General features: G+C 37.9%; 4 protein-coding genes and 1 long non-coding RNA gene across 7 annotated transcripts in view; 3 read left to right on the top strand and 2 right to left on the bottom strand.

Moving 5' to 3' along the window:
- Positions 1–8,741: 8,741 nt before the first annotated feature.
- spint2 (serine peptidase inhibitor, Kunitz type, 2) lies at positions 8,742–14,420 on the bottom strand. The gene is made up of 9 exons (XM_079481127.1): positions 13,891–14,420; positions 13,099–13,269; positions 11,624–11,677; positions 11,157–11,204; positions 10,877–11,032; positions 10,615–10,689; positions 10,287–10,457; positions 10,158–10,193; positions 8,742–9,988 (listed from the first exon to the last, which is right to left on the bottom strand). The coding sequence occupies exons 1-9, from the start codon at positions 14,279–14,281 to the stop codon at positions 9,816–9,818; spliced, it is 1,275 nt and encodes a 424-aa protein (XP_079337253.1). The 5' UTR covers positions 14,282–14,420; the 3' UTR covers positions 8,742–9,815.
- A 1,304-nt stretch (positions 14,421–15,724) lies between these two features.
- Positions 15,725–25,606, top strand: ppp1r14ab (protein phosphatase 1, regulatory (inhibitor) subunit 14Ab). 2 transcript variants are annotated; one of them, XM_079481126.1, is made up of 4 exons: positions 15,725–15,897; positions 23,673–23,753; positions 23,845–23,877; positions 24,500–25,597. In XM_079481126.1, exons 1-4 carry the CDS (start codon positions 15,781–15,783, stop codon positions 24,632–24,634), a joined length of 366 nt encoding a protein of 121 aa, XP_079337252.1. In that variant the 5' UTR covers positions 15,725–15,780; the 3' UTR covers positions 24,635–25,597. The 2 variants fall into 2 exon arrangements, with proteins under 2 accessions (XP_079337252.1, XP_079337251.1); XM_079481125.1 differs by lacking the exon at positions 15,725–15,897 and adding an exon at positions 18,895–19,202 and having other exon boundaries at positions 24,500–25,606.
- Positions 25,607–29,837: 4,231 nt separating this feature from the next.
- LOC306908464 lies at positions 29,838–32,272 on the bottom strand. The gene is made up of 4 exons (XR_013788008.1): positions 32,140–32,272; positions 31,373–31,407; positions 31,131–31,272; positions 29,838–30,526 (listed from the first exon to the last, which is right to left on the bottom strand). It is a non-coding gene; the product is annotated as an uncharacterized lncRNA (long non-coding RNA).
- exoc3l2b (exocyst complex component 3-like 2b) lies at positions 32,152–55,525 on the top strand. The gene is made up of 13 exons (XM_079481352.1): positions 32,152–32,351; positions 36,705–37,187; positions 37,533–37,753; positions 46,016–46,670; positions 46,938–47,052; positions 48,784–48,894; positions 49,604–49,704; positions 50,517–50,630; positions 50,789–50,924; positions 51,404–51,526; positions 51,615–51,770; positions 53,093–53,214; positions 54,187–55,525. Exons 2-13 carry the CDS (start codon positions 36,727–36,729, stop codon positions 54,464–54,466), a joined length of 2,595 nt encoding a protein of 864 aa, XP_079337478.1. The 5' UTR covers positions 32,152–32,351; positions 36,705–36,726; the 3' UTR covers positions 54,467–55,525.
- A 6,089-nt stretch (positions 55,526–61,614) lies between these two features.
- The window catches only part of med13b (mediator complex subunit 13b), a 20,501-nt gene continuing 16,754 nt past the window's right edge, over positions 61,615–65,361 (top strand). For both annotated transcript variants that reach the window (XM_079482286.1, XM_079482285.1), the window contains exons 1-3: positions 61,615–62,335; positions 63,607–63,841; positions 64,991–65,159. In XM_079482286.1, the coding sequence (XP_079338412.1) occupies positions 62,267–62,335; positions 63,607–63,841; positions 64,991–65,159 (473 nt within the window). In that variant the 5' untranslated portion in view covers positions 61,615–62,266. The remainder of the gene's footprint in view (positions 62,336–63,606; positions 63,842–64,990; positions 65,160–65,361) is intronic.

The following is a 65,361-nucleotide window of genomic DNA, read 5'->3' as shown; positions in this document are numbered from 1 at the left end:
AGATCCAGGCGAAACAGGGTGAAAAAGCGCACCACAGCTGAAAGCGTTTTACAAGAAAAAGCCCATAGATTAGGCTTCGTTCCAATCCAAAGCCACACGCAAATGACCTAAATATAAAAAGCAGAGGTTGGGCCCAGATCCCTTACCCATTTCGCCACTGACAAAGAGAAAACCTGGAGGAAAACGCATGTTCGGCATAATGGTCAACAACTCTGACCCAGAGCTGTTGATCAGGCGGAGATGCCATTAAAATACATGACTGGCAACAGTCAGTCAACGCCTCCTTCCAGGAGGTAACCAGTTACCACCGCATCTCAGTGTGCGAATTTAATGATCAAGTTTTTGACTAATCACTGTCTTGCACGTGTTCACTGAAGTCACCAGGTAATTGGTGACAGCAATGTTGGCAGAAATCGCAGCCACCTCTGAGCATGAGTCAATTTCAAACCGGTGGGGTCACCGCTAAGAAACCACAGGCTTGAACAAATTATCCATGATTCATATCCGCAGTGGGAGGGTGGATGGGAGTACATATGCTTTCGGAGCTTTTGGAGGCCTGTAGGTGAAGGCCAATTACCAATTGTGAAGGCCAATTGTGAAACAAAATGATTAAAGCATTAGACAATGGATGTAATTGCCTCTCATATGTTTGTCATTTGTTGAATGGCGGAGCTATGCTACAGCTGTAACAAAATATGTTACTGTAAATGCTATACTATACAATACTATATTAAAGAATTGTGTTTTCGTCTTTGTTGCTACAGTTTTGGAAGTGCCATTTTTGTTCCGAAATGACTTTACCCCTCTATAAAAGTCATTGTGATGAGTGTTTAGCTCAAAGATGTTCTCCTGGGTTCAGGTCTGGGACCAGCCAAGTTCTTCCAACTAGACTGATTCAATTATTTCTTCTTTAGTCTTGCTTTGTGTACAGGATCATTGTCATCTTGAAATAGAAAAGGGTCCTGATCAAACTGTTGATATAAAATTAGCCACATACAATTCTCTAGAAAATCATTATAATCTGTAGCATTTAGCTGTGTGCTCACGGAAATGACTTATGGTACCTGTTCAGGGGGCATCCCAATACTTTTGTCCATAAGGTATCTCCGGATATTATGTTCCATTTACTTATAGGTTTGTCTCATATCATTATACAGTAGGTTTATTGAAAGTGAAAACATCAGCAAGTGTCTATAAGAACGTGAAATATACCTAAACTTTTTACAAATTTCAGTTTGTCACTTGATTGTTCAGACAGACAGGAAATCTAAATCTCTCCACAAGAAGCCATTGTGAAGAATAAATAGCACTCCTCGTTCATTCAAAACAAGATATAATTTGCTTCAGGGTTAGAAGTGTCTGCCAAGTGAAGATCCATAATTGTATTGCTTAAGAGGGAACAGGTCAAGTGGAATAACGTGACTCCAAACCATTGAACCCTTGACTATTGCTTTCAGTAAAAAAATGACCCACAGGAAATGGCTGGAGCCTTTTGTGAAAGTAAACAGAGGGCTTACATCCTGTCTCTGTCCATCTTTGAACTACACGCAATCCCTGAGTGTGAGATCAATGTTCTGTCTGTGGCTCCAGTTTTGATCCCCATACACCACAAGTCTTTGTGAAATGCAGGCCAGAGCTCCACACCTGTTGCTGAGGCAACAGGGAATAGGGAGGTGCTGCGTAACTTACGATCTCTTACCACAGCTGGTGGTAGTAATGCTGTTCAAGTCCCTTCATTTTCCTTCCTTGTAAAAGAATGCTTGAAATGCTTGAACATTGAAAATTAACAAAACACAACTATAGTACGCTTGCTCATATTTAAACTTGCTTGAAGAACATGAAGTACAAAGTTTAATAGGATGAAACACACATCTTTGGTCGGCTTCAGTGTACCGTCTTATTTGTCCACCCATAATCCCAAAAGCTTTCTTTTGTAAGGGCAGCGGTGGGGATGTCCACAAATAGTGACCACCCAGAGAAAAGCGAACTGAAGTTCCAGGCCTGTGCCAATTGTCTTCTGTGTGATCCGTTTTCCACTCTTATTTCCCATTTCCTCAAAAAGTCCATCCACATGTTGATATTTCAGTCCTGCCAGGGAAAGAAACAATTTTTGGTGCCTAATACAGTAACAAGCAAAAACCCATGATCCTTTAACAGAGTAAATTAGATGACTCTACATCTGAACTATAGTTAGATAAAGATTCTCTATAGTTCTCAGAACAAAGTTCTCAGATTCTCAGTAAATGATGTCACATCCCCAGACATGTAATGAAAAAGGGCATAAAACTTTGTGGGAGAATATCAGGATATATTTTGTTGTTTACCAGGCATTTGCTTTGTTTATTAGTACATTTTTACCATGTTTTCTCAAATGCAAAACTACTTCAAACATAACAGGTACCACACCACATTTTTTATAACATACATTCAGTATGGACATGTCTTCTGGTATGAAACAGCTTACTTTATGTTTATAGACATTGTAAGTTCTGCATACTACACAGTCCTGTAATTGCAGCAAAGCTGAAATCCAATTTCCTGGGCGGTACAAGAGGCATGCAGTGTTATTGCTGACTATAATTGTGTTTTTCAAAAGCTAGTAAATATTTGATTTTCACCAAATGCATATAATCTCTAAACATTAAGGTTATATGTCTTGTGTTTATTTATTATTTTGAAAAAGCAACATAATCAGCTTAGAGGTTGACTGGAAAATGCATGCCAGAATCACATACAGTCATTATAGCAGTCGAATATAGTTAAGCAGTCATTATACAAAAATGTCATAATGCCACAGTTAACCAATTAGAATCACGTTGAGAAGGTAATAAAAGGGTGCACTGCTGACATGCCAGGCAAACACATGCACACCGCATAACAACTTATCCAAATCCTAAAGAATATGCAATATGAACGTGTACAAGAAGTATTTAATTGTTATTTGCAGCACAAATATTACGCGCATATATTGCCTTTTTAAATCTGCAATCTTTTCATGCAGTCAGATCTTTTTAGTCTGCTCAGTCATCCGAGATCACAAACCGACAGTTTCGAACTTCAGGGCATGTCTGATGTGCCAACAGCAGCTGTGTGGTAATAAGATCTGGTAAAGAAAACAGGTGAACTGTGAACTATGATTTTTATAAAATGATAGCTGTGACCTGATGGAGATCTTAAAAAGTCATAACCCCCTATATAAAACTAGTTCTCAATACTAGTAAACTTTTTCTGTGCCTTTAGAACACAGATGTGGTACCTAGTCCTGAATTTGTGAACAGTAACAATTATTTTTTTGTCAGCATATTTCTAGTTTTGACATCACAAGTACATGTTACATTATGAAAAACTGCATGTGTGAGTAATGCGGTCATCACTGAATACTGGATTAAGTGAATGAAAAAACGTGAAATTCTTCTGAAGAGTGGTTTGGAGCGCACAAATAGTTTTAATCAAATACAACACTTGATGTAAGTTATGCGAGCATTACAAATCAATGACATACAAAGCATTTTACAATCGTGTTGTGTCCTAAGTGGGAAAATGTACAAGTTATGCAATTTAGAAGATAGCTTCTAAATTAACACTACATACAATTTTCTCACCATAAGCAGATGTGGCAAGCAAATTAGGTTTATTTTTGCCCCTGAAATCCAGTGTTTAAAAGGCTAAGCCAAAAATAAACCAAGCACATTGATTTTGGCTAAGGGCTGGTCTTTTCTAAAAGATCCACAATCACCAAACATGGAATTTCCAGACAGGATGAAACTTTAACCAAAGACATTCCATTTTGGGTTATCAGCAGTTGTAAAAGGTTTGGATGATTAATGCGTCCAACAGACTTTGACCTTTCGTGTGTCGCCCATTCACGCCATAACACTTAATCATGTAATTTTTGTAATGTAAGGGACCAGACAACATCTCTGAGGGGTATGAATCCAATTATCTGTTTAGACAGCTTTACTTATAAAAGAGAAATAACCCACCCAGCACAAAGGTGAACATGCACATGTCCACAATCAAATAAATTGCCACAGAACTAAATAACAGAGAATTCAAGTACTCCGTTCAATACATGAAGCTGTCACAATATTTCACATAGAACAAGGTTTATACAGCTTATCAGACCAAAGCATATTCATACTCAACAAATCAACGTTCTACACACGCAAAGCATGTCTCTACTATTTTTCTCCCAGTCAACATGTAACACTTCTTAGAAAATTTAAATGCTATTTACACTTTTGAATCAGCCCCAAACATTCTTTCCTTCTGATTTTCATCTTGCAAAAATACAATGGCGCTTATGTACAGGGAAAGTAGGAAAAGTGAAAGAGCGACTGAGAGAGTGGTAGAGTGAGAGAGGTTTGATGACCTTAAACAACTTCATGTTCAACATCAAACTGAGGCGTCTCCCATCTGCAAAAATAACTCATTTCAAAGTGACACAAACCTACAATTCATACCCATCCATAAATACGATTCATAGCTTGTAAAGTCTGCCACACACATACTTGGCTGTGACACACATTTTACCACGCTGGTACTCTGGACTGTGATCCTAACAAAAGATACAACGGAGTGAAAAAAACATTACAGCTCTGCAGTCTGGAAACATTTTAGCAACAGTTAGTATAATATAGGCAATGTGTCGTCCAAGATAATGCAATGGAGCTCATCGGTTCTGTATGTGGATTTGTTTATTTGGGCAAGGCATATAATCAAGTATACAGCCAAAAGATGACAAAAATTTTAGCTAGATTTCAGATTTTTACCTACATAATTATTTTCTACAAGAGGACATTCAAATGTTTTCCAAATCAATCCAGAACACTAGCCTTTGTTTCCACGGGTCATGTTTCTTCAGTAAAGTCTGTCACGATCGATCCAGAAATATCTGGGCTTCAGCACTTTGCTGAAACAACTAATTTCATAGTCAAAATGAGTGGACAGATTGGGAAAATGCAAAAACATTAGACCTTCTACCTCATATTTCTCTTAAAGGGATAATTCACCCAAAAATAAATCATTTATTGATCCTCAGATTGTTTCAGACCTGTTTACATTTCTTGTTCTGCTAAGCACAAAGCAAGATAGTTGTAAGAATGTCAGTAACTGAACAGATCTTATCCCCCATTGACTCCCATAGAATGTATTTTCCCTACTTTGGCAGTAAATGGGGGATGAGATCTGGTATTTTACTGACATTCTTACAACTATCTTCCTTCGCCTTTAGCAGAACAAAGACATGTATACAGGTTTGGAAAAATTCGATTAAATGACGGAATTTTTTACTTTCTTTGAACTATCGCTTTAAAATACCTTGGTTACTCTGTATCTCAGCTTGAAAACGCATCGTAGATCGCAGATGTTGATATAAAACAAGCATTTGTCTTATAGAAAGAGATAAGGGGTGAAGCTGTGAGCCTGGCTCTTCTTATTTTGACCATTTTTCGTTCTTCGGAACTGCCACCAGACTTCCCATTTATAGGCAGGGAGGCTGGCGACTTTAGGAAAGGAACGAAAGAAAGAATGGACATCAGGACGGAGTTGGGAGGGAGGTCGGACTGTGTCGTGGGAACACCGAGCAGAGTCTGGATAGCTAAAGTTTATCCTCGAGAGGGTTCACAACTGCTTTCAATTTGAGATGGGGGTCACTCAAATTACAGTCCCCTGTTCTGCCAAGATCCGATCCATGACCCTCCCCCCGCTCTGCACAAGCCCGGCCCTTTCCAAAGCCATGACATCACCAGGAGCGCTGCCTTTCACCCCGGCGCACTCTTTTCTGCTTCTCTCCTTATCACCTATGTCATTTATCATAACCCTGACTTTCCAGATTTTCAACATCTATTTTCACCCCTGCGGTTCTGTCTTGGCTCTGTCCTCTGGTTTGAATCAGCTGGGGTTTGTGTGTTGGTCTTCTGGTGTTCTTCAGTGTAGTCTGTTGTCAGGCACTAAAGATGTGGTGACAGGGCCAAGAGGTGCAGAGGGCTACAGCGGTGGAGGCACTAATGCAGGGTCAAAGGGGTCATGGGTTTTATTAGAGTAAACAACACTTCAGAGCAACAAACTCACTGCAGGAGAGCAAACCATATGAGCCTTCCCACACCTCAACTTTCATGGGTTTGTTCTTTGAAGCAAAAAATATCTGAGAAACCAGAAAAGACAATTCAAGTTGCCCTTAAAATTGTAAGAATGTCATTGGATTAAACTATTTATAAATATTTAAACTTATATTAAAGGGATCTTTCTGTGATCGTTTACTCAACCTCATGTCATTCAAAACCTGTATGTGACTCTTTCTTCCCTAGAAGTTATTTTGAGAAATATCTCAGTGGTTTTGTGTCCATACAATGGAAGTCAATTGGGACCAATTGTTATCAGCGTTCTTCAAAACATCTGCTTTTGTGTTTTGTCGAACGGGTTTGGAATAACATAAGGGTGTGTGAAATTAAACTTATTTTCTAGAAATTTGCATCATCAAACATTTACAGCAGAACCTTCACTATGAGACATTTACTACAAACAAATGATATACTACTTAAAATAATGAAAAAAGAGAATTTGGACATGCACTCCTAAAAATAAAGTTACTCAGAAGAACCATTTTTGGTTCCACAAAGAACCCTTCAGCCGAACTCTTTCTTACTTTTTTATAATCTAAAAAACCTTTTTCACCACAAAGCACCTTTTTGTGAAACAGAAAGGTTTATTCAGATGTTAAAGGTTCTTTATGAAACCAATTGGTTCTTCTATAGAATCAAAGAACCTTTGGAAGCACCTTTTTTAAGAGTGTGATCTTGTTGTTAAATGTGGTGGAAAATATTTAATGTGTCTAATCTGCGAGGACACCTGGCTTTTAGTTTAAAGATATAAGCTACTGATTCATCATAGGTTTTATATTTGTTATCTAATGCAGCATATACATTTACAAGTGTGAGCTATCAAAATATATGTGTGAGGCAACTGTAAAAAAAACTTTAGGTTCTTCAAACTCAAAAGTACACCTATTGCAGACTGTTGTACACTAAACCTTAAGGCAAGATAAAGCTTCACAAAGAAATAACGTGTGCTTGGGTGCATTAGGGGGCTTGGCACATTCATATTCACGGAATGTAGAGCATCTCTGCAGTTAGTCGGGCAGCTGGTGTTAAGAGTGAGGAGGGTGTCACACTAAATAAGCACAATTACACTCGTGTGAGATGGAAACCAGATGACCACGGGCACTGACAACATGCAGGGGTTACTTAGGCCAAGGCTCAGATACACACTCAAACATAAAGAGCATTTACAACGTGCTTGAGCACTGCTCTAGATGAATGAGAAGGCTGCTGGGGCTATGTGTAAACACTGCACGTTTCCCACACTGGAACTTTGGGATGAGTGACCCCAGTAATCCCTTCTACTGCACCTCCGGGTATCGCTGCATCTTCTACAAACCTGTCACATTTATCTGACTAAAGATTAGTAGGGATTAGCGAGACTTGCACACTCTTTATCTTATACTTGTTTCCAGAGTGAATTCTACTGATCTTTTCTATAACTGCAGTTTTTAAAAGTGGCTCATTGGGTTGTTCCTGGTTTAAAGACGTCCTAGTACTCCACGCACAGGATGAATAAACTTTTCTTGTGTTCTCCTGCCTTGCTGGTTTGTGTGAGCGGAGGGGGGGGGTTTACATGACTGGGAAATGAGCTAATCGCTCGGTCTTTATGACCTAATTTCAGAGCACTTGGTTTTTGGAGACAAAGAAATGCTACTCCAAAAGCTACTCAGAGCGTGAGGGACTTTCTCTTACATTCAATCTAACATTTAAAAGGGACGAAATAAAAGGTTACAAATTAGGATCACTTTGGCTGTAGCTGTAAACCAACTACAGCTTTATGCTGTAGTTTTTTTGTTGACGGTGAGGATATATTAATACAAACCTAAATTTATATCTGAGCATATACATTTTTACTTACTGGATGCTAAGGGGTTTAGAACAGGATGTAAATTATGAATGATCTCACTTTTCCAGTCTACGTGCCCATGGAGACTTCCTACTTGAATATATTTTTTTTACCTACCTAAGGATTAACTTGTGTATCAGTTATTTATTTTTGATTCAAATGCTGTGCGACACGTTATTGTTTGAAAAAAGCAGACACTTTAATACTTAATTTCTTTGCATTCCTTTAGACCAGGGTTCCCAAATGGGTTTCGCGAACCCCTAGTGGTTTACGCGGGAATTGCAGGGGGTTCGTAAGGTGTGACACTGTCACCCAGTAGTTTCTATTACTTTGAAAATATTTTACATGACGAAGGAATGATTAGAAATGACAACTTATGTAAAAACTAATACAAAAATTATGTTGTTCAAGTTATACATGCAAATGTGCTATAAAATGACTGAAATATTTACTTCCTCACAGGTACCTCTCGGGTAGCCTACTTCAAGTTAATGTGTTAGGTCATAGGGGTTTGGCTGACAAAAAAGTTTGAAAACCCAACCCATGCCTTGGAGCTAAATTAAAACCCACCATTACCCTCTAGTGGGCATTCAGATGAAACAACCAGTTGCTTGATTTTTGGTGTTTTGAAGAAACTGCATTTGTTTGAAAGACTCAAGCTTGTTGTCACGTTTTTGGCTTGCCATTTTGCTTCTGCGCATACTTTATGTTAACCTGCAAAAAAAACACAAAATGTGTAAATGTCTTTAAGACTATGATTTGAGAATTCCATGCTTCAAACTTAAAGCTTTTTTCCACAACATAGGCCTATCTTTATTTGATGTACCATAGGATATTTAATACCATTTACAGCAGCATTTCAAATAACTATATAAAAGAAGCATTTCATAAAAGTATCACTGTTTGGATCAGAAATTAAATAATTGTATAAAATGACATACTGTACAACACACGTGACAACCTCCCCTAGTGTGATATTTATGGGGAAAAGATCATTGCCCTAAGAACACTGTGGTTAAATGTTTTATTAAAATCTGCCTTATCATAGAGGTTTTACATCCTTATTTGCTAGGTTACACATCCTTATTTTGCTAGGTTTTATATAGGCCTAGTGGTTTCCTATAATGCTTTTTCACATGCTAACAAAGCTAATGCAATTTCTCTTGGTAGAGTTTTCAAAATAACAATGCTTTTTTGAAAGGGTTCCTTTTACATTTAATCACAGTTTATTTAATTGCAGTCATTAACAGATTTTCCAGTGTAAAACATAAGTACAGCATACAGACGCTACATCAGTTGCATTTCTAAGAGTTCTCAATTTGTTTTCATTGCTTTTTTGTCATTTTAATGATACTTTGACTATGAAACAATCTTTTTTCATGTCAGATTATTACCTACATTTTATTAGTAGAAAATGAATAATGACCTTTTTAGGGAAATAGTGAGAAAAGACCAAATGTTAATAATAAAGGTTTTGATGAATTTGTTTCGTGTCAAATATAATTCAAGTCATTATCTGTCATAGGCTTTCAAAGACCACATAAATAAAATGTGCCTTAAGAATTTAAAACAGTAATTTTTATATAAGTTTAAAGCTCCTCTGAAATCACTTCATCATATTTTGCATTATTATAATTGTTTGTGACAATAAATACATCCATGACTTTTATACTTTGTATGATCCTACACATAAAAAGTATTGAAGGTGAAAAAGAAAGTAACAGAAGTATTTCTTTTTAGACCAATTCACCAAAGGTTAGTGCAACATCCCATATTAAATTCCTATTAGTTTGAATTAAGTCTGACATGGAGTGTCACGAGATGGACATTTGTACCAGACAACAAAAGAAGTGAGACGGCCTCCAGCTTTACTCTAAGACTGTTTTAGGTGAGTGCGCAAAAGACCACTCATCAGCAGGCAGTAACTCCTCCTTATCATCAAATATGAGGAACCTTCTGGCGCTCCTGCGCACTACGATCAGGATCAAACCCACCAGCAGAACGGCCGACATGATGGCCAGGGTGGCCACTATGAAGAAGGCTGGAAATGAGACATTAATGGTTGTTATTTATGCTTGTGAAATATAAAATGCATCTTTTAATGTGTGTCTGGTCAGGAGTTGCTTTTATTACAGGAGAAGAACAAAAGCAAGCACCACTTAATTGTGAAATACAGATATCATAAATTTCACAATGTATCAGTTTCTTACCTGGAGTCCAACGTCTACGTTGTCCTTGAAGACTCCCTATAGAAAAATAAATGTACCACAAAATAAACCAAAACAGTCTAGAGTTGTGCTATTTGAAATACAAAAGGCAGGATTTTGGCTTTATCTTACATTGATTTCCTGAACAAGCTGACATGCACTCCTCCTCACTGCCGTAGCGGTTTTGGTTGCCCCCGCAGCCTCCATAGATGAAGGGCTTACAGGACTGGGTACTGGACTCAAAGTAAAACACTGGGAAGGCTGCACGGCAAGAGCCAGACTCAGCAGGTGCGGAACAGGCTTCTGTGTGTTGGAAGTTGGGATACAAATGTTTTGTCAACAAAAAAGTTTGTTAACATTTCGAAATTACTGCTGAATATATTTGTATAGGGCACATGAAGATATTTTAGGGAAGACTGAAATAGTATCTAATTATATGTGTGACATCGTGTTATTTTACCTTGGTTAGGTGAACTGGGGGTTACAGGTGCTACCAGCTCTAGATGTGCCTCCTCATTTCTGGAAACGACAGTGACTGGAATGCAAACATATTAACAAATAAGAACTGTCCATAACTGAGAATAATTAGATAATGGTCAAGCTCCCTATAAATTGTCATTAGTAATTACCAATACCGGTATATTGTGACACTTCTATCAAGAAGTATGTTTTTCTCTATGTTTTGGGGATAATAGATGATCAGGAAATGACATCGCCAGTACCTGTGCAGGTTGTCATGCATTCCTCCTCAGTTTCATAATTGTTCTTGTTGCCTCTGCAGCCTCCATAGATAAACTGTTCACAGGTGCCTTTGTTGTAGAAGTAGCGTCTGATGGAGGCTCTGCAGCGTCCGGTTACCGAAGGGGCCAGACACTTCTCTGACACGACAAAACAGATAAGCGCTCTAGTGTGGCTATACACGTTTTAAAGGTGTGGTCAGACTAGGATTAGAAGAAAACTAACACCATTAATCCAAACACAACAAGAACACAGTTGAAATACCTTCAAATTCCTCAGATGTCATTTTAGGAAAAGCCTTGGGTTCATCAGCTGAGGAGAAAGATACAGAGTACTGAAAAAAATGCGGTTTTGTCACATACATTAGGTACAATGGATACGAAAAGCAAAATATAGAAATATAAAGAAGTTCTTAGGAAACACAAAAGATAAATTACCAAAATATTTAGCATTACTAATCCTTGTCGGATTGCTGTATTATTTTGTGAAACACAACAGTAGAAATGACAAATTCATAATAGCCAGGTGCTGTCACTTAGTATAATTTCAATGCATATTGAATCAAAGCTTTGTGTGAGGAACCAAACCATCAATCTTGGAGCATATGGCTTCAGAAGAAATAGAAAATAACATTTAGAAAATTGAAAACACTATAATCATGCTGGAGTGGAATGATATGAGGGTGGAGGAATATTTCATGTTAAGCTTAACAGTAAGATGGTTTTGCTTACCACTTATGTCTTCAGGGTTGGACATCCTACTGCGTTGAGACACAGCATGAGAATCTATTTAGGAATAGAAATCACAGACTATTGGCATTTGCATACTCACTTTGTCAGAATGCTTAACACTTAAAATAGCCAAAGGGTGTTGTAACTTGAAAATTCCTCAAAATTCGCTAATAGCAACAGTAAAATGTACCATTTTCAACTGTTTTTATAGAAAACAGAAACTATCTTGGGTGATCATGGGTTTAAGGCTTACGTGTGTCAGACTTAAAAACAATTGCCAACATTAACAACAAAAAAACATGGTGTGCTTGTCACATTTTTGTTGAGAACAGGTAATCCACCCGCACAGAGGTCACCCAACCGGTTATCCAAAAACGGAGAAACAAGAACCACGTTCTTCATGAAAAGAGAATATTTAGTCACATCTCACTGTTATTATTCTTTCCTTTATTATCCACCTGTAGCAAAATACCTATGTTTACCGATTATTTAGTTGGGACTAGTTAAATGTTTACTTTGAGGACTTCCTGATAATTATGCAGTGTGCACATCAACCTGACTTAACTTTTACTACAACAAAGCTGAAGCCAACGTGAAAATCACATCAAGGCCATTCAAATATGGAAAGACACAAAACAGCAGACTGGCCATTTTAAGCACCTAGCCAACCACGGACCACACTGAGGGTTCTGGATTAGTGCCTGATCTTGTTAAGAAAAGGTTGTTTCATTTCATACACTAAATTGTTCAACAATTGCCACTTTAGAGTCGCCTTTCATCAGCATTTCTAGATGTATTGTGTCATTCGACAGCAATGTGAAAGATTGACAGCATGACAAATCACATGAAAACTGTGATAACATCAAGGTTATCAAATAAAATTATAATTTTACCTAAACACATACCTATTAACAGTAAATTCAGAAAAACTTAAAATAATTTTGAAATTGTCTATTCATTTTTATGTAGCTGTATATATTCTGGATGCTCAAAGCCAAGGCAGGCATTATCTATATGCAAATAGCACCTGCCCTTATATTCAGGATTTGTTTATTTATTTGCATCCAATCACATGTATTTCACATAAACTCCTGGCCGCTGACATACAGCGGATAAATATTATAGGTATGAACATATTCCAATTCAGTCAATTTGTTATGACTTACTATAGGTAAAGATTAAAAACCACTAAGATATTTTAGATAATATTATAATAGGCATGTTTAATAAAAATATTACACTGCTGTCGTCACAGCTTCTGTTTTTTGTACCATGTTTATCTCGGCATTCCAAAGGCATTACCCTAAAAATGACAAATTCGAAGAACAGAGCAAACATCTTCATAAAATGTTATAATGTCAAATTTAAACAATGTATCCATCCCATGGGATTTTTCTTTATAGTGTCAATATTTATTTTCAGTAAGTGTGTGAACTCAGCATGAAACATTGTCTGTTTCTAAGTGTGATATTTACCTTTCACCCCACTGCACAATGTCTCACACGCCTCTTGGGTCTCAAAGTTATTGTTGTTTCCCCCACAGCCCCCATAGACGAACTGCTGACAAGTCTGACTGGTGACATTGTAATAGAATCGTGGAAAGGCGGCACGACAATTTCCAACCACACTTGGCAGACGGCAGTCATCTAAAAACACATAAGAGGTACATTTGTTGAATATATAAAAAGGCACTGTCCAGGCTATAGGTAATTACAAAAAGAGCAGCAAAGCACATTTTGAAAAGAAAATTTCAGACATTGTTTCAGAATCTATCAACAAGATCTTTTCACTTCTAACATTTCTTCAGGTGTCAAAAACACCTACTAAAATGTAATTTAGTAATGGAAATAAGCAACTAAGCCCTTCATCCTGCATTTGTTTACTGTAGGTTGTTAAACCTGGAGTACTGGTTGGTCAGGTCTTTGACATAATGCTGCAGGACAGCTTTGAAAAGGGGAAGGGTTTCTATCTACTTATGTAGAGTCAACAGCCATAGTTTAACTATAGTAAACATGGTTTATTCGTTTTATTTGTATTAAAATCACAGTAACCACAACCTTACTACATTTTATATTTCTGTTTATTCAAAACTTTAGCCTACACATGAATGTTTACAGACATAATAAACTTTTTCATCCCCAACTTTGTTTTAACAACGGCATTTTGATGTTGCTTAAACTAATCCAATTTACGATCCATAGTTTACCTACTTCGTGTAACTACAATAATACAAAATCGTGATTAAAAAAATGACTACAAATAATTACCTGTCGTGAAAGCAGCGCGAACCTCAGACTCGTTGTGGGGAAACAAATCACCTGCGACGTCGATTTTGCGGTACACCTTGAACTGCGTGCTGGGCTTCAGGACGCAGACGTCGACGCCGTCTTTAACGCAGCTCACCAGGCGGCACTCTGACTTCCCGTCCGCCGGAGTCCCGATGAGAGCGAGCTGGCAGACGTCTCTATCACAGCAGGCCCGTTGACACTCTTCAGCGTTTGATATATCGGGCAGGTAAGCCAGGATAGCTGCGCCATTATCGTACGATGTAAAATCCAGACTCTGTTCCACGTCCGTGTTTGGGTCCCATGTACACGCGTTCAGAAGAGGGAGACAACAAAGAAACGCAACGACGCAGGTAAACCACACCTGAGCCATTCTTACAAGTACTGTGCTCGAATATACCTGTGAATTCTCGGCTATACTCGGTTACTAACGAGCTTAAACTAAAACACAAATAAATTAAACTTTACTCGATCTCTTACTTGACTGTGCGAACGCAGCAGGTGTGTGTGTGTGTGTCTTCTGTCCTGGGAAATAAAACAAACAACTTCCTCCTTCGTGACGTCATTGTTTGCCTTTTTATAAATCCTCCTACTGTCCCACGCAAGTGCGCATGCTATCTGGAAGTCACGCTATCATTGAGCTTTTGTCAGTGAAATAAGCAGGAACTTGTTCATAACATGTAAAGACACAACATGCATAAAACCCAAGGTCTTAGGGATTGCTTGAAACTGTTCAACTGTGAACATTATGATAAGTTCAAAATGGCACTGATCTGTTTCTTTTCTAATGTATGAGAGTGAGAGATTTTTTAGGCCGTAAATATCCCTTCATGTATTTATTTTATTTCCATGAAGTGTTTTTTAAATATATTTTGTTTAACTTATTTGTTGAAAACATGCTGATGTCATATATTGATTATTCAATATATATTACTTTTAAAGTTGTCCTGTACTCGATTTTTAAAGGCTCTATTCTAAATTAATCGAAGCAAGCTACTAAATAGATTCTGTTGTGTCAAAACACTGATGGACCTAGTTTGTATTATTTTTACAGTAGTTTTCATCCATTGCATTTTCTTTTTATGAAGAGTTTTGTGCATGTTGTGCAGTGGTGAACTATACGAACGCATCTACTACGTTGATAACTAGTGGGATTGTACATCGTACCAAAATAACGTAACATTGTGAAAATAACTGAATTAGACACAGCTACACAGCCTAATAAAAAACCGTAAATTTGCTTAAATTTGTACTTTTTACGTTTTTTTGGACAGTATTTAAAAAATGGAGTGTCTAACACTGAATACAAAAAGCCCGCCTTGTTGGCAGAGACTATTAGCACTAGCTCCGCCCACCAATATATAATGTTTAATCAACAAAATTCGATAGGAGCCGGAGCATAATCAGCAATCACCGCACATACGCAATCAGCCCAAGCGAGCTCGCTTATAAATAGGGAAACCATCTTACCGGCTATCGCTTAAGATAACGCATCCCTCCCACCCCAGTGCCTCTCCCAAACCCATTTTTCATAAAGTTTGGGGGGTAGGTGTAGGGCTTTAAGGCAGTGGCGCAAAAAGTGGGTATGCGCTATATGCGGCGCATAGGGGCGCTGCACCACGGGGGGCGCCAACACGATGGTTTAAAATTTTTTAAATAATAAAAGTTATATACAAAGTTATTGTATATATAAAAAATTATATACATTTAAGAGGAGTAACAGGCTAGGCGGCACTGGTGCCCTCATAAGATTCCATCATATAATTTATTTAGACATAGAAGGGTAACCTCGCGAGTGGGCGGGGCGCCGTGAGTTACGTTAAGTACGCAGTAACGTTGGTGAGTTGTCGTTGAAATTTGAATTAGAAAAAGATGGATAAACCAAAAAAGCCTTCGGGGGCTAAAAATAGAAAAAGAAAGATGGAAAAAGGAGATGGCCTGTCAAGGGATGCGACAGCAGCTAAATACGTGGATGGTGAAAGGCAACAGGTAGGATTTAAAATGTGACGTCTATTCTTGCAAATACAATATTCATGTTAACAGACTAACGTTAGCTAGCGAGCTTGCTGTGCAATCGACCGTCGGAATAAATAGATTTGCTAGCAAACTTGGAGGCTTGCAAATATAAATGTTGACTGGCAAGTGTTTGCTAACTTAATGCAAAATAATGTTGCTGCTGATATCTACATTTAGATTTTGGTTAAACCCTATTGTACCAATGCCATGCATGACATTTCTCAATTTTATTAAAGTAAAATAAGAACTGGTAAATATAAGGTAGCATGCACAATAAATGACTAGAAGCTGGAAAACATTACTAATGCAATAAGGCTGGTTTATCATGGATTTTTTTTACCATTAGCTTCATGTTAGCTCAGCTGTGCTGTCAGACATACAGGCTACTTTAAATCTGCTGGGTGACATGGAAGCTGTAATTAGGGCCACATTTCTCTCTCTTTAAAGATCTGTGCTATATGTGTATGTATGTATGTATGTACGTATGTATATATATCAGCACAGACCTTTAAAGAGAGAGATGTGACCCTGTATTGACTTTTCTATATGTGTGTGTGTGTGTGTGTCATATTTGTACTTTTTAAAATCCCAAATGTTAATGTAATTTCAACAGCAGCACAACCTTACTGCATAATAGTTGTCTTATCTGATGCCATCCCTAGGCTGATTTAAACATTTTATTTAGGCTGCTATATTTAACACCGAGTTCATTTTATTCAGGTGTGAGGATGGTGGATCAGGGGAAAGCAACAGGTAGGTCTAACATTAGGTGGAAGTGTAGAGGGAGCTTGAAACCAACTTGATACCAACGGATTCATTTCTTAATATTATTAATATTGAAAAGGTGGGGGTGTAACGGTTACAACGATACACTTGTGTCACGTTTCGGTACGGATCTGTACGTTTTAGATACGGCAAAAAGAAAGAAATGGCAGAGAAATTTCCATGAATACATTTTTATATATTTGTGTTCATATACCATATAATTATGGTAGGCTTACAGTAGCTGTCCGATATACTTTTAAAATAAACCTTTATTATTTCAAGCCCATACATGATGATGTCCGGCACACTTTTTTATTTAGCAGGGGGGCGCCAAAATTGTTTCTGCATACCCCCCTAACATTGGGTAGTTGCGCCCCTGCTTTAAGGAATCACCGAATGATCGGCAACCTAACGATATCCGGCCGAATAAATGTTTCCCATGACGTATGACATGATCGAGCAACCAGCGCAGAGACGCATTATAAATAATGCAGCAAATATGTTGGCAGCGTGTGGAGCATTTCAAAGTGTCAGACACAGCACGGATCTTGCTGCATTTCTGAATGAAAGCGTCTTTACCGGTCGGTAACTTGTGTACTTTGATTGGATTTAATTTATTGTCATTACACACATACAAGTAGGCCTACAACAAAATGTATTTCAGACTGGAGCGGGCGGTCTATAGCCCCGCCGCTCCCGACATCCTTTGACATCACACAGTGGTCATGTGCGCAAAGTTCCCTGTAATAAACAACTTGTCTATACCCCGATTTTTTCTTCTGCGACAGACATGCGCAGTAACCTCTACCCCGTAGGCCACATGTTTTTTTTTTATTTATACATCTGCGTCGTTGTCCGCGTCGATAGGCAATGACCACTAGGCGTCAGTGCGCACACGCTCCTGTTGTAACCAAGCATTAGCAGTGATACCTGGCAAGTAAATAGTCACATTTGTTGCAGCTTGGGATGTTGAATAGAGAAGAACAAATCATTTACTTAGATCATTCATTTGGAAATGCGTTTGAGTAAGGGGAGGGAGGGGTTCTGAGGGAGTGGTTCAAACAGACCAATCACAGCGCTTGAGTTGAGGCGTGTTTACATTTTTGGAGACGTGCGCGTCAGGCTACGGCGTAGGGTTCGCGGCTCTGCGTAGGCTACGGCTCAGGACCGCACGAGCATAAACTGAAGATAAGTTAGTTCCTATCATCCCGGCCACGAGTCCCCCTTCTAAGTGAACAGTTAGCTGTTCCTAGATAACAACCTCTCAAAACTAAAAACACAATAACCCAGTGCAGCAAATCCTTTTGAGAGTTTTTTTTGACAAATGAAATATAAATATGCTTTTAAACAAATTATTCAACCAAATTGCCTGTTTGTGACATTTGAAAGTCGTTTCTTACCTTAAAACCGAAAGTAAATGCCTTTTCCTCACGCAAGGTCTGCAATCGGTAATATTTCAAATTCACATTTCATGTCCAGTTTCCCTTATGTGCCAAGTAGCCGTGTAATGCGGGATAATGTACAAGCAGCCGGCTGTTATTGCGAAATACGCCTGGAAAAATGTCCCTTACATAATATTTTAAAAAGAAAAAAAACCTTTCCCTCTCTCTTTCTCTCAACAGGTAGTGGTCTAGCTTTTGTAGAAACTAGTAACTATGTATTAGCACCTTTTGTATTATTGCTCCTGTATGAGGTATCGCTTATTGCTCCATGAACTCTTTGTAAGTCGCTTTGGATAAAAGCGTCTGCTAAATGACTACCTGTAAATGTGAATGTAAGTTCAATATTATCCCTTACATTATATTTAATTTAACAATACTGAGGTGCAAATCACGTTATCGGCCCCTATTTATAAGTACCAATAGCATCTACTATATACTACTTATTCCAAAATATATTGCTATTTACACTTAGTGCAAGTAGCCGCTGCCTTAACAAATACATAAAAATCAGTAAAAAAACTCAAAGATTCTTATTATACGTGGAGAAAATGGAAAAAAACAACAGCTGTGCTGCACAAGCGCCGATTAAACAAAATAGATGAATTCATATCTTTAAAAAACGTAGCATGCTCCTCTTAACCTAGCCTATATTGTTAAATTCTTGAAAATGCCTCACACAAAAAATGAAACTCTCATAATAAACTAAATCCTAAAGTGCGAGTAAGCCACTAATCCCGCAGAGCTAGGACCCTGAGGCGCAGCGCGCTGTGGAAGTACCACCAGCGCTACCTCGTGCCAGAAGAGCGCACCTACTCCGCCAGACTCTTGATCAATTATCTTTATGCAAGTGTCCGCCCGGAGGTCAGTCTGGAGATGGCTGCGAATCGGGTGGGGAGGCGTTATAACAATAAGATCCACTCGCCGAACCGAGGAGCCAGCAGGGAAGCTGGACTGAGTGTGCAAAAGAGACAAGCCCGGGTCACTGTCAAATATAATAGAAAAGAACTCCAGAGACGTTTGGATGTGGAAAAGTGGATTGATTCTGGACTTGACGAGCTTTATCTGGGAAGGGTGAGTCCTCTTGAACACAGTGATAATATTACAAATAAACAAATAAATAACGGAACAAATATTTTTTAATATGTAATGACAAGGCTACCTGGCACAGACGGCTGCGATGCTCATTAATGCTGCTCCTTTATTGGAATATCAATGATGATGATAATAATAGTTAGTAAATAATAAAGTCCAGTTGTCGTTTTTTTGTCGTAGTAGGGCGCAGTTTTAAAACCCCCACTATACACGTGAAGTCGCACTCCTGTTAAAGCTGCGTGCCTAAAATGTTAAGCAGGTGTCTGAGCCACAATGGAATGGCTAAGACTGTGAAATGTAAAAAAAGACTGAAATATTTTAAAATATAATGTGAAATGTGATGAGTTATTTGTTTTGAGGCATTTCATTACAATAGGAAGTTTCAGAATATTTTTGACCGAGTTCCACATGAAGTGAGAATCAATGTATATCCCACGTTTATTCTTAAGGGCGTGAACCTTTCTTACTGTGGACTCGTGTAGAGAGAGGCTGGTCTGTCTACACAGGACACAACAGGCGCAACGCATCCAGTGAAGACAAAATTATAGGCTAATGGGTTCCAATGCGTTTCTAATGTATTATGTCGGGTCGCGTCCGGTGTAAGGGTGGGGTGCGTTCAATTTGTACATGTAACAGTTCTACTTTTACCCATTTATTCATGTTGGTGTCGCACTTTATTGGTAGTTATGCACTTTATTTTGTGTAGGGTAGTATAATCTTAATATAAGCACATCATAACATTTATAAATTGAACCCGGTATGAATTATCCTCTTGGTCTTACACAATGCTGCACATTTAACTCTAAGACTATTTTATGATTTCACATTTTTCACATGTATGATTCAGCTGTTGATAGAACACATCCGGCTTCTAATGCAACTGCATGCTCACGCTGCTGTTGTTCTCCTGGGAGGCTTAAATAGCAAGACAAAATAGTCAGGACAAATAAACATGTCTGATATGCAGAAATGCTTACAAATGTTGTGCACATTCCTGTGTCTCGGGTATTTTAGGATGGCGGGGACTTTTTTCTGAGGCTCCAGTTCCCATAAGCAACTCTGGAGAAATCTTGAACGCTTCAAGCTGTGGATAAGACTTGTTGGCGGGCTTGCTGCCCTACATGGAGAGCTGTCTATGCCTCTGTGATGCCAACAGGCGCCCGAAAACATTAAATACTGTAATGGTTTTCTTTGTGCATTGATCTGAGTGTGTAGAGAAATACTTGGTCTCCAACAGTGGTACACAGGTCCACATTGAAACTTAAATGAAAGTAAATCTCCGTGCCCTCTGAATAGCACTGTACCATCAACTATGAATCTGTCCACTAAATTTAGTTATTTTAATGCAAAGTGCTTTCCCCCCATTGCTTTTGCATAGGATATTTTGAATATGATTATTTATTGAACCATTTGATGGTCTGGTCCATTTAGGTGCAGGTGGACCCATGTGCATAGTTGAAACACTATACAATAACCAGATTGATTCTATCTAGAACAGTATTGGAAACTTCACATTAACATGATGAAGTAAACATTACTATTACTATAGACATTACTATTCTCCTTGTTTGTGATGTTGGTCTTCCTCGTCACTATAGCACTGAAACTCGAATCTTTGCACTAATCTTTTTTTAATCTTTTTGATCTGGTGCTAAAATGGAACAGCCCCCACTCTGTAATCAGATCCCCCTTCATTTCCTGTCAGTAGTCAGCCCGACAACGGCCTGCTCTTAACACTCCTGGTCCAGGGATTGATTGATGGTATATTTGTCTCATGGGCAGTTTCTTATGAGTGAGGGGGATGGGGCTTGTGGAAATGAAGACCCCATATGTCACTGTATTACACAAAGAAAGACGTCCTGAAAACTGCCCTACACCCCCATCCCACAATGAGATTCCCACTATCTATTGGTCCACACACAGGCCATCACCCGCCCCATTAAACAGGACCATTAGTTCACAGCTCTATCAAAGCTTAATAAAAAGACGAGATTATGGTCCCTTTATCCTCGGCCGCATATCGGTTCCATCTCTGGTTCATCTTTACATTTGGGATGACATGAGGTCTGAGAATGTTTAAAGCATTTTGGTTTAGTTTTCATTTCATTCCAGATGCTCACCAGAGACCGTTGGTTATACTTTATATATAAATTATATATACTTTGTATATAAATTATATACTTTATATGCACAAATATTTCTTTCTTCTTGAAAACAAGTGTTGTCTGAAAGGGATAGTTCACCCAAAAATGAAAAATCTGTCACGAATTGCTCTCTAGTCGTTCCAATCCAAACCTGTATACATTTCTTTGTTTGGTTGAACACCGAGAAAGATATTTGGAGGATGCTTTTAACCAAACAGTTCCTCGACTACCATAGTGGGAAAAATTGCAATGGTAGTCCAAAGGGCTCCAGAACCGTTTGATGTCCAACATTCTTCAAAATATCTTCTTTTGTGTTCAACAGAACAAAAAATATAGAGCAAATTTTGAAGGAAATGAAGATGTTTTGCACTTGAGAAGTGCACTTAACAATATTCTCAAGAACTTCCTATAATTTATCTTTAAAAAGTTCTTATGTTTTCTCATAAGAACAGTTTTGTGAATCCGGCGTGATGTCTGAATTATGGAAGAATCTGATAGAACTGCATTTGTAGAGTGTGCTGCTTGCACATGCCAGTGACTTTACAGTATGCAGGGAAATGTTTTTATATTGTTGCTGCTGGTCCAGTATTTGCATTGTTGCCATCGTGTGTTGTAAATCCTGTATGATGGAGGATGTGCACATGTGTTGATATTGTCATTTAAGGTTGTGAATAGAAGTGTTTCCTACACAGAGGACCCTATAATTCAAAACATCCATGTGGGATGGTTTGGTCCACTAGACACTTGTGTTTCAGGGGCCTTTGAATTCTTAATCCGGGCCTGGTGGTATATATAAACAATGAGAACAGTCAGTTCTTATGTAATGGTTTGTGAAAAGTTTTGTTAGCCACTAATCTAAAGTCAATCATTTAAAAATACTGAAAGGTTGCTGTGTATATTTAGTATGTGAGGGGGCATGTTTGTTTCAAGTCTTTTGAGTGGCATTTGGAGTTAAAAGAAAGGTCACTGATGCCCCAGTAGGGCTTTCTGCTTGGATCTTACTCGGAGTGACCTTTCACTGACAGCTTCAGGGTTTTGAAAGTCCACTCACGCCAATCCTGTTCCCTCTCTGTAACCTCATCAGGAAACGCGACGGTCCTGCATGCCCAGCTCTTTACCTGTTCCACGTGTGGATGTTCACCATTCTGATGGTAATTCAAAGCTGTTGGCAACAGAATTGCCATTACAAAGTTGGTTGTTGAGACATTGTTCTGTAGTCTTGGCCTTTTTGCACTGAATCCGTTTGGATGTGTTGTAGTCTCCCCATTGAGCAATAGGATGTTATTAGGGATAAACTGATTTCTTGAACATTTGGAAATATGAGTTCACTTCTACTTTCATTTTTCAAAAAGGTGGGTGGAAGGTTGTAGGCCGGCCTCTGTAAATGATTTACTAGCGGGTTCTAAAAAATCACCCTTGACCTGTTTTCAAATGGAGTTAACACAAGCCACAATGAAATCAAAAGAAAGAACTAAATCATTCTCCAAACACAGAGATTCACCACACATATGTTCCACTTCTTGAGGTAATCTTTCCAGTGCAGTTATAAAGATGTTAGTCAGTCCCATTTTTTTGTCAAACTAGTCAGCACCTCATTAATAAAATATTGTTTACGAGTAGTATGGCACCGAGTATCAACTCGAATGTATAGTTTTTTTTAAATGTTTGGCAGTTATCTGTTTTTGTATTTTATAAGGGAGGGGAGATACTAGTTTATCTCTCCAAAATATAGGCCTAGGTTAACAGATGCTGAGTAGAGCAGGAAGTCTGTTTTTATTTTAGATAAGTGCCTGTTTGTATGTGTTTGTGTTGTTCCTTAAGTCACTAGACTGGGTTTTTTAAAAGTCTGTTAAGTGATACACTGTGTTTATACCAGACGCAATGTCGCAACAAATGAGAAATGCTGTATTTTCCATATTATTCATAGTTACTTTGTATCCACATCCCCCCCCGACACAACAAAGATGCACTTAATACATGTTTACTAAAATGCTGAATGGGTGACTGTGAGGAGATCATTATAGAATCAAGGAACCAAAGAATCTGCTAATAATGATTCATGAATTTAATCGAATCTAAATGTTTTGTAAAGTACAGAAAATGTTTAAACAAAAGAAGTAAACTTGAAATTGAATAGATATAGATATGGTCTACTGCAGAATAGAGTATAGACGGTTGTCTATGTGGTCTGCGTTTATTTCGATACGCCAAAACATCCAGATCGCATGTATATTTTATATTTAGAATACACTGGTGACTGCTTTGAGATCTGTACGTGTAATGGTGAATCTGTCTATGCTGACAGGAGGAGGAAATGCCAGAGGAGGTGAACATTGATGAACTACTGGATCTTCAGAGTGATGAGGAGAGAATGCAGAAACTTAAGGTTCAGTCAAATACATCTGTTAAAACAAAATCTATATTACAACCTTTTTAGTTTTTTCTTAGTTGATCACTTTTTTGTTTACTTTTTTCAGGACATTCTTCATACCTGCAGTAATAAAACAGAGGTAAGTCCGCCTTTCCCCCATCATGTTTAAATCAACCTATATAATGTCCTTTTCTACACACAGCCAGTCTTTGACAAAAAAAAAGAGTTTGGGTTCATTGTAGACATACCGACTTGGTGTCAGTGCAGGAAATCTGCCTTTTGTGTTTACGTCCCATTATGCAAATGTTACACATTGATATTCCTCTGCTGCCCCCTGTTGACGGACTTGGTGGCGTCAAGTCAAGCTTGCAAGAATAGTGATATTGTAATATTTAGCCTAATTTTGGTTTAATGAAATCAGTGAGGTCGTTCCTGTATCCTGTTTGGATTTAAAGAGGAAATTGGTAAAATTGTTCATAACCTAAATCATTTACTTTTATATTACTACTAACTGAAAACATTTTTTGTGTCTTAAGTAGAATCAAATTGGCATTCAATATTGGTTTCAATTGAATTGTTGCAGAATTGTTTTACTGTGTATTCATAATACATTATTTGTTGTATTATTATTTTAAAATAATATTTTAATTTAAAATAATAGCAAATAATATCTGAACACTGTTAAAATAAAAACTAGTATTTGGTTCACCTGTGTTTGTATTTCGTTTTAAAATATATTTTCTGGTATATTTTTTCATAAGGTCTTCATCACAGAATTGGTCAATAAACTTCATGGTCTGCAGAAACAGGAGGATCTCCACAACAATGGTATCGAACATCCCCAGCTTCACATCTTTCCTGACCGCCAGGGATCTTCTGACTCTGAGAGAATCTGAGCAGATTCTAAAACACACACACCCATCGACTGTTCGGTCCCTTATATCAAACAAGCTCAATATCTACACACAGTAGCATGTGTGTTTTTTGTTTGTAAAAAATCAAAACAAAGAAAAAACTTATTTATGTAAAAAGCAGAGTTACAAGCTCTGAGTAAAACAATGACAGTTTGTGAGGTTCTTCACGCAAATACCAGATTACTGTACCTATCCTTGTTTTTAACAGCCATACACTTCTTCCACACTGCACAACATGAACTATTATAGGTCCTTATTTCTACCTTAACTAGAATTTTTTTTTTTTTTAATTATACTGACTGAGTTTATGGATTTACCACAACTGGAGTGGAAGATTTTTGGTACGATGCTTTTTAGATTTTTAGACAAGATTCCTTGTTGTGGTATTTATTACTGTGGTTAAAAGTTTGTAATTATTTTTAAGAAAGAATATTAAATATCAAGGATGACTTTATCATATTCCGTTTAAGCAGATAGCTTATGCTGATATAGTTATGAAGGACTTTGTTGAAGACTTGTTTATAACAAAACCACGAGGTATTGTCAATAGCTTTTGCTGCTACTGTTAACTGCTTCAAGCTAAAATTACCTTAAATCTGTGTTTGAAGAATTTATTTAGGAATTGCCAAGCATTTCGCTTTCAGGTCTTTATTTGTTTTTTGTATTATTGTGTGTACATTTGCAGACTGCCGGTATTTCACTCACTGTATTTTTAGTTTCTTACAATTTGAAGACATTCCAAGTAGGATTAAGAAACCTTATTGACTAAAATGTATTACATTTAGTCAGTGCACAATTTTATAAATGCTGGATTACATTGTTATGTAGCTGAAGAAAACAGTGTATATGACATGGATTTTTAACAAAATTCTCAGTTAAGAGAAGGTTCCACCCCATACATGAATTCGAACAATTCTTTTCCAAATAAAAGAGTATCTGTACTTGATTACTATGAAGTCATGTGTTCCTTTACCTTTTATTTAAGAATGAATTATGATATGTATACACAACACTGTCTTGTGATGTCATATCTGTAACAACTTTAACATTACCAATCAACATAATTGCAGCAATGGTTTGATTTTGGTCAAATCGTTGGTTTGTCTTGAGTGATTACGTGAAAGAGGCAGCAGAGGGCAGCAAAGCATCTGCAGGATCCATTTTGAGCTCTCATTTTGTTACACAAGTTTGTTGTTGTGTAAGATGCATGTGCTTTACTTGGCTGACAAACCATTTTATGAGAAAACATCAGATCAATATATTTGTATTGTTCATGCAAATATATTTCACTCAAAATATTTTGCGTTGTTCATACAACTGCAATTGAACATTTGCAAATATTCTCAGATTGTCTCTGTAATCCATCAACAGTCAATCAACAACTAGTCCAACAATCATAAATAAAACGCTTTGGGCTAGTTGCATAAAATGGCGCCGGTGAGCTTTGGCAATGCCAGGGTCGGCAAATTAATTTCCGGTCCAGTGTATGAAAATATGAATGGTGAGGTTGCGAATTGCAACCAACAATCCCTCCGCATCAGTTCTCAAGTGAGAAGTGATGTCATGGTGTATGGGACACTTGTTAGAGTGTCAGACTTTCTTGTCAAAGTTGGTCTGAGCGCAGCACCCTGCTTGGAGCAGATTTGGGTAGGAATGGCTGCACAGCTCAGTTCAGTGTTTATAACCTTTTTTGCTTCATTACTGCATTCATGCACTTTATTTATATACTTGAAGTCATTTCTTATCCTCCATAGAAAACTACCATTTGTGAGGGCATGTAAGGGAAAGAATATGCTTTTATGTAATGCACAGCCAAGATGGATGATTTTTTTGATGTAAAGATGGATGAGATATATTTTGATATATCCTAATTCACTGTAAAGAAAAATAGTTCAGTTTTGATAAAAATGCACAGGGAAATGGCAAAACTCCAACCGGGTCCTAAATTGCTCTCCTGAAAAGTACATTGTTATGAATCTTCACATAATGTATTGACTGTATTGAATGAATGAATGAGGTACACTACTTGGGCTTTAAAAGGGGGGAGCAGATCGAAAAAAACTAGATTTACCAGAAAACACTGACCAGGTTAAATTCACAGAGTAAGTTACTATGGTTACTGACATTGAGTAAGTAACCTCTGTTTTAGAAACGGGCTTTAGTTACGCCGCTATCTAGCAGTGACAACCCAGAGTCTCCCTCATTTCAAGGTTAAAGCCACAATATGTAAATTTGGACCGCAAAATGGCGCACTTTCAAAACAACAGCAAAAGGCAAGCAAAATGACTTTATGTAGGATAGTGGAATATGGAACATGTCGTTTTCACCATCCAGAGGCATATGGAGATAGCCCATCATGTTCACGGACGAAGTAATGAAAATATTTTATTTTATGTCAGCATAAGTAATTACTTTTTAAGAAATGTGGATTGTAATGCTACGTATGGTCTCTAACCGGAAACTTTGCGAACCACCAGATATTAAGTCACTGATATACGACAAATACAAGGGAGACAAGGGACGGGCCATTATTTTTTAATAGGAATTTCTGTAAAATTTCTAATTGTTGCTGATATGCCTTGCCTTGTCTCATCTTGATGTTTCTTGTTATTGAATGTAGTTATATGGTTGCCTACTAGTCATGTTTTCTGTCTCTCGTCTTCGTGTTATGGATTATTGATCACATTTGGATTTATTATGGATAATTTGGATGTTTTGGGGAAAATCGTTACAGAATTAGCAGCAGTTCTGTTTTGTCTATGCCAAGGCCATGCAAGAATTTAGGATGATTTAATAGGGGACTTCAGCAATCAGATCGGTTTTGATGAGGTGGCGTTGAAAGACATTTTTCGTTTTGGACTTAACAGAGAAATTTCTCAGTTAATGCAACCTCATGTCCCACACTGGTCTCTCGAGCAGTATTTAGACTTTGCTTCACAGTTGAGTGGCTCCCCATTCACACCGGGAGTCATGGAGGAGGAAAACGGCACTCCCCGCAGTGTTGGTTCACTTCACAAACGCTGTCATGACCGTCAAGCCAGAGTCTCCAGCCGTCATGGCCGCCAGTCCAGAGTCTTCAGCCATCAGGGCCGCAAGTTCAAAGTCTCCTGAAGTCATGGCCCCCAGTCCAGAGTCTCCAGCTGTCATGGTCACTAGTCCAGAGCCTGCTAGCAAGATGGACACCGGCTAGAACTTCTAGCCATCACGGTCGTTTGGCCAGTGGTCCACCGCCAGCTCTACCCTGCAATCCACCAGGCCTGCCTCTGCACCATGAACCATGCCAGGCCCCTAGTTCTGTTCCATTCATGGGTTTCATTATTTAAGGTCTTTATGCACCTCTGAAGACATAGTTATGTATATTTTATTGCATTTCTGTCAATAGATCCTCCAAAAAGAAATGACACACTGTGTTAAATTGACTTGAATTTACAAAATTGTAACTGTGCCAATTGAAAAATGTTGATACGCTGTTAAAACCTAAATAATAGGCTCTTCATGCATGGAATTGCACGATGGTAGAATGTAATTATTTTTTAAATATAAAACACAAGCTGTGTTAGAAACAAAAAGTCAATACAGACTCTCAACATCAACAACAAAAAGTAGCAAGACAAAACATTGAAAGTGAAACATTGTTTTTCAGATAGAGCTGTGTAAATGATGTGCTGTTTGAAGAAGTAAAGCCACGTTTGTAAACAATATAAATAGCACCCATTACCACAGTGGTGATCAAAGCGTTGTGTCCATAGATCCATGGGTCTACTGTGTCTCGCTGTTAAAAAACAAACAATCTACCCCATGCAAAGACAATGCAGGTGCACTCATTGACCCGGGCACAGAGAAACAGCAAGTCTGCACTGCTTATTTCAACCCTGTGTTTCTGTTACAGCAAGAAAACAACTTCAGATGTGCTAGGCTTGTGATGGAGATTAGCCTCAACAAACACTTGGCCAAAAGTGAGCTCTACTCCTCCACATTCTGCCCCTTTCCGATCAACTTCACTCGCATTACACAGTCACATTAGTCACATGGATGAAATGTGTGCCATCTCTAAACCAGTAAACAATGAAATTACAGCAGGCCTACAGTTCTGATCCACGCCTCTCTCAGTAATTATTACAGTGCCCATGATCCCAAGGGTCCGAGAGGTGGTGGGGGGAGCTCAGAGCTGGTGGAAAGGAAAGGGGATGGCCGGCTTCCTGAGGAAAAAGCATCGTCTTCTGCGCTCCAAAACAGCTCAGGAAGTGACCACAGCTAGCCCCAGGGTTCAGAAATGCATTCAGTTGACCGAAAGCATACGGAAAGGTAGTTACTGCTTGACTTGGACGCTTACAGTACGACATTACGTGACAAACTAACACACAGATAATAAAACACATACAAAACCTCTGGGACATTGGGATGTCCCTGCTGTGAGACTTTTAGGGATTTACCATTGGTTCTCCACCAAACAAGGTAAGAGGAAGCGTTTTTCTGGTTTGACAAGTCTTAGATCTTTTCATTTAGAACATTTCCGTGTAGTACTGTTGCAGTTTCAAATGTCACGCAACAGATTTCGTGATATTAGTGTGAACTCTCCATGTGTTGAAGCATGGTACTCTGATATCCTACTGAGCTGAGTGGATGTTGAGTTCATCTCAAAAACAATAATGATATAGATATAGTTGTGTTTACAGTTTTAGTTGTAGTTATTAACTTCTCTTAAGAAAATGTTTCTTGAGCTGCAAAGCTGTTTTGCTTGGATTTGATGGTCGGGACTGGAGGATGGAACTGTATATTTGGCCATGATCAAGGACATTTGTTGTCATGTAAACATTTGTAAATGTAATGTAAATGCCTCTAATGTAAAATTTATCCATATCAGTTACTTATTGCAGAATCTTTTCAGAGATCTGTGTTGTTTATTTGAATGTATTATAAATAAACATTAAGAAACCATGTCTTTGTTGTACAGTACATGGGTAGTTGACAAATATAGTATGGTCCTATGGTGTGACATGTCACATTTTTTTAATAAACTGTTAATGATAAATTGTTTATATTATTCATATTTATAATATAAAGTAAGCTATAAAAAATTAATCTTAAATGATTTTCCCCCCCAAGTTATTATTCCAAATTACAATATATTTGTCAACTACCCACATAATAACTGTCTCAGTAAAAATCAAATATGCTAAGAATTACAGTAAATTGTTTATTTCATTTTAGTTTTTATTACTCGCAGTTATTAGGAAAATTATTTGATGCACTTTCATATAATCATAATAAGCTGTATTATAATCATTATTTGACAAGGCATAAGTGAAGTATAAACAGGAAGTGTTGTAAAACAGCAAACACCTGTGCCAAAAAGCAGATGACAGAAAGCACATGTAGTGTGACAACACTGTAAACACAAAACCCCGGGAAAGATAAATCCTTCCTCACCCCACAAATTGAGCATCATGCCGAGTGACATATTCCGCCACACACCTCTTAATTAGCTAGATGCACAATGTAAAAAGTGAAGACACACACAATGTACATCCGTAGTTCATCCACTTCTCACCAGATGCCCCCAGTGAGGTAAAACCACATCAGGATGCTACCAGCTAAAACGGGCACGTGTAAAGGATGACCCTCCGTTCCTCCGCTGGCATTGATGAAACTATGGCTGCGGCAGATTGCTCAGTGTGGTCCGCGATGCTGATCCAGTGGCATGAAATAGAGGGGTTTTCTCAGCACAGATCCAGAGGGCTTTTCCTGTGGTCCGCAGTTGAACACCATTGCAGGATGCAGGCAGGCTATGATTGGAGCATCCCTGCTGACCCCTTGCTCAGCAGCCAGCCAGATTGTGTAATAGTGGTGACAAACAGGGATGTGAATACGTCACTTTGGGAAACGGACAGAAAAACTGTTCAACTGTATTGTAATCACATAATGTCCTCAATTAAACGGCACACAAATAATTGAAAATATAGAGCTTTACTAAATGGGAAGTCGTTTGAATGTTAGTAGATAAACAACATATTTCCATCAATTCACTGTGACGTTTGCTGTCATCTTGTAAGTTTTAAGCCATAAGCTTGAATCAATAACAAGAAAAGATTTTAATAGAAACTCTATTACTTTTTTAAGATAATCTTAGATATCCACATAATAAAAATTTTGCTCTGTTTGGAATAATGCAAAATAAATTATGTTTTAATGAAGCAAATCTCTTGCGCCATGAAGTAATTTCCCTCTGGGTCCACAATGTCACGTAAATAATTACAATAATAAAGTAAAAAGAAATGCAGCTATAACAATAACATGTCACATAAAACATGCCTGAGATTCTCTTTTGAGCTGGTTACGGTGTTCGGAAATATTTGAAGCAATGCCAAGGTGAACTCCGTAGACAGCAAGAGCAAAGGATGCACCAGCAAACACGCACAACAATGAACATGTTAATGTTATGCGGTACTATTTCCTGCTCCCCAAGCCAAGAACTCACCCCAGTTCAGAGTTTCTCAGTTCAGCTCTTCTTTATTCAGTGCTGGTCTTAGATGTGGCGCCAGTTGTGGTTTCCTGATGCCCTTTTTGCCCCATGACAATCAACAGGAACAAAAGTGTGATGCCGTTGTTCTGTTTCAGGTCTGACAGATGCAGCATGTAGCCCATAATGAATTAGCGGGGGTCAAGGTGGGACATTTATCTAAAAGAACTACATATTTTGTGTATGTATGTAACTTGTACCTGTAAAACTGTACACATCCAGCTTGAACTTTGACCTGGGTAAAGTGTGAAACAGGAAGTACAAGCTTGACCTTTTTTAATGTCCCCCATGAAGGCCAAAGTTAAAGATTAAAAAATATGAAATCAGTTTGAAGTAATGCTCCTCTTAGTTAACTCTTAGCACAGATTATTTATTCAAGTAACAGAAACCAAGGAGTTAACATACCATGGCTAGTTTTGACCTCTAAGAACGACCTTGGGGCTGATGGGAGGAGTATTCTGTCAATACTCTGTTTATGCACCAGAATAAGCGTTTCTCTACTGTTTACCATGTTGTTGCAGGAAACAGATTTCGTAATGCTTATAAGGGCTGCCAACATGCTTATAAGAACACAAGTGTTTAGAGAAGCACACACTCCACTCCACCAACGAGCTTGATTTTATTTCTTGTTTTATTTAAGCTTTGTTTAATCGCAATGTGCGCACCCCAGAGCGATTTCTATTGTATACGCATTGACTTCCTCTTGGCACGTGTGCTGCCTAATTGTTTTGAGAACAAATTAAAAGGACCGACCCCAAAGCTACATCATTTCAAAATAATTACTAACGAATAACGAGTATAAAAATAATACTAACGAAATAATTACTAACGAGTATAAAACTAACGAAACATTATGTGGAAAAATAAATAATTATAAATAATAAATAGTAATTTCAAATTACAACTGGATACAGTTAAAATACGGATGTAAAAAAGTGCATGGTTATTTTTTGTTCAACTCGCTCACCCGTGTGTGTCTGCAGCTGAATGTGCGTCTTTCTTGGACCAGCCCACCAAACAAAAAGTAAAAGTCCTGGCTGCTCATTTACAATGAACGCTGGTTCGGCACCGTGGCGCAGACGCCTGTGATATCGCGCGAGCTTGAATCGAAAAAGAATTTCATACGTTTATTTTTCTTTCTTTTCGTTCGTGGCATGACGACAGATCGACATGGACAACGTAAGTTTATATTGCCATTTTAATACTTACCACACAATTCCAGCATTTTGCTGTCTCATGAAATTTGTACATTATCATGTAGCCCAACTAATGTAAGAACTGCACTATATCCATAACGTCACTGCTCTATATCCATTGGCTATGCGAATTCACGACGTGCTTTGTTTACATCTCTGTATCAAAACTTTGTTGAAATTAATGAGATAGGAAGTATTGTCGTGTTTAATATTTATATTATGCCATAAATATAATTGTAATGGAAAGAAAGAAAGATAATGGAATACATTGCAAGGCACTCGCTCTTCTTCGTTTGTCAAAGGCATTTAAAGATCTCATGCGGGGTAAATTAAACACGATCGATGTGTCTCTGTCATTCATTCTAACCATCTTCAAATCAACCTTTATACGGGGACTTTATCATGCAAAAAAGCCTTACGTTATTTCTAAATTGTAAACTAGCTGACATAATACTTTTTTTGTTCCTGCTTATAATGTAAAATCGTTTCCCTTCCTGTTTAAAGAAACATTTCAGCATGGTTTACAAAAGAACGTCTATTGCTGGTGTGCAGTTAAAGATTTACTCATATGCAGCAGAATTTATATGTCCTAGAAAAGATCTAGCTTTATAGCGGGGCATATTCCAATGTCAAGATGGTGGACTAAGATTTAATGTTTGTAATGCCATAACACGTCATTTGACCTTGTTGCGTCCCATATAAAGAGTTGGTTATTCTTTAATAAAATGGTGATGAATGATGGCTTGAGGGATCCTTAACTACTTCCTTATTAGTTGAATATTTGGCTTCAATGACAGTCTGTCTGTTTATCCATTTTGTTTCATTGAGAAAAGTATTAGTATACCAGTAAAATTACATTATGTTGCATTTCAGCTCAGGGTTATCGTTCAAAAGCTCTTCCAGAAGTTATTTCTAATTCCAGCCATGCATTACAATCATAGATGATCAAAAGATCAATTATTCACTTCTATTGGCCCTGCTCTAGATCACATGACTGTATCCAGTCCATCCACTGTGACTTCAGGAGCACTTACACCTTGCCTTAGGTAAAGTCACATAGAGGTTGTTTTAAGAACCCTTCAACATTCCAGTCCTTCCTTTAATCTGAGTCTGAAACCAAGACAGAAGCCTGTATCTGTCACATATTAATACCAATCCTCCCTCCACCTCACTGTAACTCATTGTCCATCCCCTCCAAGAGTCAGTATGACAACAGACTTTGAACCTAACTAGAACCTGTGTGGTTGTGCATTGTTTTCAAATAGCTTAGGGGGGTTCTAACAACTGACAAAGTGAGAACTTAGTTAATACGTTTGAGATTTCCCTTGATTTTGGTACCCTTAGTTTCAAGATGGAACATTCAAATACTAAAGACAAAAAATAGTACAAAATAGTGAAATACTTTTTTTAAGGGACAGTTCATCCAAAATGAAAATTCTGTCAACATTTACCTGTTTACTCTCTCAACAGGTAGTGGTCTAGCTTTTGTTGAAACTAGTAACTTTGTATTAGCACCTATCGTACTATTGCTCTTTTATGACATATCGCTTATTGCTCCCTGAATTCTTTGTAAGTCGCTTTGGATAAAAGCGTCTGCTAAATGACAATGTAAATGTAAATGTACTCACGCTCATGTGATTTCATATCTGTATAATTTACTTTGTTCCAATGAACACAAAGAGAGATATTTGGAAGAATGTTAGAAATGTTCAGCTCTTGGACATCCTTGACTACCATAGTAGGAAGAATTAAATTGTAGTCAAAGGTGCCCCAGAACTGTTTGTTTTCCTAAATTCTTCAAAATATCTCATTATATGTTCAACAGAACAAAACAATCAAAAGTTTTTTCCTGCTATGGTAGTGGATGATGTCCGAGAACTGAAAATTGCTAACATTCTTTCAAATATCTTACTCTGTGTTCATTCTAACAAATAATTCATTTACAGGTTTGAAACAACCTGAGGGTGACTAAATGATGACAGTTTTTTCATTTTTGGATGAACTATCCATTTAAGTGGCACAATGGTGTTTTTGGATGTGTACCAAAATAAAACTTTAGTTGTTCCCATTGTGTGATTTTTCTTTTGCAGGATCTATTGAAAGAAATGCAATATAATATACATACTGTATCTACGTCTTCAGAGCTGAATAAAGACCTTATAAAGCGTTATGGTTTTATTACCTTAGAATGAGCTATTTCTATCTACAAAAAACGCGTGTTTCCTTGCATGAAATTCACCATGATAGGACAAACTGCTCTATAGAATGCGTTTCCTAAATGCTTAACCTCCTTTGGCAAAGAAGCAAAAACATGACAACATCTTTAACCTCTGTCAGACACCGTAGTGCTTCGAAAGGGAGGGACGAGCGATGGACTGAGCCATTGCTTGTAATTTGCAACCTCACCACTAGATGCCGCTAAATTGTATACACTGGACCTTTAATATGCTAAAATATTATCATTTAGAAACAATCTTACAGAAAGTGTGACATGGCTATTCTAGAATATAGTTGTCCCTGAAAATCCCTACTGATTTATAAATTGCTCTTTGGCTTAATGTGGACCTCTCCTTGGATTTTTCCTGCGAACTAATTACGGAATACAACTTCCATTCTGTACTGCGGTGGACCTGTCCCTTTTTCCCCCTACCTGTATTAGACAGGAAGAGGAGTTGGTCTGGGAAAGCGCGAGTATGTTTTTATATCTCACCCAATGATCTAACCCGACGTCCATATCGGCTCCACCGTAGGGTTTATAATTAGACCTGGAATTTCAGTGGGAGCCTGGGACAGTAAATTAAACCATGGAATTTGAATAGTTATATCAGTAAGAACTGATTCAGACAGAGCATTACGGGTGAATTGTTTCTTATTCATTTATTAACACGACTTGTTACTCCATTGTTAACCGTGTTTATGGCTGAATTGTAAGTGAACACTTTTGTAACACAGTTGTTTAATTTTATTGGCTATGTACATTTCCTTGTCTATGACTAATGATTATTACATCCCATGACAAGTGATTCCCAGACAAGCAGGTTAACATTGGTCAACTACTTTGGCTTAAAATGGCAATAAGCCCTCAGTAATAGGCACCCATATGGAAAAAACATGCATACATAATTTTTAAAAAGAGGTAGGAAGTCACAAACAATAGAGCGTCTATAGGAATTTAAAGCTCGTTGCACTCTAAAATTGGTCTTCAGCTCTGAGCTACTGTATGGAACACAACTTTGATCTTTGAAACATGGTACATTAACGTATTTTCTAACCATTTGTTTTCAAAATTCTGTTAATATGCCAAGATTCTTACCAGTCAAAAAAATATTGTATTACATGAACCAGACGTTAATGATTTATTGTGTATGAGCGTACTTCCCCTTCTTACGCACAATCATTAACAAGCCCACAAATTATCAAAGCGGAAGTGATTCAGCTCTGTCCCCCTCGTTTGTCACCAGCCATAAATATCCAAGGGGCTATTCTAGCCAAGAAGCCTTTGAAAGAGGCAAACATGTTTTCTTGAAATAGAACAGAGAGTTCATCGAGGTGAAAACTCCTTTTGTTTATTTACACAAGATGTGTTTATGCAAAACATGGGCTTGTGACATAATATTACCTTTTAGTGGATTATGACTGAAATTCAAAATGCTTTTGGCTTCAAATATCAAAATTATCAAAATCAAAAGCTAACATTGTAAAACTGTGAGGCAAACATTCTCAAATGTGATGTTAACATTCTAAAACTGTGATGCAAACATTCTAAAACTTTGAGGCAATTCTACACACTTGAGCTTTGAGATTGTATGTGTCATTTTTGCATTTTCTGTGAGAAAATATTTAATTACAATTGTAAAATTATAGGTCCTTAGAATGAAGGGTGTGCTTCTGATCCTACCCACCATAAAATGCCTAATCTATCAAATAAAACTGTCCATCTGTCTCATCTCAATTATTTAATGCTGTCTGTTTTGAAGATACCTTCGCTGTTGAGGTTTTAGATTGAAGTATAGTGCTAAACATGTAACATAAACAGTGAAATTAAACACCCCTCAATTAACCCTGCTGTAAACCAAACACTTTACAGCTGATATATATTGTTGCAGTAGATCAGCAAACTCTGTTTCTTTGTGCATTTTCTTATCTTTTTTTGTGTAAACTGAAAAACAACCAAAGAAGGTTCATAGCAGCATGATGGATGAAGGCCAGTGCATTGGCATGTGTGGCAGTAATTTCCTGTTTGTAAGGGCAGAGTGCATCTGTAATGGTTTAGATGGGGTGTGCTTGTGTCATATTGGTTGTGTAGATGATTTTGCATGTTTTATCTGTTTTCCAGCAAATATCCTCCCAGTGCAAATATGCCGGTCCTTAAGAACCTCCCTGCTCGGCTAAAGAGTGGCAGGTTTAGCGTGGACTTGGAGACAACGCGCAGTGAATTTATTTTCCGAAAAATGAGTCTTAACCACAACCCGTTTGAGGAGCCTGGATCAGATGAGGACTGGCCAAGGAGCAATGGTGGCTCCCTACTGGATGGTGTCGTGCCCCGGGACAGGAACCCATTTGAGGATGAGGAAGATGAAAATGAGGCCAATGAGGTGCGGCGTGGAGGGTCGGGGAAAGGGGGCTCCATTAAAGGCACGCTGGAACGAATGAAGGGGGTGTCACCGCTCAAAACCCTCGGCAAACTGAGCAAGAACTTACGCATGTCAGCCAGAAGCAAAGGGAAGGAGACCCCATCGCCACAGGGTTCTATAGGTTCAGCTTCACCTATGGGTAGGAAGAAGAAGGGGAGAAGGAGTTCAGAGGGGAGCCTTCTACGGTATGATGGAGTGAAAAGAGTTATCGATTTATGCAATGTCTTTTCCACACTTTTATTTTGTATGTGATGGTAAAGTGTGTAATTTTGTTTAAACATTACAATTTGTTCTATTCAGGTTAAATGTTTATGGATTTATGCAAAGATCATAACCCATTATCTTAAAAAGGGTTCATCTTTATCTTGTTGACTTTCCACACAAATAGTTGGAAGTGGTGGGATGTCTCTTTAGGAACAATTTGTTGCAGTTTTCTTTTATTAATTTGCTAGTATAGAAGAGACCTTAAAACATTGTTTGTTGAATGAATGTATGAAGATCTCATCCACTGAACTTAAATATCCCTATAGGATTGCTGGGAAATGTAAAGATCGCAAGGAAACCTTGACCAATGGAGACCTGTGTTCAGAAACTGATGCCGACTCGACCAGTCGTCGACTCTCCTTCCTAAAGATGGTGGGCAAGGGCAAAATGAAGAGAGAGTCAACGCAGGACCACTCGTCATCACAGGGGCCTGAGGAGGAGCCGGTGGAGGAGGTGCCAGAGGTTAAACCCAGAGAACCACTCTCAGGTAAAAGCAAACTTTTTACCAAACATGCATTAACTACTGATTGTGTCCTGATTTAATGTAATAGTTATAGTATTTACCCTTCACTTATGCCTAATTAAGTAATTGTTACATTAAGATTACAATATATTTTATTCTATAGTATATCTATTATATCTATTGTATTGTGTTTAACTTGATATTATCCCTTGCAACATAACTTGATATTATCCCCTTTAACTCAAATAGAACTAATCTAATTATCCTCAAAGCTTCAGTTCCCCAGTTTTGTCCCCAGATCACATCTGTACAACTGTACCACAGCATGATTGTTTAGTTTGACCTGCATGAACATGGCACATGCTAGGCAGGAATTTGTACAGTACATGATTGCATGCTCAGGTTTCACTCTTTCACGTTTTTTTACTGAAAGAGAATGAGAGATAAAGTTCATTACTGGCATGATCTTGCAAGCCTTGTTGACAAAAGCACAATTCAAGTTTTTTAGTGATCGATGCAAATTGCTCCCGTAATCTGGAATTCAACATTGCAATGTCAGTGGTTAGTGTCACACGTAGTTCATTGTTTTGCAAACATTCCTACAGGTATTGCAGTTGCTGATGCATTTGTTGAACAGTCAACAGAGTTCAGACCATGCTGTTCTGCTCCTGGAGCTCTTACGCAATTCCCTGTCACTTTCAAGAAAGATTATTTTGATAAGATGAGGAACTGAACCTTGAATATAAATCTTCAGCATGGCGACATGAACTCCCGTCAGGGTGGCATGCATTTCAACCTTTCAAGGCAGCAATCATTTTCATCATGTACAGACGTGCACAAATTTGTTGGTACCCTTACAGCTCACTGAAAAATGCTGCATTTCTCCTGAAGAATGATGAAATTAAAAGCTATTGTATCATGTATACTTGCATGCCTTTGGTATGTCATAGAATAAAGCAAAGTAGCTGTGGATAGAGATGAATTGTTGCTTATTCTACAAAGATACTCTAAAATGGCCTGGCCACATTTGTTGGTGCCCCTTAGAAAAGATAATACATCATTGGATTATAGTGATATTTTAAACGGATGACTTTCTTTTAATAGTATCGCACATGTATCCAATCTTGTAATCCGTCATTCAGCCGATTAAAACAGAGAAGAGTAGTCAATGTGCTGTTTGGTATCATAGTGTGCCCCACACACAAGAAAATAGTAGACAAGCATGGTAAAGATAAAGACTACAAGACCGTCTCCAAGCAGCTCGATGTTCCTGTGACAGCAGTTGCAAATATTATTAAGAAGTTTGAGGTCCATGGAATTGTAATCAAACTCCCTGTGTGCGGCCGCAAGAGGAAAATCCCAGATTGAACAGAAGGATGGTGCGAATGGTAGAAAAATAACCGAGGATAACTGCCAAACAGATACAAGCTGAACTCCAAGGTGAAGGTACGTAAATTTCTGATCGCACAATCCATCGCTTTTTGAGCAAAAAGAAAGAAGATAATGGAAGAAGACCAAGGAGGACCTCGCTTTTGAAAGAAAACCGCAAAAAAGCCAAACTGGAATTTGCTAAAATTCATATTGACAAGTCACAATCCTTCGGGGAGAATGTCCTTTGGACAGATTAGTCAAAACTGGAGCTTTTTTGCAAGTCACATCAGCTCTATGTTCACAGATTTAAAAAATCAAGCTTTCAAAGAAGTGAACACTATACCTAGAGTGAAACATGGAGGAGGCTCGGTTATGTTTTGGGGCTGCTTTGGTGAATCTGGCACAGGGTGCCTTAAACTGTGCAGGGCACAATGAAATCTCAAGACTATCAAGGCATTCTGGAGCGAAACGTACTGCCCAGTGTCAGAAAGCTCTGTCTCAGTCACAGGTCATGGGTCCTCCAACAGGATAATGACCCAAAACATAAAGCTAAAATCACCCAAGAATAGATAAGAACAAAACATTGGAGTCTTTTGAAGTGGCCTTCTGTGAATCTTGATCTGAATCCTATCGAACATCTATGGAAAGAGCTGAAACTTGGAGTCTGAAGAAGGCACCCATCAAACCTGAGACAGCTGGAGCAGTTTGCTCAAGAGGAGTGGGCCAAACTACCTGTTAACAGATGTGCAGAAGTCTCATTGAGAGCTACATAGAATCCTTGCTTGTGCAACAAAATATTAGGTTAGAGGTCCCATAATCTTTGTCCATGACATTTTCATTTGTTTTATTATTTACAATATTATGTTGAATAAAAAATCAAAAGCTATGTCTAAAATAATTATATTAAATATGGCTAAAACAATGGTGGATGCCAATTACGCCAATTTTGTCAGTTTCAAGTTATTTGAGAAAATTGTGCAGTCTTCGTTTTTGGTGGAGGGGTTCTAACAAATTTGATCACGTCTGTATGTGGGGCCCACCAGATGTTTCTAACATAGGGGCTAAAGGACTATCACATTTGAAATCATCAATCTCCTATCTTCTTTTGAGTAAATGCAGCATGGAAAATGATAAAAGAGGAATTTAAGAAAAGGGGAACTGAATGTGCCCCGGAGTGTCTTGTTTGGTCATGTCTTTGCTTTTTTCAGCTGGGGTACAAGGTTATTGGTTCTTGCTGCTTTGCATGTCCCAGCTGATACAGCAGAATTTAGTCTTTATTTGTGTATTTAGCCACATTATGTTGAAAGGAAACTTTCAGATGACCTCCCAGAACAGTTTAGTGGCTTTCCATTTAGCAACTTGTGCAGATGAGACACTGGATGCTTTATGTTCCATCTACAGTTTGGGTTAAAATAATTTTTGCTTACATTTTGGACCCTTTGTTAAAAACAGTGTCGAATCAAAAACTTACACACATTACATTTGATGACTCAACTCAAATTCCACTTTGTTTCTCTTAAAACATAACCTCTTTAAATTGCTTCCCGTACATCTTTTAGACAAAAGTGTTGTTGCCTAATACATGCAGATGTTCTCAAGTGGCATCACATTTCTTTAAGCATTTTGAATATAAATCACTCTGTTTCTAAAGAGCCAGGACATTTTTTAAAGAGTGTTATGTCCTCGCAGTGTTGCATTGAAATATGGAACACTGAAATAAATAAAAAATGACGCTACAAAAAATATGTGAAGGCATGCATGCCAGGGTCACTAAACATGCAAGAAAATCCAGAAAATTGACGATTAGGAATGTATCATAGGGAGTGTTTCAACTGACAACCTCTGCACACTTCAGATCTGATCAGACTTCACCTTAGGAGGAGTAACCACAAATCATTTTGAAAGGCTTTTACTATTGTGTTAGGAAGAGCTGGATTTGAAGCACTTTGACTTTCTAATCTTAGATTCTGAACACTGATATATAATATGGAGTGGGTGGCTCACCACTGTTGTATGTGTTGTACAAATTTTGTAATGAATAACCTTTAATGATTTATTTATGAATGATGACAATCGGAACTGAATTCTAATTAAAATAAAAAAAGAGATTTAGAATGTGTTGGTTATCAAGCAAAGGTTATCTCTACCAAAGAGATTATTTAAATTCTTTGTTCTCATTGAAAAACAATGACAGGACTTGAGCTTAGTACCAGACAAAAAAGCATAATTAATCTGTCTTAACTGAAAACAACTTGCATTGACATATCTTCAAATATATCAGTGCCACTGTTTTGTCTCAAGATGCACACCAGTAATGATTTTTAATTTTTGGGTGGAGTTTTCCTTTAACAAAAGACCTTTCTAAAGTCACAACAATATGATTATTCTTTTCAAAGCGCAAAGCATGTTGCAACTAAATCTTCATTGCTTTCTTATGAATTCAGAGGACAAGGTCCTTGTTGCGTTCTGGGGCTGGTATCTATCAAGACAGACTGGCAAAGCGTCCCACCGTTAACATGACATCTTACTGCATTGATAAAGAAGCCATATAGATGGGAGTTGACCCCCTCATTTCAGTCAATGATTTCCAGACTGTACCATATAACAACCCATAACTTCAGCCGAAAACCGTGTCTGAACATTCACGATCGATGCATTCATGTTTATGATAGCAAATATTCAGCCATGCCAGCTGGCAAAGTCACTTCTGAGCCAAAGTTTTCATCGTATCCAGCTATTGTCCAAGACTTGGCAGGAAGATATTCTTAATGCATGTCAAATAAACCAACGAGTATTAAGCAAGGGCAGGGTAGCACTCGGTGTATAGGTGGAGTTCACGTTTTCCAAATGGTCCAATTTAGATTTGTTCTGTTGACATTGGCCATGTCCAAATAAATTAGGAAGGGAGTGGGAGCCCTGAGAAGGGCTTATGGCATGGGTTTGCATGCTGACCTAAGGTCTCCAATGACAGGCGAGGCTAGTCGTCACTTTCAAAGCCACTTCATCTTCATCTTAACTCAAACGTTTGAAAAGATTTTAACATGTGGAATTCCTTCAGGACAGGCTCACACGAAGTGGACAGTGCAGACGGTACAGCCAAGCACAATCCGTCCCATCTGCTGGTATGATTTTGGGCACTGATACAGGAAATCATTGTCTACTTATTAAATATTTCATTTTGGGAGGAAAAATATGTCTGCTGTGCACATGCTGGGCATTAAATAAAGGAAGCGAATGAATCATGTGCTTCAGAAACTAAAGGGTTTAAAGTTTTCATGGGTGGCTATACCCCAAATTCTTTGGTTTCCAAGCTTGTTCCAGCATGACAGAAGGTTTTTTAGTTCTCCTAAAGGATTTTACTCTGGAATGTGAAGGGTTAATAGAGAATATAGTTGTAGAACTTTGGCATGACAAAGAACAGATCATATTCCATTAGGTTCCAGGAAACCTGGCTAATCTTTTCTTCGTAACGCTTGATCGGTGTTTATGTGTGCAGGTGCGTTCGAGCTCGTGTTAGCGGATATAGTCAGATCTTTGCTTAGTCAGATCTTTTCAGTGGAGTTCAGCCTCCGCCTTCCACCAAAAAGCAAATAGTATTACCATAAGCTTCTCTTGGAAGTTTGGGTGTGGGTAGAGTGTACGTACCATATGTACCCTTAAAAGCAACACTTCAATCCCTGCGGTTTTCATTAAGGAAGGGTGGTGACACGTATGTTTAAGTCAAGTGTGCTCCACACCAGAAATCTAGCAAGAGGGCCTCGCTGGAGACAAAGAACTAGTGTTGTCTGTAAAACACAGCTTAACCTTAAGTTACTGGCAATGTTCTGTATGTTAATGATTATAGGACGAATTCAACATCTGTTATGTCTTAAAGTGATAGTTTGCACAAATATGAAAATTCTGCCATTATTCACTCACTCTCTTGTCATTTCAAACCTGTTTCACTTTCTTTCTTTCGCAGAACACAAAAGAAGATATTTTGAAGAATGTTGTTAACTGGCCCCAATTGCATTGGTTTTGTTTCCATACAATAGAAGTGAATGGGTGCCAGCGTTGTTCAGTTACCAACTTTCTTCGAAATAACTTCATTTTGTGTTTTGCACAAAAAAGAAAGTCATACAGGTTTGAAAGAGGGTGGTCACAAGGTTCAGGGTCTCCCGTTGTCCACCAAAATGGTACATCGTTGGTTGGAGATCTTTTTCACGTGCACGAGTATCAGAGGTCACTTCAACTTTTCTTCATGCACAGGTAGCATTACTTTTTTCATCTAAACCCCGTCTGTGACGATAAATTTGACTGTATTGTGTTTTAAAAATAAATCTCCTTCCGATGGTCTGGCACGTGCTGGTCTTTATTCTTTATGGAGGTTGAGGAGGTGGGAGGTTCTATGGCATAATTGGACAGTCCATCCTTGATAGGGATAGATGAATCAGATCCCAACCGACGGCCCTCACATCCTTCCCTCTAAGAAAAAGTCAGGAAGATGCTGGAAATAAATGAGCAATCACTTACTGTCAGTTCAATATTCTCAAGAAAAATCACAGCTGATCTGTGACGTATCTTTGCTGTGTTACTTTGCTGGCTTACTGTATGTGTCTAATAAATAAAAGATAGAACTTGTTGACCTCTCTTTCTTTCAGACTTGTAGTTATTAGACTAAATTAAAGCTCTTGTCAAAACCTGTCTCCAGTAATCAGATGAGATTTGTTAGCTCACAAAAATGTGTTCATCCCAAAGGAGAGGACTGGAAATGATGACGAATGGGTGTGAGCATTGACCTCAATCCGAGTCTGCTTCATCAAGAGTTTCTCCTAGAATGTAGAAAACTGCTCCTTCACATCACAAACTCAAGTGAGATCACATAAACCATGGCCAACTGAGCACATTGGCAGTCCATTGGACCATCTGGAACATATATTTTATTTATGCTTTGTTTTAAAAACCTACAAATATTGAATTTCTGAGACATTTTATGGATTGCTTTCAATTGCAGGATGGGGTAAGATGGCCAATGTGATATACCATGTTCATAGAACATCCACAACAAGTGACTATTGGATGTTTTAGAAATCATTTGACCTTTTAATCTACAATTATATGTTGATTTATGTGCCCACCCAGGCAGAGGAGAACACATATGGGATGAAGTCAATATAGAGAATGATTAGGAGGCCATGATGGATAAAGAACATTCAAGAAAATTTGGCATGAATGATAGAGTTTCACCCCTCTTTCAAGAAACACCCTTACATTTTAACAACCACTCTTGCTTTTCCTCTCCCTTTTTAAGGGTTTTGGCTAGAATGGATACAGCTACCTCCACAGGGCATGCGCACTTAAATCCCGCATAATTTTTGTCACGCTGACAAAAACAGTTCATTAATTAGTTGAAATGTGATTTTGAAATATTTTATTAGCTTATTCTTACAGAATGCAAGACATAACGAACCCTCAAATCAAGCATTTCAACAGCCGTGTAATAAATTTGTATAAAATCTCACTGTGCGATAATACCTTGGTATAAAGCCCACTGTACGATATTTATTGCAATATTTCAAACGACCAATGCTGACTTGGAAACTTGCCATAAGGATCATATTTTCTTTATCCTCTTATCATAACTGTTGCTTAGAGGTATGAGTTATAGTATGAGATGAGTCATAGACCTAAAATCCCTTATAAATAAAATAATTGCACCAGATCGACCTTGCCAAAGGTAACATCTATTACTTTTTCTAACATTCTCTATATTAGCCCCGGAAGACCTATAGTTTCAAACAGTCATGTGACCACAATAATATTGAGACAATTGTGCTATTGCAAAAACACGATATCGATATACGTATATTGTTACATCCCTTGTATAATATCTTTGTTCTGATGAACACAGAGAAAGATATTTGGAAGAATGCTTGTAACCAAATAGTTATTGGCCACCATTGACTACAATAGTGGAATACATTACAATGGTAATTCCAAATATGATCTTTTCTGCTCATCAGAACAAACAATGTACACAGATTTGGAACAATTTGAGGGTGAGAAAATAAAAACAGAATTTTCATTTTCGGGTGAACGGTCCCTTTAAAACATTTAATTATAGTTATGTGAAGTAAGACTTTTGAAGCAGATAGCAGAGAGACTGAGACAGGGAAAATGACACTCTCTTTAACAAGTAAGAAAAGTATAAAACATGTATGTTGAAAATGTAATATTCAGTTTTTATAAATAGTTTGTAACTTTACTTCATAAACGTTATGAATTAACGTATGGGATGTTGCATAGCAAGTTATCACATTATGTTCTATATTGTGCAGCCCACGTTAACTGTAAATGTTTTCTGAATGTATACTGCACATACAAAAAGGCTGAACAAGTAAATACATTTTCAATTAGATTCAATTAATTAATGCGATTTGATGCTGATTTGTGCTTTTTATGATCTCTTTAAAAACTTTGAAATGGGAAAGGAAATTTTCTTCAGCGATGCTGTGAGCACTTGTTTGTCCGATCACTGGCAAAGCTAAATTGAATGTGCTTCATTTCAAACGAAGCTTTATGACTCTCTCAAAAACTAAAAGTATAAACCAAAAAGTCTGTGTTCATGAAAATCCTAAATAGCGAATGACGTTTGTGCTCTAACACTTTATTTGTGTGGTATTTCAAAGCACAACACATACAGCTTTACCAGCAGTTTTTTTCTTCGGTGAACAAACTATATTGACAGCAGGGAAGTCCTGATAATGTACTTTTGATGACAATTCTCACTGGCATTTTTTTAGCAAATTGGATTAAGATATCATTCTGATAAACAATAATCACAAGCAAATCAAACCCTAATAATGAAGCACAATGTTGAATCATTCTCTTCTGTATGACTTAATGTATGATCTCTCTTCTTTTTGTTTTGTGCAGTACTGGAAATATTACAGTTGGTGACGAAACGGGATTTGTTTCTGGCTGACACACACATCCTGGAGCTGGAGGAAGAGTGCAGGGAGGCCGAATCTCCACCGGCAGGGGGCAACGAGGAGCTCATCAGCCCCAGCAGCAAAGACAGCAGTCGGCGCAAAGCCAAAGATGTGGAGCTGCTCTATGAAGCCCTGCGAAAAGAATTGTGGGACGTGGTGAGGGACTCTCTGCGTTCTCCCACGGCTGGACCCAACCTGGGTCTGGTGGTCCAGGTTCTCCAGCAGGAAGAGCAGGCCGACCGGGACTGGGCTCAGAGCAAGGGGGCCGTTCCAGGAGGCCCGCGGCCGAGGGAGTTCAAAAAATGCTGGAGGGAAGCTGTAGGGGAGCTGGCTGATGGAAACTTACCCCAGCATGGAGAAGCAAAGGTGGGCGAGTTGGCGGCCTACCTGGATACGCTGAGGGTCCGTATGGTGGAAGATCTGGGAGCGGCTCGGCGTAACGCGGTTTCTGTGTATCCAGTGGAATATAACTCCTTCCAGGTGTACACGCAGAGCTACCACCAAGCTGTCGCTCGACGTCTACAGTCTATCACTGATAGAGATCTGCAGATCACTGACATCTACTCATTGCTAGACTGGCTCTACAACATCTATAACAGGTAAACGTCAGCAGTTTATCTGAGGCACAAGGTTTATCTCAGTTTGTTTTAAGGAAAACATGATTTAGATTCCTTGTTTTGACGAAGGAATCTGAATTTATGTCCATTTGTCAAACCACATACAGCACAGATAGATTTTTATAAATAGCTTCAGGTTGATACGAGAGGTGACACTCACCCTCGAACCTTCCCATTCCTGCTCCTTCATAATTCAACGTTTCCTTACGAGTGAAGTTGTGTGATTTGTTCTTCCTGTTGTTGCTGCAGAGATGTCCTTGGAACGGTCACCATAACAACGCCCATTAACCTCTCCCAGCTCGGCCCGCTGCTGCCGACGGAGACTGTGGACAAACTGGAGCTTGACTGCCTGAACTCCGTCAGAGTAAGATCTGATATTCCTTGGTATCTTGTCACCGGCTATCTTTTGGTCTTTTCCTGGCTCTGTTAGCCTATCCCATGCACCTCGAAGACACATCCTGTTCACAAAAAGACATAGCTGGTCATTACAACCTGCCCGGTCAATTAGACTGAGGCATTTCAGGGTCAGTGTGCTGTTTTCCTGTCTACACTGTGCGCCACACAATAGTGGTCAGTCTGACAACAATTTTTTCCTTTCGCTCATTATGCAACTTAAATATATGTTTTCTAAGGAATGTGCTAACTGCCATGAAAAAAATAGTTTATCCAATACGTAAATTTGTCTTTTTGTGCAATAAAAACAGAGATGCCTAAAACATGATTTACAACGATAAGCAAACTTGAATGTTCTCCAAAATATCTTCTTTTGTGTTCATGAGGGTAAAATATTTTTCCTTTTTTTTGGTGAACTGTCTCTTTAAGAGAGAAAATGTGTCAGTATTACCCTTACAATAAAGACGAGTTTCATGCCAGAAAAGAAATCTCTCAGAGGTTGCTCTTTCATATCTGAGGTGGTTTGATGGAGTTTTCTGTTTCATTTAAGTATCAACACAGTCTCTGAAGTTCCTCCTAAAAATGAGACAATTGTTTAAATACTTACAAATATGTAGCATTTAAATGAATGTAGATAATATAAGTAAAATAAAAAGAGTACAAATAGCCCAACTTGTTGGCAGAGATTATTTTCCCTAGCTTTGCCCACCAATATGTGATTGGAATTGAGAAAGTGTAAGAAAAATAGCTTTTTCAAATAGCGACTCCAGTGGCGTAAGGTGTAAAGTCTGTATAGCTTTGGCACTGGAGAGCAGGGTTCTCATCCACCTCTCACTGATGACGCTCTCTTACCTTTTCCATCACCTTTTACAGATCATAAAGGCATTTGTTTTCAATCCAATTGATTTAAGGCTTGAAATTCATTTTTATTCATAAAGTCTAGGTTTAGGGTAAGGTTAGGGGTAGGTGTAGGGATTTAATATCTCAATAAATTGCCATCATTTGAATAATTTGTATAAATATAATGATTTACACTCTGTTATTATTTCATAATTATTGCACAAAAATACTGAAGTGCAAACTAGTAACATTATCTGCGTACCAATAGCATCTCACTACTATTTCTACTTAATCCAAAAAGCATCCGTCGTTATTTGCTATTAACACTCAGTGCAAATAGCTGCTGCTAAAATAATCTGGATTTGGGTCAATTTTAAGAGAAATGTTTAAATTCATATTGAAATCTTCACTTATATTGACAATTGATTGCCGACTCGGCAAGTATGAGCTCAGTTTGTGATATTTTTTAGATCTCTTCCGAAACTCTTTGTGAAATGTTTGGGTCTTTTTCTCAGGAAAGAGAATGGAAAGGTAGGACAGAAGAGCAAAAGTTTTCATTCATTTTAATCTCATCGATGGCTATGAGAAATAATCAAGATATTAAAGAGATCTCGTCTATATATTTCTTTCTTTCTTGTTGGTTATTTCATAAAATGAATTTACAAATTTTACTGAAATTCAAGACAAAAAATATTTTTTCTATTATCCCATCCTATCAAAAATATTAGTGAGCATTTGAACAATAACTCCTTTTTGATTCATAAAACAGATCTAATAAAAGTCCTTAGATGGAGCTTCCCATTACTGCAAGTATACTATTTGAACAAATGTAATGATTTGCTGTGTTACACTGATTTCACAGGGTAAGGTGACCAATGAGCTGTCTCAGGTTCTGGATGAGGAGGAAAAGAAATGGCTGGACACCCTGAACGTTGAAGAGTATCAGATACCTCTAGCTCGCACTGTTATTCAGGTCAGAATAATGACACACAGATCACGCACCTCTAAAGTAGATTCAGGTTTTCGTGCTAGGATCTTTAATAACATTATCACATGCCCTGACATCATGCCATGCACAAATATCACATGTTGCCTTAACAATTTTCTCAATGTTGATTTTGTAAATAATGATCCTTTCTTTCCATCAGCAATTTTTGCAACTCTTTCTAGACACTAGAGGTATTGTTAGGACGAACTAAGATATGTGGAAACAGCATTCATGCACCCCTGTGTAATGCAGTGAGAAAATAGTCTCCTAGCTGGAACCAAAATAAACAAACATTTCCCATTGTGAGCCTGTTTGCATTACAGTGTTGTATTTTTACAGGATCTGTGTTGGCCCCTAGTGGTCATATAGTGTAAAAGCAGATGTCTTTCGAAAATAATCACACACATTTAAAAGCTTTAGTGTTGAAATAGGAAGCACATTGATCAAGATATTTTGATAAGATCTTGTAAAGACCTTAGATTGTATGTGGACATCTAAATTGTGTTTAAAAACAGATGTACATGCTTTTAGATGTTTTTGGCACAAACGTGCATTTTTATTCTGGACCTAGGGACTAGACTTAAGGGTCCAGTGTGTCATTTTGGGGTCTATTGGATCTATTGATAGAAATGCAATATAATATACATATACTTCTTGTAAAATATTTTTTTTCCTATACATGTTTTTATTAAAGAGGCTACAAGAGGACCTTGAGAGATCCGCAGCTATAAACCGACACTTGGGATCACGGGTGGCTCAGTGCAGTCTCAATGGCTTGGCAGATTTCTTATACAGGTTAGAATTCATAACCTTTGAATGATGAACCCATTCTGGACAGTTGTTTTCACAGTACTTTATGTTTAGACAAAGTCACGATTTTACATCTTGTGTTATATCTCATCGCATATGAACACCATGAACCAGTCACATTCCAAGACACATTACACAAGATTTTCTTATATACTAACTGTCAATGTATTAAATCATTTAATATATATTTAAAATATGCAGAATAATGTATGGAATATTACACAAGGCATTGTTGATTTTCATGTATTAAAGGGATGCTTCACCCAAAAATGAAAATGAACTCTTCTAATAATTAACTCTAATACATTTCTTTGTTCTGATGAACACAGATAAAGATATTTGGAAGAATGCTTATTACTTATAAAGATGTTGCCCCCTATTGACTACCATATTAGGACAAAATACAAATGTAGTCGAAAGTGCGCCAGAACTGTTTGCTGTTCTACATTCTTCAAAATGGCTTCCTTTGTGTTCAACAGAACAAAAAAAAAATTAAATGTGAAAGTAATTTTTCCCTTGGGAGTCAATGGGGCAAAATCTGTTTGGTTATAAGTATTCTTCCAAATATCTTTCTCTGTGTTCATCACAATAAAGAAATGTATACAGATTTGGAACAACTCGAAGGTGTTCATTTTTGGATGAAGTATCACTTATTAAAATATAACCCTTTGTTTCCAATATATGGAAAAGTATAACTTCATATATTGCTTTATACTTTCCATTTCCATATACTTTCCATTATATTCTCAATTCCCATGTTTTTTTGGTTCATAAGGGATCGTTGATTTTGTGTTCAGTTTTCAGAGAAAGGTGGAGATGTTCCATGAGGGGCTGATGAGTGGGTTTGGAGAAAACGAAGATGGTTACATTGCTAAAACCATCGCTCTTGTCAACTGCTGTCCGCCATTCAGGTAAATTTCACCATGGGTCCTCTTTACAAAGCGTTCTAGCATTAACACAGTATTCGGCTTAATCATTATCATGTTTGCATACTGAATTACAATTGGTCTATTGTCTTATAGAACTGTGATTCTACTGTATTGATTCTAAAGTATTAATGTGTGTTCAGGAGCTTTGTGGAGCGTTGTGGGCAGTGCGACCCCTCAACCAGTGAGGACTCCATACGTCGAGCCAGCACAGCTCTGGATAGGATAGTCAACTTGAGTGTGAGAGTGCTGAACGACAGACTTTTCGAACATATCAGGGTGAGGCGCCCATGCATCAAGCCACACTTCCTCACACAGACATGTTTTTTGGTGCACACATACACACAGTTGGAAACACAGTAGCGTACGTTTGTCATGTGCCTCTGTCCAAGAATATAAAGAATATCTTATCAGCATTTCCCCTACGGCTTGTTCTCAAGGATGTTGTTTTCCACATGAGCACTCTGGGTATGAGACACAAAAATAGCCGGGTGGAAAAACACCAGTGAATTAGATGTTTTTTGGCGTGTTGCCGAATGCTATTTGCTGATTGGTGTACTGACTGGCATTGCCAGTTCTCATGGGTCGCATAGTTTTGTTGCATCCTTTATACCAAGATGGGACTTTCATGGCAGGAAGTTAGCAAAGACTCTAAATATGAACAGCTCTCATTTCCTGTCAAAGGCAAATATAGTCTGTTCACGTATGTTTTGTTTGTGTTATTGCTAATCTACTGGTTTTTGCCTCACCTCACATAGCCCTTCTTTGATAAGCTGATTAAAAGAAAATGGTTGAGTAACACTGAGCCATTTGACCAAATCGAAGCCTGTATTAAAGAACACTTCAAGAAGTTTCGCAGGATGGACAACCCGCCGTACGAGGTACACAGAGATGTCAAACTTTCCATTAAACAAGAACCTTTTTCTTATTTAATACTGAATGTCGAATACGTCATATGACCTTTCGTAGGTTCTGGTTGGGGAGGTATATCGACGTGTGATGACCGAGTATCTTCGGGCAATCATGAGGGGCAGAATCATCTGCACGTCACTCAAAATGAGGAAGAAGATGGCTGGCCGTCTCAGAGACGAGGGAAAGCGCCTTAAAACTCTCTTTAAGGAGCTGGTGAGTCATCTTGAATGCTGTTTCAAAAATAAAGCATTTGACACCTCTCATGACCTAAAAAGCAGATGTAATTTTTTAATAACAAAAGTTTGTTCAAAATCATTTGTTAGCATTTGCTTTGTTATCTACTGCCATTCACTTCAAACATTTCTAAATTGACATTTAATACATCCATATAGTTTTTGGTTTCTATTAAACCATCATTCCTAGATCCATCACGCAAAATGGCACATCCTGTTTTCAGTAAGTTGGTAGAGCTTTTAATCATCTAAGAATCACCTACAGCCAGTGGAAAAAATTCACAACAATAGTTGCGACAGCTTTAAAACAAAAGGGAGTTGAAGAATGGGCACCGCTGGAATAGGCATGGCGACGGTTGGCCAAACATACCCTTGGCTCCAGAGGGCATCTCTATGACCCGCCCAAACTCTCTTTTCCCCTGTGTAGCGTCCACCCCCTGCTCCAGTTAAAACATCCGTTTGTCACCTCTATGGACAACAGGATGCCTTTATTTATGGAGGAAAGACTTGGCTTAGGCCTTTGAAGCCATGACTAGCCTTTAAGGTCAAACTGAGAATCAGGAAGAACTGCCTTGATGGGCATAGATATTTTAACTCGATTGGAATAACATGTTGCTATTTTTAATTTCGTCAGGTATAGATGTTTCTTATCGTATGTTGTATGCCTTGATGTTCAACCACAGGATAGTGGTAAAAAATCCACTTAGAATATTGCAATATTTTATGTTATCATTTTATGTTTTTAAAAAATACATATTTACGTAAAAGTTCAACCAAAATTCACTAAATGTCTCATAATCTTAAATTATATATTTTGCACCATTTTGATACATTTCATTTTCATAATTGATATACAGTACAAGCTTTCAGATAACATTACAGGTACCTATGATGCCTGTCAATATCTTGAGAAGATTTGATTCATTTATCAATACATTTTGTCATATTTTTAATGTAGAAATAATGCTTATAATCTTACAGACACTCATTTTTATAGTTTTTCCCTACTTTTGTTTGCAACCATGCAAAAGTGGGGAAAGCGCTTTGTAAATAAATTTTATTTACTTTTCCCATCCCAGGTGTATATGACCTTTCTTCGGCTGACACAAACACATATTTTTACATCAATAATTTTTTTTGAATCTGAAACTAAATCTTTAGTACCAGGCAGCTTTGTTATCTGAATTTACATCTACATAGTACAGAGATTGATGTTTCCAGGAAAACAGCCTTTGAAGCATTTTGACTGATGACAGGCGTGACCGGGATCTGATGTTATCTTGTTCGTTCTCCCCTTTCCAGGAATCATCTGCTTCATGGCTTGACAGCGCTATTCCTCACCTATCCGAGATAATACTCTTGGAAGACACTCCCTCCATCCAGATGGAAGTTGGCGTCCTGGTACGGGAATTCCCAGACATACGGTGAGTGTCTTTAGGGACAGTGTGCCGTGACACCTTGCAGCCGCTGATATGTTCAAGGTCAAAACGCAGAGAGCCCAGGTCATTCGACAAAACACTGTTATTGCCATTAATACTGTTTGACAGCAAAAATGGGGCTTGTAAAAGCAAACAATAACTTTGCGGTTTCCTGATTTTTATGGGACACTGTTTGGTTATCCCAGATTCACATGGAAGGTGTACAGCGATCCATGTGTCCTTACAAAGACATAGCAATAACACAGGCATCCTGCCAAGACCTGACCTTAAGCTCCATGCCTTGACCTGGAGAGGGCAGTTACCTAATGAAGAGTCCTATACGACTGCAGAATCCTCAGGAAACTCTTTTGTGGAATGTGTGCCAAATAAAGCTTGAACCTTCAATTATATGACCTAGATGTGGCGTTTGCTCTATTGTTTTGCATTAGCAACACCTTTGGGTTTTACATTCTCATAACTTCACACATTTTATTATCTTAGAACGCACAGGGGCCAACATGGCTGATGTGTAAATTCGTTTTTTTTTGCATTTGCTTAGATGTATTTTTGCTAAACATTGTACTTTGTCATGAATGATTTAGATTTATAAGGGGGTTGGTCACAATATTAGATTTTCATGTGGCCAAAATAATCATTAATACAAATATTATTGCGAATTATAGATTTTTAAAATAAAAATAGAATGTCATTTGTATATTTTATATTTCCTTTTACGCTTTTTTAATTTCATTTAAATTGTATTATTCCTGGTTATTGTCAATACCATTGTATTGCGACACCCCATTATAAACAAATCCATTGTAGGTGCTGTTTTTTTAACACATTTTATAATTTTTTTAAATAGATGAACACATTTCTTTCTAGATTTAGCCTTTCTAAATCGGTTTCATTGTTATCATGACACTGTACATTCTACTCATACATCAATCAAGAGTAAATAAACTATTTTGCTTGCAGAAGGAAGCATGTGTCCGCCATACTGAATATCCGTGGGATGACCCGACAAACGGAGAGGCAAGAGATCTTGAACATAGTGAAAGACATCGAAAATACAGACGGCCCCATGCGAGTGTCCCGCGACAGGGCTCTGTTCGCCGAAGTGCCCGTGACATCCGAAGTACACTGTCTGAACGTGGGCCTGAGCCGCATCGCCCTCACCGCTTCATCGCTCTACTCCAGCATAAGGTTTCGTCGCAGGAGGACTCCAACCAGGGAGAACCAGGATGACATGCTTTGAGCCGTCTCAAAGGCTGTCAGAGATCCTGAAGAGCACTGGAGCAATCGACACTGCATATGTCAGTAGTTTTATTGCTGAGATATGACACGAGACGTTTTTGAGATGCTTGTGCATTGCAGGATCTCTGAACTAAGAATGTGACAGTGCTACAGCTGTGCGATTTATATATTTGATCTGGAATGTTTTATTATCTGAATATATAGTGCAAGTGTCATTGAACTCCAACTGAGCACATAAAGCAGAAGTAATATTAAGCAAACATCTCTAAGAAATATATTTTCGGCTTATGAATTGCAGGGGTCATAAGAGTCTGTATTGCAAAATCATAACTACTGATTGAAACACTGCTTAGTTTTGAGTAATAGGAATTGTTGTTTTTGTTCTCTTCACCATATCGTTGATGATCTCGGCTTTTTAGTTGCACATGACTGAAGACTGATTTCAAGGTACTATGAAATTGCAGCATTTTTTAATCTTTCAATTATTTTATCATATTTAAGTGTTTAATTCATGATTTAGTCATCTTGTCATAAGAGATAAATGTATTTTGTTAGAGATTATTTAGACTTACTTGAGAAAGAAATCAAGAGCGACTATTTATATATCACAAGACTTATTTATTGCACCAATCATTTCATTCAGCTGTAATAAACGATAAAAACAACAATGGTAGGCAACCAAAACAACAACTACAGCCACAAAAATCTGTTTCTAAATATATTTAGAAAAACCGTGGTCAATGTAGTGAATTAATTCATTTTGGGTTTGTTTACCCCGAGGAAATTATTCAAACAAAGTTTATGGATTCTGCATTTACTGTGCCCACCGAGATCTACAAATAGTCTTTCATCTAGTTTGTCATCTCAGCATGTGTTTGATAAGTCTGTGTATGTTGATGTGTAAAAAAAGGGTTTTAGTAAACTAGGGTACTCTCAATGTACATATGAAAGACGTAAATGAACGTATGAATGTTGACATAAACTGATATTTAGTTTATAGGAATATATTTTACAGTGTACATGCATTAAATCTCAGTTAAATAAATGACAGAGGATCAGCTTTTTGTGTCTCAGTTTCTTTCATTCAGTTTTTTATATTACAAACTTTTTTTTAATTCAACTCCTTTAAGATGACTAACCAGATTCAAACAAATGCAGGTACATCATATTTTGGTTTTAAAGCACAGACCATTGTTCGAAACAGGACATGAGAACTTCTTTTGAAATAAAATTTTAAGAAATACTCATTAAAAATTTCTAACTTTGAAAATCAGCCTTGCATTCCTTATTCAAAGTTAAGGCATCTTTCTTCAGCAATTTATCATCTTTCTTTGATAGCTACTTTCAACATTGAATATCACATAAAGAGACAATGCATAATATCCTTGTTGTGTCTCTGTGAATCTTACAAAGTCTGTCATCCTCACATCATTATGACAAGGCTATGTAGTACAATTCAGTACTTGCTAAGAGACACTGTGATCTCTGTAACCTCTCATGCAGGTAGGAATTATTTGGCAGCCGCTGTCCTTGGTCCTGAGTGCTTGTCCCCCTCCCACCCCCCGAAGTGACGCATGCGCAAAAGTAAAGAAAGCTGTAATCTTAAAAAACTGCATGGCTTCTTTATTTAAATTGCTTTTAGTTACATTTTTACTTCATGTCTTTTAAAAAGTAAAATAAATATCTGCTAACGAATGTGCAGCAGACTACATAACAAAATATTTGTGTCATTTAAACAAACTCTTTCAGTTCTCTAAAAGGCGTTCCTGCTAGAACTGTTAAGAGTTTCTTTTATAAAAAATATGTTGTGGTACTTAAAATGTATGTAAACTGGGTTACATAAATATGATATTTATATAGTATAGAATTTATACTGTTATTAGTTAGATGTATTAACTAGACAAATATTTATATTCATGACTATAAAATATAATATATAATATATATTTTTAAAGTTGCATATCTGGTGTATAATTACAATCTAATCAGCTTCTAATTATACACCAGATGTACACCAGATGGCGCGCTTGCTCAACGTAAACGTGAGTTCTTGGTTTCCGTTTGCTCATTCTTGAGACTCCCCTGGTAAAAATACAGACGATTACAAAAATCATACTTTTAGTATTTTTACACAACCACGTTTTGGCCAATGGCACAATATTTACAGATAATACAACATGTAAGCTATTCAGTACATTTAAAGTCAATGAATGGGATATGCTTTCTTTTCACCGTAGATACCATAAGTAAGTTACCTAATGAGAGGAGGGTTGTAGATGTCTTTTTAATCAATCTTAAACGATTGTTTAGCATGTCAAATACACAGCAGTGTATTTCTCTAATATCCAAGATATATAAAAAAATGATAACTATGCAACCAGAAGTGAAACCCACCGAACAAACAACTTGCATGCTAGACCCTATACTAACAAACCGGTTTCCAAAACGAAAGAGATGCTCCTAGAAATTAAAGATCCTCTTCTTAGCATTATTAACTCATCTCTGACACTAGGACATGTGCCTAAAGCATATAAGGTGGCTGTTATACCCCAACTCAACCCTAGAGAACTAGTTAACTACAGACCTATATCGAATCTACCTTTCATAACTTAAGTTCTGGAAAAAGTAGTCTCAACTCATTTATGCTCCTTCCTCCAAAGGAATGACATCAATGAAGATTTCCAGTCTGGATTTAGAGCAAAGTACAGAGACTGCTTTGATCAGAGTTACAAATTATTTGCTTTTGGCGTCTGACCGAGGACGTATCTCCTTATTGGTCCTGCTAGACCTTAATGTTGCATTCAATACCATTGACCACAGCACGCGCCTACATAGACTCAAACATTATGTCAGCATTAAGGAAATAGCTTTGAAATGGTTTAGATCTTATTTATCCGACCGTTTTCAATATGTGGCAATAAACAATGAGGTGTCAGGCAAATCGGAAGTCCAGTATGGTGTACCACAGGGCTCAGTCTTAGTGCCTATGCTCTTCGCATTATACATGCTACCTCTAGGAGATATAATAAAGCGACACAGAGTTAGCTTTCACTGTTATGCTGATGATACGCAACATTATATTTCCTCGAAGCCTCATGAAACACAGCAATTCCTGAACTCGGACAAAACAGAAGTGTTACTTATCGCCCGAAGACCGCCATATGTAACAACCAAGAATACTGCTTAACTATTGACGGATCTTCCATAAAACCCTCATTTTCAGCAAAGAATCTTGGCGTTTTATTCGATAGTACTCTGTCATTTGAGAACCATCTCACCAACACCTGTAAAATAGCTTTTTTCCATCTTAAAAATATATCTAAACTACGTCATATGCTGTCACTATCAAATGCAGAGGAGTTAATTCATGCATTCATGACATCAAGACTAGATTACCGTAATGCACTATTTGGTGTTTGCCCTGCAGGCTTATTACAAAAACTCGAACCGGTCCAAAATGTGGCAGCTCGAGTTCTTACACGTACTAAAAGGTATGAGCATATTAGTCCGGTTCTGTCAACCTTGCACTGGTTATCTATAAAGCAACACATTCACTTTAAAATCTGGCTTATTGCCTATAAAGCCCCACATGGTTTAACTCCTCTCTACTTGAGTGAACTTCTCTTGTATTACAGTCCTTCATGTGCACTACGCTCTCAGGCATCTGGTCAGTTGGTAATACCTAGAATTTCTAAATCAAGTGCAGGCGGTAGATCCTTTTCCTATCTAGTGCCTAAACTTTGGAACAGTCTTCCCTGCACTGTCCGGGAGGCAGACACACTCTGTCAGTTTAAATCTAGACTAAAGATGCATCTTTTTAATCTTGCATACACTACACTATCATAATATAAATACTCAGAAGTTTTAGGCTGCACTAGTTAGATCAACCGGAACCAGAAACACTTCCAATAACAACTGATGTATTTGTTGCATCAAAGAGTGCAGAACAGTACTCTACACTCAGCCAGTCTTGTCTCATTGTTCCAAGGTTACCAGAGCGGGCAGGACGCAGTTTATGCCCAGACCTGACAAAAGCTGAGATGATAGAGCTGGATAAAAAAGGACGCGGCGAATTGACACGTCTTCACTACAAAATTTCAGCATTAAGGATAATCTTTATTTTGCTGCAGAGGCTGCAGTTTATGCCAGAAACGAACTTGAATCCCCTGGTTAGGCCTGCTTTCCCTCTGAGGTTTTTTATTGCCTCCAATGTAGTTTTGGGTCCCTCGCCACTGTTTGCATACTGTTTTGCACTGTTTGCCTGACCAGGGGGAGGTAGAATTTTAAAGTTTTATTCAATTAACACTGCATATAGGAATTAATATATTCCAGTCTGTTTAAAATTTGACCTGTGTTTCTCTCTCCTTATCTTGGGTGCGTGGTTCCAGGTGATGGCCCCTGTGCGTGCGTCTGTGTTTAATTCAATTACATTTTATTTATATAACGCTTTTTACAATTTGCATTGTTCCAAAGCAGCTTTACAGGGGAAAATAAGAAAAACACAAAAAGGGTAAACACAGTACATGAATAGTTTAACTTGTTATATAAACACCTAGTAAATAATATCTAATGTCAGCAGTCTCCCGGTGGTTTATTTAGCATATTTTGCATTAGGTGAATGCTTGGCTGAAAAGATGTGTCTTTAATCTAAATTTAAATTGGGCGAGTGTGTCTGATCCTCGAATAGTACCAGGAAGGCTTTTCCAGAGTTTAGGTGCTACGTATGAGAAAGCTCGGCCCCCTTTGGTGGATTTAGTTATTCTAGGTATTATCAAAAGTCCTGGGTTTTGAGATCTTAGAGAGCGTGATGGCTTATAGTGTGATAGAAGCTCTGTTAGGTAGGTAGGGGCTAAACCCTTTAAGGCTTTATAAGTGATTAAAAGAACATTAAAGTCAATACGATACTTAATGGGTAGCCAGTGAAGGGTTGATAAATTTGGGTTTATGTGATCGTATTTTCTGGACCTGGTTAGAACTCTGGCAGCTGCATTCTGAACTAACTGTTAATTGATGATGCAGGACAACCACTAAGTAGCGCATTACAGTAGTCAAGTCTCGAGGTCATATATGCATGAATAAGCGTCAGCAACACATAGAATATTTCGTAATTTGGCAACATTTCTTAGGTGGAAAAAGGCTGTTTTTGTGACATTTGAGATGTGATTTCGAAATGACAGGTTGCTATCTTATATAATGCCTAGATCTAGATACTGTACAGTAACAGTACATCCTTCAACTAGCAGTTTATAATCAGAAATATTCGGTTTGTGTGTCTTTGGTCCGATAAGTAATATTTGCGTGTTTGTATGTGTGTTTGTGTGTTGGTGCGTGTGCATGTTGTGTGGAGTGTTTTGTGTGTGTATGTGTCTGTCTTCGGTGTTTTCACCTTTTTTGTTTTGACTTGTATAACCTTATATGTTTTGCTTATAGTCAATATGTTATCTTGTACAGCTGCTTTGTAACAATGAAAATTTAAAAAAGCGCTATATAAATAAAGTGCTGATTGATTCAATGATGATTCACATTCTAATCTTTCAGTAAAATATGGAAAATTAATTTCTTAGTTTTGATAATTTACTTAGTACATTTGACATTTAAAAACTCAGTTTTTGTCATTATTATTATTTTCAAAATTGCCAGCATGAGGTTATTAACCGCCAATGTCAAATATACACTATTTACTTTGAAAAAAACAACTATTTACTTTGTGTCACCACAAGACTTTCACTTTTTCCCTGACATGACAGATTTTTACATGTAGTGTTTACATTACTTAGACATTTATTCATTTGTCAGACATTTTATCCATTTTAAGATAAGCAACAATAGTGATTAATCGTGTATGCAGTCAAAAAGGATAAGTGCATGAAGACAAAGCTGGCAAAAAGGTAAAGTCTAAGCTGTGTAGCCTATATATGCAACAGAATACAGTATTTTTATGATGATCATAATGATTTCTTATAGTCTACTACATTTTATTTCATGTTCTGCCATGAATACCATGATCGAATACCGCACACACCCGTGTTATTCAGATTTTCACGAATACTTAAAAATGTAGTAGCCTAATCAAGTTTGGACTGTTACTTATGCGTAATTATTAATTTTACCATCATTATTTGTTTCTCCTGGCTAGCTGCTTTTTTCTTTTTGCAAATAGCACGTTGAACACAACTCTTAGCGGGTTGTACATGGCGAGTTGTTTTCAACAGGCCATTTGCAAACTTTTCATACATTTACATATACATTTGAAGGCTGATAAGAAGCAGGTATGAGTGGTGTGTATTAGAATATAAAGTGACTACACAATGATGAAATCACAGAGCTTCCAACAGCAGTTTCATAAACACACCGAAACAACAAATATTTCAATAATGCAAAAAATCCTAAATCCCAGTTTATCATTCTAAAAACTAATGAATTTACAGAGGATGCATTCGCTCAAGATTTATCAGTCTTGTTTAATGTTTATAACAATGTCACCAATATTATCATCTATTTAGTTGGAATGGGACATTTTGCTTCCATATATTAACATTTTCTTGCAATGCAACAGAATTTACCATTAGACCACATACCATATTTTTGTCAAATACATTACCGGTCATTAATGTTTGGTCCTTTTATTAATCTCTTTTAATAAAAGAGTTGTGCAGTGGCATCATACCAACTGCGGTCTATAATATGAAAGCCTATGTTCCACTAAAATTGATCTCTATGACAAGATTGTAAGGTTATAGCGATTTTTTTGTATAAATAATACATTTATTTAGCAGTCACTTATTCAAGAGTTTTTAACATTGTGTCTAAATATTGTGATATTATATTTATATAATATGTTCTAACATATGATATTAAAATATAAAAAAATATGGTCTAACAATGCACACTTTGCGTGGAAAAGGAACCACTGGCCAAATAAATAGTTGCATCACTCATTAAATATGTGACTACAGTAGTATGTACATAGTAGCCTACTGTGAAGAGGCGTTCAGACATCTGGAAAAAGTTGACAGATCCACAGGAGAGTCGACTCCTTTGGAGCTCAATGGAATCCAGCATCGAGTCGTCTTCCTCTATCGACTCACAGCGCTACCAATCGGAGGCGAGTAGAGTAGAGTAGACTGGAGTAGAGTGTAATACAGAGTTGTGTCCCTGTGGCCGCCATTAAAGGATGCGACCAATGTATTCAAACAAACCAGTGAGACACAGCTGAGCGCCGCACAGCCTTTTCTCTTTTGATTTCACTTCATTTCCACAGCCTTCTGCTTTTAGTCGTCAGAATCCCAACGCTTCGTCTTCGATGTCACTCCGACGAACACCTGGAAACGAGAGAGACTGAATTTTAATGAAATTTAAACCCGAACTCTCCTGGCTTGAACTGTTTGTTGCTGCCTCGCTTAGCCAGTCGGTTAGCCAGCTAGTCGCTAACTTCAGTTAGCCCGATGCTAGGCTAAGCTAAAGGGGGAGGGCTGAATTTACCTCTACCCTCTCTGGCTGCTGTAATTACATATTCTTTGATGTATCGGCTCCGAAGGAGAAGAATATCTCACCGCGGATCATGGTAAATGCGCGGCGTTGTTCGTGCGGGAAGTTTTTAGCGGAATTTTTAACGCATTCCTGGTGAGTGAGTAACCTTTAGCGGAGCGACACCAGAGCTAAGCTAATTAACTTAGCTCGCTGGACGCGAACTCGTCCTGCTGCCGATTGTGTCTGCGAGAGACGGACCCGGTCCAAACCCCATCGCATTTATTTGTTCCTGGGATCTGAAAGAGAGGATGGCTCGCTGGACTGCGCTTTGATGATGAGTTCTTGTTTTGTACCCAACGGGGCGAGCTTGGAGGACTGCCACTCCAACCTCTTCTGTCTGGTAAGAGATGAGCTGAACGTATACGAGGGCCTGAAGCCATTTTTAGCCGGCCAGTCAATCAACAAGAGGCCTGTTGATCTAGATACCGGCCAAAAAATCTTCAGCTGTGTTTATTATACAGACACGCGAGACGTCTGGATGTGTATTTGTTTTGCGCTGAAGTTGGCGTCTGAGATATTGTTATTGTAATATTTGGGTCGTATCGTAGTGTCAGCTAACGTTGGTAAACACTTGCTGAACTAACTGGCTCGAACAAGCTGCAAGTTGTTGGCAAGAAGTTACTAACTTCGTGTACAAAAACAACTGAAGGGACAGTATTAGGGAGAGTGATATTAAACAACATTGACGTATATTTTACCATGCACTTGTCAACTAATGTCCTGCATGCTTTCGCTTTTAATCGCTGACTTCTCTTTTCTCTACTGTATCTAGACCGTATATGAAGCGGTTCGACCAAAGACGTGAAAATGACCATTTCGCTTTGTTGTAGTGATATTACTTCGTGTTTTTGAGTAAACTTGCGTGTTTGGCTCAGTATTAGTGTAGTTGGCTTGAGATATATGCAAGTTCCGTCTGCAGTGGCAACTTTGCATTTGTAATCTGCGCAGTAACCCGCTAATATGCACCTCATTTTCCTATTCACACACACACACTTACACTTATTACTGTAATTCATGCATTAGAGTGATATGTCAACATATAACCATGTTTTTAACCTTTTCGTGCAGATCTCCAAATGTGGAGCTTTTGGGAAAGTTTAATGCAGGACAAAACTGCCGCTCAATGAACTCAGTTGGATGCGTGTCCCAGGCGAATAAGAGATATTTTGAAAGACTTTTATGACAGACACATACGAAATGTCATGGCAGCTTTGATTTGTAAGAGTTTGCACAGACTTGTTTTTTATTTGAAGGGCAGGAACAGATGGTACATAAAAAGATAGGTATGAAAATGTTTTGTTTGTTTGGCATGTCGGTTGTTTTTTAGTGAAAATGAATTTTGATTGTATGTTGATTCATGGTGCATTAATTTTTATGGGCATGGCTAGATGGCATCTTCTTGCATTAGTCACATGCCAACTAAATTACAGAATCATCCACTTCGGTGGTTTTGGCACTGTTTGTGCACATGCAGGTCTATTAACCGACATGCCGTGAGTCACTTTTTTCTAGTACATCTCAATGTTGTGGAATCCACACTATAACTCATTGCTGCAACAGATTCACATGGTGGATTTTTCTAACACGTTCTCTCTCATTCTTTGCCTTCAGGCTGACCTCACAGGGATCAAATGGAAGTGCTTTGTATGGCAGGGCCCCACCTCGTCCCCAATCCTCTTCCCGGTGACAGAAGAGGACCCCATCCTGTGCAGCTTCAGTCGCTGCCTGAAGGCGGATGTGCTGAGCGTGTGGAGGAGGCACCAGACCCCGGGTCGCCGGGAGCTCTGGATCTTTTGGTGGGGAGACGACCCCAACTTCGCAGAGCTCGTCCACCATGACCTCTCATGTACGTCTTCCTTTTAGGCTGACACGTGACTTTAGAAACTTGACTAATGCATACAGAACAACATGACACTGATTTATTAGAATTCCCCGTTTATATTCAGATATTCAGATGTCATTTTATTGGCATGTCAGGGGTGATGTGTGGCTGAGCTGAGTTTCTAATGGCAAAATCTGTGGTTAGACTGGGGGTGTTTCCAGACATGACTCATAGACTGGTTATTGTATTGGAGTAGCTAAGGTTTGCAAACAACATTAATGCAATGACGACGAATGATCAGGCAGACAAACTTCAAGCTTCAATTGATATTATCATAACCAGTTAATCCCTCTTCAGTATAGAAGTAAGCTGCTCCTAGAAGGATGGCAGTCCTCTGGACAGTTAGCTTTTCTTACACCTACTGTAGTTTAGCTGACCGAACAGAATTTGTTAGAACGTTCTGACAAGGATGACTTTTATAGTCATGTTTCAGCAGCATATGTTCTCTTTTTTTCAACAAAAGCATTTAGTTATAAAGTACATTGTAGTAACATTTAATGACAAATTCTAGAATCTTAATTTATGATATTTGTGACCAATAAAAATATTGGCTTGGCAAGTAAAATAATTTAGACATCTCGCCCAGCTGGCCCTACGGATAGAATCCTTACTAGTACAGAATAAAACAATAAGCAAAAATCATTGGAAGTACTTTTGTAAGATGTGACTTGGCTGAGGTCATAAGAATATAACACATCTGTTTTTCATCCACTGTTTATTGGCATAACAGCTCAATCCGTGCTTGGTCAGTAAAGAAATAAGTGGGGTTAATTTCCTTGTTCTTAGGCTTATTTTTTCTCTTATCAGACTTTTTCTCCTTTCCAAAAAACAAACACCGTTTCTATCATGTTATGGGCAGTTCTCATAGCATTCTTAATTCAATTTGTGCAGTGAAAATACAGATGTGCTATGACAATGGGAAAGAGTGCTCCCTGTTCTTTTATGTTGACTTTCCAATTTAAATCTCATTGTCTGTGGTCACCTAATTTTTATTTCTGTGTTTACAGTATACATTGTATTATTATCGTATTACAAATAATATTAAGGCACTTTGCTGCAGTTGATAGTACATTTCTGTGTACATATGAACAAAGTTCTTTATGTACTGCACAGGTGATGAGGACGGTGCATGGGAGACCGGACTGACATACGAGTGCCGAACGCTGCTCTTCAAAGCCATCCATAACCTGTTGGAGCGCTGCCTCATGAATCGATCCTTCGTTCGTATTGGCAAGTGGTTTGTCAAGCCGTATGAAAAAGATGAAAAGCCTATCAACAAAAGGTAAAAACAACAAAATAAACACTTGATTGGACAATTTGGAAGTATGTTGCAAAAGGCTGATAAATCTGTGACTGCACATTCTGTATTGAAGGGATTGGTTACCCAAAAATCAAAAGGTTTCCATTAGGGTTTAACAAGATCTCATGGGAGGAGAACACAATATCCTCACGCTATTGGCTTGATGGAGTTCTAGGCTCGAAAT

This window comes from Barbatula barbatula (assembly GCF_947034865.1).
Source record: "Barbatula barbatula genome assembly, chromosome: 19".
Classification (NCBI taxonomy): domain Eukaryota; kingdom Metazoa; phylum Chordata; class Actinopteri; order Cypriniformes; family Nemacheilidae; genus Barbatula; species Barbatula barbatula.
The sequence above is the reverse complement of the archived record's forward strand: the minus strand, read 5'-3'. Positions and strand labels throughout refer to the sequence as shown.

Bases quoted from the DNA above. Each gene is read 5' to 3' on its own strand.
- spint2 (XM_079481127.1), bottom strand. From the start codon at position 14,281: ATGGCTCAGGTGTGGTTTACCTGCGTCGTTGCGTTTCTTTGTTGTCTC. The intron at 13,270-13,890 runs GTAATTATTTGT...ATGTGTTTTTAG, and splicing joins TCGCGCTGCTTTCACGACAG to ATGACTGCCGTCTGCCAAGT. The intron at 10,458-10,614 runs GTAAAATAACAC...TCCAACACACAG, and splicing joins CCCCAGTTCACCTAACCAAG to AAGCCTGTTCCGCACCTGCT.
- ppp1r14ab (XM_079481125.1), top strand. From the start codon at position 19,005: ATGGCTGCGAATCGGGTGGGGAGGCGTTATAACAATAAGATCCACTCG. The intron at 23,754-23,844 runs GTTCAGTCAAAT...TACTTTTTTCAG, and splicing joins AGAGAATGCAGAAACTTAAG to GACATTCTTCATACCTGCAG. The intron at 23,878-24,499 runs GTAAGTCCGCCT...TTTTTTCATAAG, and splicing joins CCTGCAGTAATAAAACAGAG to GTCTTCATCACAGAATTGGT.
- exoc3l2b (XM_079481352.1), top strand. From the start codon at position 36,727: ATGCCGGTCCTTAAGAACCTCCCTGCTCGGCTAAAGAGTGGCAGGTTT. The intron at 46,671-46,937 runs GTAAACGTCAGC...TTGTTGCTGCAG, and splicing joins CTCTACAACATCTATAACAG to AGATGTCCTTGGAACGGTCA. The intron at 51,527-51,614 runs GTACACAGAGAT...GACCTTTCGTAG, and splicing joins TGGACAACCCGCCGTACGAG to GTTCTGGTTGGGGAGGTATA.